The sequence below is a fragment of the Gopherus evgoodei genome, chromosome 1 (genome assembly GCF_007399415.2).
Source record: "Gopherus evgoodei ecotype Sinaloan lineage chromosome 1, rGopEvg1_v1.p, whole genome shotgun sequence".
NCBI lineage: Eukaryota > Metazoa > Chordata > Testudines > Testudinidae > Gopherus > Gopherus evgoodei.
In genome coordinates, this window is record NC_044322.1 from 87,172,048 (window position 1) to 87,244,136 (window position 72,089).

The window sequence follows — 72,089 nt, forward strand, 5'->3', positions numbered from 1 at the left end:
TAATCTAATAATGTCATGCTTCAAGACGAATTTATAGAGCAAATGCATAATCTGGAAAATGAATTTTGCCCAAAGGCTCTTTTAAAGCAGTTACAATTTTCTTCTATTGTATTGCTTGAGCAGCTGGAAATGAGTTGTTTATTAGAAGAGCATAATCCCACTGGCTATTTTTTGGGCCATTTTTTTTTTCATTTTGCTGAATTAAGATCTCTTAACTAATAATCAATTAGACATTAGGTAGTATAAAGGCATAGCTATAGTACGCACAAGTGCTGAGCAAGGGAAGAACTGTTGCTGATAATTAGTACATATTCTTTCTTAAGAACTATAAAGTCAAAACATTCACTCAAAACATTCAGTTACATACTATATCAGATTTTAAAGGGATAAAATGGGATTTATTAGTTGAAAAGTAAAATTCAACTCCAGATTAATAGCAAATAAAAAATGTGTGTGTGTAATTAGAATGATAATTTGCTTTTGTTGTTTTTTGATGTTTGTTTGCTTTGTTTTATTTCCACAAAAGGAGAAAATGAATAAAACAGTGGACACCAGAGGTGTGTGGAAACTGGAATTTCTATTTCATGGAGAATTCCACAATTTTTAAATTTGTTTTCATTCTGAATAATATCAAATTTTAAATTTTCCTACCAAACAAATTTTCAGTTTCATTTTGTCTAGGGTCAATCAAGATGTTTTATTTGGAAAAGAAATACCTGAACTATTTTGTTTTGATGTAGATTTTTTTAAGAATATGAAATAAGAAAAATCTTGAAACAGTCTTTTGAAACAAAAAATCACAATTTCTATTTAAAACTGTCAAACAGAATTGTTAACATTAACAAAATGCTTCCTTTTGTTTTCTCATTTCAAAATGAAATTTTGTTGAAATCAACATTTTCCTGCAGAAAGTTTAAATTTCAGTAAAATGGCATTGTCCAATGGAAAAACATTTTGTTAGAAAATGTTCAGCTGTCTGCAGCGGAGAATAAGAGAGTAGAGATTCCATCTGTAACCTTTCCACCTTATGCTGTTTGCAGCAAGAAAGGCCTGATTCACTGTTTAGGGGTTCCTCTTTAAATTATAAAACAAAATCTCTTGAGCCCCCACTCAAAACATGGGAAAGCTAAATATCATGGGCACTTTTAACAGGCAACATTTTCCCCTCATGGACACTGAGTTAACATATAACCTAAGAAAAGAATTATTAAAGTGTATCTATTGGGTTTCCGGGAAGTGGGCAGGCGAAGCCCACCCACTGCTAAAGGATCCTCCCCCAGCTTAAGGGGAGGACCCACAGGACCACAGAACCCACTGATTACGGGGGACAAATAATAAAAGAACAGGGACAGGAGTGCGGTCAAAGGGTCATAAAAAGGGAACCTGACGGGGACACCGAGCAGAGAACCCCGGACAGCGCCCACTGCTCCTCGAAGGCGTCAAGGGAGCCAGTGGACGCCGCCCAAAAGAACTCCGCCTGGATTCATGAACGGACCATGGAGCGGAAACAAGTCCCATAGTCACCAGAGTCTCCATCGGCCAACCTCCTCTCCCTGGTTGTGTAGATGGCCTTTTTAGCCAGGGCGAGGAGGAGGTTGACCAGGAGGTCCAGGGACTTTGTGGGGTCACGGATAGGGAGTGCGTAGAGAAGGAGGTGAGGGGAAAAGTGCAGCCAGAAACACAAAAGGAGATTGGTGAAGGGGCTGCAAACTGGCGCACTCTAAATAAATGTGCGCCAGGGTCTCCCTCACGGCGCAGAAAGGGCATGTGTCCGGGACAGGGGTAAACCGCGCCAAGTACACACCCATGCTTACAGCCCCATGAAGGAGTCGCCAACTGATATCCCCGGCGGGCCTCAGGACCAGGGTAGAGTATAGGCTGGCCCACCAGGGCTCCTCACCCTCCAGAGGTGGCAGAAGGTCCCGCCACTTTATATCGGGGCGGGACACGAGAGTGAGGAAGTGAAGGGTGTGGAGCATGAGTGTGTAGAGTTGCTTCCTTGGCGCGGTTTGAAAATGGACCGGCTGCAGATCGTGCAGCCGGCTTGCGGAGAAGGGGCGGGGGGGCCGGTCGGGTCTACGGGGCAGGGGTCCGATGAAAAGGTCCGGAGGGCTTGGGGTGGGGAGTGGGCGGGGCGTGCCCTCCCGCAGGACCCGGTCGAGATAGGCCCGAGCAGCGGGCGGCAAAGCGGCCTCCACCTCCTGGAGTACGAGCGGGGGAGTAAAGGGTTTGGAGAGCCCCATGCGTTGAGCGAGCATCAGGGGATCCAGCCAGCCTCCCTGATCGTAGTCCAGGAGGTCTCCGTCCCTGGTAGCTTCTGCCAGGACCAACCTCTGGCGCACCACGGGGGACTCCGCCACCTGCACACGGAGATGGGGATTGTGTAGCAGGGGCTCCGCGAAGAGATCTGCCCTCTCGGTGGCCGCCACGGACCTTGTGGCAGAGAACAGCCTCCAGGTCTGGAGGAGGTCCTGGTAGAAGCCCGGCAGCCCAGAAAGGTCTCGCGGAAGACCCCTCGGATCGAGATAAAGGAGCTGCCAGTCGTATCAGAGCCCTCGGAAGCGGTGCAAGAAGGCGTGCGCCAGTGCTCTCCACGCCGGACTACTTGCACCATAAAGAAGCCTCTGCAGTGCCTGGAGGTGGAAGATGTGAACCTGAGCACGCAGGCACTTCAGGCCCTGCCTTCCCTCCTCCAGGGGCAGGTGGAGTACTCCTGCAAGTGCCCAGTGCAGTCCTGGCCAAAAGAACTCCAGCACCACCCTCCGGAGGTCGGCCAGGAAGCCCGGGGCCGGGACCAGTGTGTTGAGCCGGTACCAGAGCATGGACAGGACTAGCTGGTTGAGCACCAGTGCCCTCCCTCGAAGAGAAAGGCACCGGAGGAGTCCTGTCCACTTGCGGAGCCGCTCAATTATCCTGCCCTGCAAACCTTGCCAGTTCTCCGGCGGAGACGGATGCGTGGCGGAAAGGTAAACGCCGAGATAGAGCAGCGGACCCGTGCTCCACCGGATGGCCTGAAGCGCGGGTGGGAGGGAGCCTGCCTGCCACCCATCCCTGACCACCAGGCCAGAGCTCTTGACCCAGTTGACCCGGGTGGAGGAGGCCACCGAGTACACCGCCTGGCAAGCCTCCACCCACGCCAGGTCGCCTGGGTCCTGGACCACGAGGAGCACATCGTCAGCGTACGCCGACAGGATCAGCCGCAGCTCTGGCTCCCGAAGCACCAACCCCGTCAACCTCCGGCGGAGGAGACAGAGGAAGGGCTCGATTGCCAGAGCGTACAGCTGACCCGAGAGGGGGCACCCCTGCCGCACTCCCCGCCCGAAGCTGACCGGCTCGGTCAGGGTCCAGTTGAGCCTAACCAGACACTCTGCAGAAGCGTACAGCACCTGGAGAAAACCCACAAACTGGGACTCGAAGCCAAACGCTCGCAGAGTGCCCAGGTCCACCCTGTCGAATGCCTTCTCCTGATCCAGGGACAGGAGGGCGAACGACAGACCATCCCTGCACCCAAGCTCCAAGAGATCCCGGACCAAATAGAGGTTATTGAAGATGCTATGGCCCAGGATGGTGTAGGTCTGGTCTGGGTGGATCACGTCCTCCAGCACGGCCTCCAGCCGCAGCAAGATGGCCTTGGCGACGATTTTGTAGTCCCTGCTGAGGAGCGAGACGGGACGCCAATTCCATAGATCACGGAGGTCCCCCTTCTTCGGCAATAAGGCGAGCACAGCTCGCCTGCACGAGAGAGGGAGGACCCCGCCCTGCAAGGACTCGGCCCAGACGCTGGCCAGGTCTGGGCCGAGGACGTCCCAGAACACGCGGTAGAACTCCACGGTCAGCCCGTCCATGCCCGGAGACTTGTTGGTGGGCATGCGACAGAGGGCGTCCGAGAACTCGGCCAGAGAGAGAGAGGCAGCTCTAGCCGGTCCCGGTCACTCGTGCTGAGCATCGGGAGCTCGTCCCAAAGCACTCTGCGAGCAGCAGGATCGGTCGGATCTGGGGAGAAAAGGTTTCGCGTAGAAGGTCCGGGCCCTCTCGCACATCTCCGCCGGATCCGTGAGGGGGGTGCCGTCCTCCACCAGAAGGCAGGTGACGTGCTTCTTGGCCCCCCTCCATTTCTCCAGGGCATAGAAGAAGTGGGAGCCGCGATCCATCTCCCACAGGAGGCGGATGCGGGAGCGAACAAAGGCGCCCCGAGCCCGATGGTCCTCAAGGACCCGGAGCTCCTCCTGCTTCTCCTGGCACACTCCGCAAAGGGATGGATCCTCGGGGCTGGCGGCCAGACGCCTCTCCAGCTCTAAGACCTCCCGTTCCAACTGCTCTATCGCCGCATCCCTCCATCGGCTGACGCCCCGGGTGTAGTCATGGCAGAAGAGCCGGGCGCGCACCTTCCCCACATCTCACCAGCGCCGTGCCGAGGGAAAGGCGCGCCACTGCCCTCGCCAGGCCAGCCAGAACTCCCGGAAGGACGCCACGAAGCCCGCATCCTCCAGTAAGCTGTTGTTGAAGTGCCAATAGGCCGGCCCCGGCCTCTCCGCACTGAGGGAGGCTGTTACGGTGACGAGGTGGTGATCGGAAAAAGGGGCCGGCCGAACGCTGGAGGACTGGGCCCGTGAAAGGTGGAAGCGTGAAATGTAGATGCGGTCCAACCGGGAGTGGTACGACCGGTGGGCCCCCACCCGGACATAGGTGAACGTGGAGACATCGTCCGGGTGGTGGTCGCGCCAGACGTCCACCAGGGAGTGATGGTCAATGATCTCCTGGAGGACATCCGCGGTGGCCGGGCTCCGCTCGGTCCCCGAGCGGTCTCGCTCCTCTAGGACGATGTTGAAGTCCCCGCCCAGGACCAGACATTCACGAGGATCCAAGGAGCCGAGGAAGGCGGATGCCTGCTGATAGAATGGCAGACGCTCCGGGGTCGGTATCGGGGCATAGACGTTCACGAGGTTGACCACGAGCCCCTCCATGCGGACCCGGAGGTGCAGCAGGCGGCCCGGCACAGCCTCGGCGAACCCCAGCACCTCGGGCCGTAGGTCGGGGGAGAACAGGGTAGCTACTCCAGCCCGACGGGTTGTGAGATGGCTGAAGTAGACCTCGTCCCCCCACTCCAGCCACCAGCTGGCTTCGGCGGCCGGATCCGTGTGGGTCTCCTGCAGGAAAACCACAGAGTACCCCCCCTCCCGAAGGAAGGAGAGCACCTGGCTCCTGCGGAAACCCATCCTACAGCTCCGGGTGTTCAAGGTGGCAAAGGTGACGAGTGCCATGAGGAGGGCTGGGGGGGATCCTCACCAGCAGGGGTGCTCACGGCCCCCGTTGGGCCGCGCAGCAAACCGTGACCCACCCCGAAGGTGAGCAAGGAGTCACGGAAGCTGCGGACCCGGTGGTAAGCCACGGCACCCTGCTTCCCGGTCCTACTGCCCTCCCCCATGAGGGCCCTCGTGGCCCGGAGGATCTGGTGGAAATCCCCCCAGAGCTGGAGAGCAAGCGCTACCTTGTTGCGGGAGCCCCTGATGTCTTCCAGGAACTCCCGCAGCTCCTCTCGTAGCATATGGGGGGGGTGGGGTCACTGGCCTGCGGCGATCCACTAACGGGGCCTCTGGGACAGCCCCATGGCCTACTGAAACGGGCAGGCAAGGGGCAGACCCACAACGTGGCGCCCAATGGGCTGGCGCCACGCGCTCCGCCTCAGACCCCGGCTCGATGGGGGGCGGCGGAGGGAAGAGTGCAGCCCCGAGGGGGTCGGGACTGTGAAACGTAAAGGCCGCTCCCTGGGGGTCTCCCTCCGGGAAAGGGAAGGAGACAGCCCCAGGGGCGGCAATAACAGCGTGGGAGGTGGAGGGGACAGGGACAGGGTCAGGAGTAAGGGCAGGGCTGGGGTCAGGAGCAGGGTCAGGAGGAGGGACAGACATGGGACTCTGGGCCGCAGGAGCTGAAACGTCAGGAAGTGGCTCCTCGCGGCCAGGCGCAGGGGTTTGAGGGGAAGGGAGGGGGTCCCCGGGGACACCGGGTTCAGGCTCAACCGCCGGCACGGCAGCCTCAGCGGTGAGGGATGCAGAACCCTCAGTGAGACCCCCGCCCAGGAAGGAAACCGGTTGCCCCGCGCCACCGACGGATACCCCTGGTGGCTCACCTCCCAGCCGTGAGGCACCGGCCCTCGCCTCAACAGGCTCGGCGGCTGTCAGCGGAGTGCCCTCCGCGGCCGGGCAGGCAGAAGAGTCCAGGGGGCCCCCGGAGGCGGGAGTGGACGCAGCAGTCGGGGCAATGGGACACAGGGAGGGGGAATCCGGGGTGAGGTTGGCTAGGTCGGGGCCCGCTGACAGAGGGTCGTGCTCCCCCAGGGTAACTGGGGTCAGCCCCAGGGCCTCGATCTCCTCAAAGGGGGAGGGGAGCTCACCGCCCACCACCCCGGGGTCGTCCCCACTCACACCCGAGGTGACGCTCACCACGGGTGTTGTAGGGGGCACAGGCAGCACGGGGATAGGAGGGGACTCATCAGGGGCCTCCGCCGGGAGGGACTCCGGAGGAGGGACGGTGGTACTCTCCAGTACTGCCACGTCTTCCCCAGCTGGGACTGGCATATGGTCCGATCCCGCGGGCGTGGCGGAAGGCTCGGGGTCTGCGGCCTCCTTCCTGGTCTTATGGGGGGCTTCCGCATCAGATGGCGCGAGCGGAGCCCGAGCCTTCCGCTTGCCCCGCCTACCCTGTACTAGGGTCCAGCCCTCCATGGTGTCACCTGCGGGCTGGTCGACAGGGGTTGGGTCGGAGGGCAGGGATGTTGGTTCGTGGACTTGGAGTAGCACTGGTGGGACAGCCAGAGGAAGGGAAGATACCCCCTGGGGAGGGCCCTCTCCCACGGCCGGCGGTACCCCTACCGCACCCTCCTCCACAGGCCCCGCCAGGGCGCAGGCAGCAGAGGCGGGGCTCTCCCGCTCGTCTGGGCATGCCGAGGGAGGTACCCCTGCAGCCCGAGTGGGAGTAGTGATGGATTGAGGAGGAGGAGGGGTGGCCCTGGGCACTGGGCGGCCAGGCGCACCGGCGATGACGGGGCCGGCACTCTGCCAGGGCTCGGGGGTCCCGGGTGCTCCTCCGAGCTGGGCCAAGGGGCAGTCCCTTCGGACATGCCCCGTCGCCCGGCAGAGGTAACACCGGGCCTCCCCCGTAGAATAGTGCACCCAGTAATGGGCCCCCTGATAGGGGACCAGGAAGGACCCCTCGAGCGCCTCTCCACCACGCGCCGCCGGTGGCAGTTAAAGCTGCACCTGCCGGCGGAACGAGAGGACGTGACGGAGGGCGGGGTCCTTGCAGCCCAAGGGGAGAGGGCTCACTATAGAAATGGGCTTCCCCAGAGTCGAGAGGGTGGGTAGCAGGGCGGCATTGGGAAGGAAGGGAGGGACAGACGTCAGAACAACACGGACACCCAGGTCCTCCAGCGGCTCTAGGGGGACGAACACGCCCCCCACTGCCAGGCCCTTCTCCACCGCCTCCTGGGCGGCAGCTTCCGAGGCAAGGAAGAAGACCACCTTGCCATACATCTTGGAGGCCACCACGATGGCTGTTGGCCCCACCACCCTTGCCAACGCCCGCACGTAGGTCTCCACGTGGGGCGAGGCGGGCACCAGGAGGCAACGGACGCCGTGCTTCCTGGTCAAGGTGGGGAACGGGCCCCGGCCGCCGTAGGTGGTACTGGAGGCAGCGGTCGGGGGAGATGACGTAGCAGCGGGCTGGGGGGCTGCCGCCACCTGGGCGTATGCCCTGGGGGCCGGGGGAGGGGCACCCGCAGAGCTGGTGGAGGGAACAGCGGGGAGGGGTGCTGCGGCCGGTGACGGAGCCGTGGCAGCGGTGGCAGCCACTGCCATGGAGGGATTAGTCTTCCGAGCGGGGCCCTTCCCCTTCTTCTTGCCCTGGCCCTTTTTGCCAGCTGGGGGAGGTCCCCCAGAATCGGAGGGGGCGAGGGACGTGGCAGCAGTGGAGGTCACCCTGGCGCCTGGCGCTGCCGGCGCTTTAGCGGGAGAGGTGGCAAGCGGTCCGGCAGCGGCGGTTGAGGCTGAGACTGGGGGGTTTTGGGGGAGAGCAGGCGGGGGAGGGGGCACAGGGGTTGTCCCAGGAGTCCCACCCGCTGCATCTCCTGCCGTGGTGAGTAGGGAGGGAGGGGAAATACCCGAGAAGGGGAGGGGAGGGAAAGCAGGTCAACCACTCTTCCCTGTTAGGCTGTAGGCAGGGGAGGAGGGTGCCAAAATGGGGGAGGGGGCAGAAAAGGGGACTATCAACGACTCGTGGGGTGGGGGGGTCAGGCACCGACACAAGATCGAAATCCGGCTCCTCTAGCTGCACTAGGGGAGGGAGGGATACAACAGCAATTGGGGGGTGCAGTGCAAGAGGGGCAAACTCAAACAAGGGGGAAGCACAAGCGCACTAAAGGGCATGGGTGCACGAGGGGAGGGGCAGATCAGGATGAAGGGGCCGTAGGGAAGGGGAGCAACCAGGCTGGGAGTGAGGCAGAGGGACCAAGGGGCTAGCTGCAGGGCTGGGGCAGGACAAACAAAGCTGCAAAGGGAGATGGGCGGGGTAGGCAAACAAACTGAAGCTGGGGGGGGGCAAAATGCTACAAGAGGCAATGGGACAGGCAACAAGGGGCAAAGCTAGGGGGCCTGTTGCAGAGGGAAAGGGGTCAGTCCAGGGGAGGGGGGGTGCGTGCACCCACAAGCACTTGTGCAAAGTCAGTAGGGGTGGCTGGCTGCTGCTGGAGGCCCAAACGCTGGCAAAAGGGTGTGGCTGGCCAGGCAAGCAGCTGAGTCCCAGAGGTGGGGACCGAGGTAGATGGTAAGCAGTCTGTGGGGGTGTTGGAGGGGGCAGCGGTGGTGGGGGGGGTTGGGGGGGACACAGATGGACCAGGGGGCAGGCTCCACGCCACACCCCCTGTGCCCCCACAAACACAGTCTACACCCCCACCACTAGAGCACAGTCAAAGAGTTACTCAGTTCCTGAAGGCCCCCTCCACAGTGGTCTCCAGAGTCTTCCTGTGTGCTCCCCCAGCAGCCGGTGGTCTTCTCAGTCCTCACCTTCCTCCAGGCTCCAGCAGCTCCCCAGGCAAACACAGCTCCAGCAGCAGCGGCTCCTCCTCCAACAACCTAGGTGGCCAGGCAGGAAGGACCCCACGCAGGTGGTAGCAGCGGTGGTGGTGGCGGTGGTGGGGTCCTGGCTTCTCCCTCCGGAGGTGGAGGAGTGGGGGCTGGCCCACAGGGCCCCCCCCACCCCTCGCTCAGCAGCAGTAGCAGCAGTCCAGGAGGGGAGCACTCCAGCCAACAGCAGCAGCAGCAGCAGCCCAGGAAGGGAGGAGGAGCGCCAGCCAGCAGGGCAGCCACAAAAGGGGGTGGGGGAACGCTCCAGCCAGCAGAGCAGCCCAAGCAGACACAGAGCGCTCCCGGTAACAGGATGGTGACTCTGCTCCTGTCCTGAAGGGGTGAAAACAGCCCTGGGAGAAGGCTGTGGCTGGGAGCTACTAAGCTGGGCTCATTGGGAGGTGGCTGTAGCTGGGCCATGCCCCAATCAGGCCACAGCTGGCCTGTATAAAGAGGCTGGGAGCCAGGTGCTCAGCAGTCTCTCTCTAGCTGTAGAGTGAGATGGGCTTGGCTGCAGGGAGCTGGAGATAAGGTACCTAGAGTGAAGCGGGGCTGGGGACAGGCTGAAGAGTTGGGGAGCTCTAGCTTGGAAGGCTCCAGGCTGTGGCCTAGCAGGAGGCCAAGGGGTACTAGGCATTGCAAAAGTCAGCCCAGGGTTAGGCCAAGACAGCAGGTCCAAACCCTCCTTGGCAGTGATGAGTAGGTTGATATTGCAGTCTGACCCAGGGTGTGGGGCTAGATGATGACTGGTGGTAGCCATACACTGAGGTGAGTTGGGGATGGGAGGGGTTCCCCTGGGAGGGGGAGACCCAGAGAGAGAGGGGTTACTGCCAGGGGGCAGCACCTTAGGTAAAAAGGTACTGGGGTCCAGGGAGGGACATGGGGGCCAGAAGACAGGTGGACCACTGGCCTGCAGAGGGTGCTTTGGAGCTGGAATGAGCTAATTCCTGAGAGCAACCAGCAGGAGGTGCTGCAGAGGTGAATCTGCTCGTCTACATAAGGGAAAAGGAGACACAACATGAATTTGGGAAAACATTGCAGCAATGACTCAACAGCATTCAAATAATAAGTAAAACACCCACCCACACAGTATCTTTTGGCAGTATCCTTCATCTCATTTTCCCCATCTGCTGGGTTGAGCATCTAATCAATGTGTGTCTTTAACACAAAAGCCCCTTTTCTCTGCTGCACCTCACTCACAAGTTGTTGTGACAGGGTAGCAAAATGCCAAAGTTTAGGGATGCAGTCAGTCACAGTCACCTCCAGCCCCTCAGGGTAGTGGGAATGCTGCCTTGCTTCCACTATGCTGCCATCTCTTTTTTTGCTGCTGCTACCACACTTCCTCATCAAGGAGCCACTACCACCTAGCCCAGCTATTAATGAATACAGCTTTTAGGTTTCTGAGTCCCGAGTGCCTTGTTGTTGCTGATTCTCCTGTATTGTTTCTCACTGCCATGCTGTTATCAGCCACAATGCTAAGTCTGGGTTCTGAAGCTCTGATGCCTAGCCCAGATATTAGTGGTTTCAGTTCTATTGGTTACTAGGTAGGAGGAGAAGGATACTCAGTGGAGTTTATTCACATCCACTCTTACACTCTGAGGCCCCAGCAAGGAATGGCATGGAAGAGGATTCAAATGGCATTTAGGATCCTTAATCAGAGTCCTCACCATTTCACCTCACAATTTAGTGATTCGAGACTGAGGTCTTGGTTCGGGGTACCCCTCGCTCAGGGCATGTTAAATACAGTTCTGATACCCTTTAGTCATACAATAAGGATAATAACAATTGATTATTACTACATTATAATTTTAACCCAAATGGCCAAAAATGTTAATACCAGCACGAGAAGAGTCACCTACACAAACGAGGGAGGTCTGCTTATTTTGTGTCTTCCACTGATTCACTAATAAATGGATCAGAAAGCTCCTTCTCTCTAGAGCCCTAGCCACAAGCTATACATCCGTATTTTTATTCAGATAAAAGGCATGTGCATTATTCTGATCTCACTCATGCTAGGGTGAGTCAGGACTAATTAGACTCAAATCCATGGAGTTACTCCTAGGCAAATCAGTATAAATAAAAATCAGAATCTAATCTTAAATGAATATTAGCAAAGAAATGTTTAAACTTAGACTCCTGCAGGGAACTTAAGCACTCAGTTTTTGGATGCTTTGGAAATGAAAGAAATGTTCAAAGGTGAGCATGAGTGGTGCTGGAAATCTAAACTGTCTGAACTTAGCGAACAGGAGCTGCTAACAGGGAGTTTTGCAAGGGAGTTTGGAAGGGGAGTAGGAAGGGAGGGGGGGGTCCCTTGTCGGTCTCATCTGTGACCCGTTGGTCCCCTGAACCTAAGAACCAAGCCACATCCAAAACCTTTCTGTTTACAGCAGAGCAGAGCGGACAGGGAGCTGTAGACAGGAATTTGAGAGTTTAACAGAGGGAGGCTTACAATGGTGAGGAGGACCCGCAACACCTGTGCCAGCACTGCTTCTGTCTCCTCCACCTGCACCTATAGCCAGACAGAGCACCAAAGCATGGATGCTTTTACCCAGGTTCTGGTGTGGGCTTGCAAAGACTGTAATTTGCAATTTCCACTTACTGATATCCAGGCTGGGGGTGGCATCCAATGTGAAAGGTGCCTACTGGTGGAATCTCTCAGGCAGCAGGTGGGAGAGCTACAGGAGGAGGTGGCTAGGCTGAGAAACATCCGTATCCATGAGCAATTCCTGGACAGTATCCATGTGGAGACAGCTGACGTAGCTGTCCCAGTTGACAGGACTACTGACACACCAGAGGAGGAGGAGATGCCTCAGGGTGTATCTGACACACCAGTGGAGGAGGAGGTTCAGGGTGGACACAGTCAGCTGGTTACTTCTAGCAGCAGGCAGTGCTCCACCGCTGCTGCGAACCCTCCTGCTGTGGTAAAAGATAACCGTTTTGCTCTTCTTGATACAGGAGAGAAGGAATCACCCCCAACAGTTAAGGAGGTGAAGCCTCGTACCCCTAAGGCTGGGAGGTCTGCTGCCACCACTGATAAGAAACGTAGGGTAGTGGTGGTTGGAGACTCTTTGCTGAGGGGGACGGAGACACCCATCTGTCGCCCTAACCGTTCATCCCGGGAGGTATGCGGCCTGTCAGGGGCCCGTATCTGAGATGTTACAGAGGCATTGTCGAGGATTATCAGGCCTTCTGACTACTACCCCATGCTACTCATCCATGTGGGCACAAATGATACTGCGAGGTGTGACACTGAGCAGATCAAGAGTGACTACAGGGCTCTGGGAGTACGGGTTAAGGAGTTTGGAGCGCAGGTGGTATTCTCTTCGATTCTTCCTGTTGAAGGTAGGGGTCCGGGCAGAGACAGATGCATCGTGGAGGTGAATGCCTGGCTGCGAAGATGGTGTCGCCAGGAGGGCTTTGGCTTCCTCGACCACGGGATGCTATTCGAGGAAGGACTGCTAGGAACAGATGGCGTTCACCTTTCGAAGAGGGGAAAGGCCTTTTTTGCGCACAGACTGGCTAACCTAGTAAGGAGGGCTTTAAACTAGGTTCGACGGGGACAGGTGAGCAAAGCCCACAGGTAAGTGGGGAACAAGACCTGGGAGGGGGGGTTGGAAACAGGAGGGAGCATGGGCTATAATGGCAGAGAGGAAGGAGGGTCAGGGCGAAGCTGGGAGGCAAGATCAAACCAGTATCTTAGATGCCTATATACAAATGCAAGAAGTATGGGTAATAAGCAGGAAGAACTGGAAGTGCTAATAAATAAATACAACTATGACATTATTGGCATTACTGAAACTTGGTGGGATAATATACATGACTGGAATGTTGGTGTGGATGGGTATAGTTTGCTCAGGAAGGATAGACAGGGGAAAAAGGGAGAAGGTGTTGCCTTATATATTAAAAATGCACACACTTGGACTGAGGTGGAGATGGACATAGGAGACAGAAGTGTTGAGAGTCTCTGGGTTAGGCTAAAAGGGGTAAAAAACACAGGTGATGTCGTGCTGGGAGTCTACTACAGGCCACCTAATCAAGTGGAAGAGGTGGATGAGGCTTTTTTCAAACAACTAACAAAATCATCCAAAGCCCAAGATTTGGTGGTGATGGGGGACTTCAACTATTCAGATATATGTTGGGAAAATAACACCGCAGGGCACAGACTATCCAATAAGTTCCTGGACTGCATTGCAGACAACCTTTTGTTTCAGAAAGTTGAAAAAGCTACTAGGGGAGAAGCTGTTCTAGACTTGATTTTAACAAATAGGGAGGAACTTGTTGAGAATTTGAAAGTAGAAGGAAGCTTGGGTGAAAGTGATCATGAAATCATAGAATTTGCAATTCTAAGGAAGGGTAGAAGGGAGTACAGCAAAATAGAGACAATGGATTTCAGGAAGGCGGATTTTGGTAAGCTCAGAGAGCTGATAGGTAAGGTCCCATGGGAATTAAGACTGAGGGGAAAAACAACTGAAGAAAGTTGGCAGTTTTTCAAAGGGACGCTATTAAGGGCCCAAAAGCAAGTTATTCCGATGGTTAGGAAAGATAGAAAATGTGGCAAAAGACCACCTTGGCTTACCCTTGAGATCTTGCATGACCTACAAAATAAAAAGGTGTCATATAAAAAATGGAAACTAGGTCAGATCACGAAGGATGAATATAGGCAAATAACACAGGAATGCAGAGGCAAGATTAGAAAGGCAAAGGCACAAAATGAGCTCAAACTAGCTATGGGAATAAAGGGAAACGAAGACTTTTTATCAATACATTAGAAGCAAGAGGAAGACTAAGGACAGGGTAGACCCACTGCTCAATGAGGAGGGGGAAACAGTAATGGGAGACTTGGAAATGGCAGAGATGCTTAATGACTTCTTTGTTTCAGTCTTCACTGAGAAGTCTGAAGGAATGTCTAGTATAGTGAATGCTTACGGGAAGAGGGTAGGTTTAGAAGAGAAAATAAAAAAAGAGCAAGTAAAAAATCACTTAGAAAAGTTAGATGCCTGCAAGTCACTAGGGCCTGATGAAATGCATCCTAGAATACTCAAGGAGTTAATAGAAGAGGTATCTGAGCCTCTAGCTATTATCTTTGGGAAATCATGGGAGACGGGGGAGATTCCAGAAGACTGGAAGGGGGCAAATATAGTGCCCATCTATAAAAAGGGAAATAAAAACAACCCAGGAAACTACAGACCAGTTAGTTTAACTTCTGTGCCAGGGAAGATAATGGAGCAGGTAATCAAAGAAATCATCTGCAAACACTTGGAAGGTGGTAAGGTGATAGGGAATAGCCAGCATGGATTTGTAAAGAACAAATCGTGTCAAACTAATCTGATAGCGTTCTTTGATAGGATAACGAGCCTTGTGGATAAGGGAGAAGCGGTGGATGTGATATACCTAGACTTTAGTAAGGCATTTGATACAGTCTCGCATGATATTCTTATAGATAAACTAGAAAAGTACAATTTAGATGGGGCTACTATAAGGTGGGTGCATAACTGGCTGAATAACCGTACTCAGAGAGTAGTTGTTAATGGCTCTCAATCCTGCTGGAAAGGTATAACAAGTGGGGTTCCGCAGGGGTCTGTTTTGGGACCGGTTCTGTTCAATATCTTCATCAATGATTTAGATGTTGGCATAGAAAGTATGCTTATTAAGTTTGCGGACGATACCAAACTGGGAGGGATTGCAACTGCTTTGGAGGACAGGGTCAAAATTCAAAATGATCTGGACAAATTGGAGAAATGGTCTGAGGTAAACAGGATGAAGTTCAATAAAGATAAATGCAAAGTGCTCCACCTAGGAAGGAACAATCAGTTTCACACATACAGAATGGGAAGAGATTGTCTAGGAAGGAGTATGGCAGAAAGAGATCTAGGGGTCATAGTAGACCACAAGCTTAATATGAGTCAACAGTGTGATACTGTTGCAAAAAAAGCAAACATGATTCTGGGATGCATTAACAGGTGTGTTGTAAACAAGACACGAGAAGTCATTCTTCCGCTTTACTCTGCGCTGGTTAGGCCTCAACTGGAGTATTGTGTCCAGTTCTGGGCACCGCATTTCAAGAAAGATGTGGAGAAATTGGAGAGGGTCCAGAGAAGAGCAACAAGAATGATTAAAGGTCTTGAGAACATGACCTATGAAGGAAGGCTGAAGGAACTGGGTTTGTTTAGTTTGGAAAAGAGAAGACTGAGAGGGGACCTGATAGCAGTTTTCATGTATCTAAAAGGGTGTCATCAGGAGGAGGGAGAAAACTTGTTCACCTTAGCCTCCAATGATAGAACAAGAAGCAATGGGCTTAAACTGCAGCAAGGGAGATTTAGGTTAGACATTAGGAAAAAGTTCCTAACTGTCAGGGTAGTTAAACACTGGAATAAATTGCCTAGGGAGGTTGTGGAATCTCCATCTCTGGAGATATTTAAGAGTAGGTTAGATAAATGTCTGTTAGGGATGGTCTAGACAGTATTTGGTCCTGCCATGAGGGCAGGGGACTGGACTCGATGACCTCTCGAGGTCCCTTCCAGTCCTAGAGACTATGAGTCTATATAATGTATCTCAGCATGCTTCTTCTCAGCTTATGCGTGACATGACTTAGGTGGCATGAGACCAGGATTCATCACCGAATTTGGTCCACTGGTTGGATCATTAGCTTCCCCAGCCCAGCCTGGGTACTGATGGAGAGTGCAACGTGAACGCTGATCCTGGCCCCCCGCCTCAGCATGCTGAATGATGATATACAATACTGTCTCTTGAGATATGGACTCTGTTGCCTGAATCTTTGCCTATGGCCAAGGATCACAGAGCAGAGCTTGTGGTGTGTGTGTATGTGTGTGTAAAAGTATGGATGTAGGACCCTAGCTTTTAGGCACCCAAGATTGTGGCACTTGTGAGCAGAGAAGAGAGAAGGTCCCCTGTAGGCATTCCTGGACTCTGAAAAAGATTTTAGAAGATGTTCGTTGTCCATGTATGCTTGAAGGATGGTGGAGATATGGCTTTCTTCCACTGCCATGCCCATAGGTCATATGATGGACCTCTGAGCTGCCTCATCCTCCCAGCAATAGTCTGATTTTGATAAGTTCACCGAAGAGGCAATAGAGAATAGTCACCACTAAACTTTTCTATTAGTAGACTCTTCACATTTTTTCTGTTGGTGAACATGTGGTGACTGAATCTTTATTGGATATATGGTAACAGAATATATTAAATAGATATAGATTATTACAGATATTAAATAGACACAGATTATGATGTCAGTATTCCACCCTGTGATTGGGGCAATTTTTGAAATGCTGGATTACTTCTAAAAGAAAAGTCCGAGAAACCAAGGGGGAAGAAACTGGAAAATTAAAGATGCAATATTTTCTGGTGAGCACAGTAACAAATATACTTTTCTATTGATTATGCAAGAATTTGGGGCTTTGGGATCTAGGATGCTGCTACATGCACTGCTCATACCAATAAATGTCTGGACATCATCAGTAACATAGCACCGACATTTAACTGAGCTCCAAATTCCTTTTTTTGAGAAAAGCACAATCATTTAACCCTTTGGCCCTTGCGCCCGGTCTAGCCTGTCAAGTGTAAACTTCTCATTCTTCGTTTTGCCTGTCGAGGGCATAATACAAAGTCTTTGGAGCTACATGGATTGTAAGTCAGTACAGCTTGGTCCTCGTCTGGATCTTTTTTATGATACTTATTTCTGCTTCCTTCCCACATGCTACAGTATGTCTCTCTTCCCCACCCCCCATCTCATCTTTTCCTGTTTCCTTGGTGGTGATTGAGATGTGACTGTTAGATACTGCCTGTCAGATTTTGCAACCCCTGGGCTAGACCTACTCTGACATGTATAAATGTGCATAAAGTAACTGTATCTTAGATTTAAAAACAGGGTAAAAATTATCCTCTTTGAACCATTTTCTACTTAGTGCTCACACACATTTCCTAAAGGAACACTCCTGCAGGTAACCCAAGATAAGGAGAACATAAATTTGCTACTCATTGTCAGAAGATCCATTGTACAAATATGTGATGTGACTGATTTCTTGAACCTTCAGGGATCCCAGGTAAAGGCTAGCTAAAAGCTTACTTGGTACTGCAGTGTAAATGGAAATCAGAAGAAATAAATCTGTTAATACAGATTTCAGCCCTCTTAAAGATATTGTCTGCTTCTAGGCAAGACCATTTTGCTATTTATCTGTGTTCCTTTGTAGTCAGTAGTCTCATTGTGAACTCTGTGGATCTTCTGCAGTTCCCAGACTCAGTATCTGTTATCACAATGCCTAGTCTTAAGGATAAGTGGAGGGAGAGGGAAATCAGGAACCCTCTCTTCTATTTCTGCCATGCCACGGGCTCCATGGGAGGCTTTAGGAAAGTCACCTAACATCTTTGTGGCTTAGTTTACCAATTTGTAAAATGAGAGTGCTAATATTTACTTCATAGGAGGATTTTTTCTATACTTCCCCTCCTCCAGTCTTGTTTCAGTCCCTGACAAAACTAGCAGCCTGAGTTACCTGCTACACTCCAGCACAAACATTGTACTTTGATGAGAATAAGACCCAGTGTTTTCCAATCTGCTGTTTAGCATGCTTGTAAAACTTTCAAGGGCCTACCCTCTCATTAGCTTGATTTGAAGGTCTTTTTAAGGCTTCCTCCTCATCTCAGTCCTGTGGGATGCATTGAGGCTGTTGATAATATAGAGAGAGTGTACCAGAAAAATGACAGCAAGTCTGTGAGTTGGAGGGGTTTGTTCACTCAAATACGTCAGAGGCATGAAGTGTAGCTCCAATTTAATTGTTACTGTGATGCACAGAATATAATTGTATTGTAATTTTCTCAGTTAGCAATGATTGTATTATTGCACAATAATAAAATCAAAGGCTTCAACAGACAATGACAAATATAGCATTACAGATATAAGTAAAACATCTACACATATGCACAAATATAATATGGCTAAGGGTTGTTCAACTTGTAATCTGTATTTCTCTAGATGCCCTTAAGCCACTAGAGCCAAATGGGACCTTCCCTGTGCATAGCATCTGGGCAGTGTTCCTAAATGGCATTTTTTCACATGTCATGCTCTCCTGTGACTTGAGTCTCCCTCTGGCTCAACAGCAGTTATCACTCCTATTGCTGCTGATGTAATAATCATTTAGCCAAGCACTGTGTTTCTTCACTGCAACCCAGTACTTTATTGAGATTCTATGCAAATTGTCTCTTTAATCATAATAAAAATATTTTATGTGAAAATATTTATTTTCAGATGTCTTTGCTAGCAATGGCAGGACTGAACACTTTCAGGGAAGACAGAGGATAGAATGTTTCCTACATTTCTTTATTTAGAGGGACATAATTTGCATCACATCAATGTTTGTCATCAGTTGAAATAATACTTCCCCTAGCACTGAGATGGGTCAGAGCTGAGATTGCCAAACTTAGGACAGACTATCAGAAAAAGGGCAGACACCCCACTCCCAGTGGTATATTTTATGATTAGATTTAACCAAACCATCAACAACTGTGCACTCTTGTATTGCTAACACTAGCTTAATATGGGGTCACAAAAAGTCTGCCTCAGGCACTCCAGCCTGTCCTGCCACCCAGACAAACTGGACTACTGTGTTAAATGATAATTAACACCAGAAATCACATATACTAGCTTCTTCCAGTTCCAAAGAACCAGACGCTCACCCCAGGTCAGAATATACTTCAGATCTTACCCAAACATCATGCTGAAGCCTATCTCCAGTACACTAACTAAAGATTTATTAATGAAAAAGAGAAGGGGAGAATTATTAAAAGGTTAAGGTGAATCATATACATTACAGCCAATTTCAGAGTCTGTAGATCAGGGTAATAGCAGTGATGTTAAATCTGTTAGCTTTCAATAAGTCTCTCTAGTTCATCCAAAACACTGGGGTTCCCAGTCCACTGTTCAAAATTCCTCTGGTTAGAATCAGGGTCCACAGATGTGAGTCAGGAATGAGGAAACAAGATAATGTTCAGTCCACGAGCCTGGAAAAGTATTGACTTAAATACCGAGCCATGCATGACATGTTCTCTGTGCCTTGCTAAGTCATGGGGCATCCATTATTTACATGCTCTCTGATGTGTCCTCAGGAGGGGCCCACTAGAAGAGATAATTTTCCTTAATGGTCCATCAATACATGGCTGATTAGGCTTGATGTAAATCTGTCTTGTGTGTGTTACCCAAGAACCCCACATATTTAGTAAGAAGCATATAGTAAAATTTCATAGCTTCATGCCCACATTCATATGTTCATACACACATTTCATTGAGATACCACGGTTCCATAGATTACAATTTTTCTAATGCCTTACAAGGTATACTTTGTACATGATTTATTGCAATTGTGTAACAGTGTGACAATATTAGTGTAGGTGGTCACCTTCCCTTTTACACAGCGTCACACTGTACACTCATCTCATTCTCAAAAATCTGCAAACCCACATCATAGCAGGATATCAGGATTATCAGGATTATTAATATCTAATGCTGTAATGTGGTGCTACTATCTGTCATTTACCAACTTGTGCACGTTTGGCCTCTTCTGCTTCCTAATATATTTGAAGTCTGTGAGAATATAAGTTTCCAAAGGGAAACTTTTGTTGTGAGTTCTTGGAGATAGCTGGGAAACACTCTAAAATTGTTATAGTTCTGAATTTAACATGAATGGAATTTAAAAACAGAGAGTGACATATTTGCACAGCGTACATAAGAGTAAAGAGAAACTGTGCATCAAACAAGAGTAAGACATTATTAGAAAGAGACAGAGTCTGAACTCACCATCTTTAATTTTAATGAAATCCCCTAACTCTAAAACCTGCCTGAAATTATATTTAATGCACAATGAAACAGGTCAACAATTTGGCTCTTTTAATGGCTATCATAAAGCTGGACAGATGTTGACATTAATTTGTCCTCAGTGCACTATTAGAATCATTCAGTTGCTAACATGCAATCAGACTGTATCAGAGAATGCTCACTGTATGTGAGCAGGAGAGGAAAATAAGACAAAAATCTGTGAACAGTAGCTGGGTGAAATAAATGATGCTACTTTAAGTGTTAGAAAGATGTAATCTGATTAAAACCATACTTGAGTTTATCAGCTCTGACTGGTTGCAAATGGGAGGGGGAAGGTTTGGATCTCAGGTGAGTAATTAAATGGCTCTTCTTCATTACAAAAATGTGCCATAACTTCTGGAAAAAAAGCCATGTAAGTAGCACATCCAATTGCCCTGAAAGGCAAAGAGAGAGAAACTGACATAATAAAATAAGTCCCCCTAGGTTAACATGAGAATTAAAATAAATGAAAAAGTCCTTGTAAAAATTGCAGAAACCCTACAGATGAGTGGAAAAAAGAGATAGTGACAATTACTTCATTTAGCTGCAATTGCGATTTAAGTACTGGGTATATTCTGCAATTCTTTAGGGGAAATGACTTGGACGGTTCAGTAGCTGACTGTTTCAACCATAGTACACAATCCATTTATCTTGTCTAGGTCCACTGCTACTTAGCAGGAGATAAAGTTGAAATATGAAGGGGAACACAAGTTCTGTATGATTTTTTGTCCACTGTTACTGTGTCAATGGACATCCTAATGCTGGTATAATTAGTTTCATTCACGAAATTTAATTGTGTGTGTGTGTGTGTGTGTGTGTGTGTGTGTGTGTGTGTGTGTGTACCAGATTACTCTTGAAATATGTTTAGACCTGAAAATACAGGACTGTAATTATGAGCCTACCTAACTTTAGTTCATCTACCAGAAGATTCAAGTTACGAACTCCTAGTAAAATCCTATTTGGGTAACAGGTAAAAAATAATCATAATGTAATACTGTAACTGAATTTTAAAACTGGACAATTTTATGACCAGTAATGATGCATGTAGCTATACTGCATATGTTAAAGCAGAAGTAAGCAAATGGCCCGTTTCAGGTTGTTAACTGACTACCATGAGGATCAACAGAGTATGCCTGGCCTTTCCACTATATGCACAAAACAGCTTAATTGTCAAAGTGGCTTATGGGAAGTTGTCACCTCATGTATGTAAGGGTGATGTGCTTGATGGAGCGTTAGTCTTAACTGGTTCAGTAGGGCAAATTTTATGTTTGTAACAATTCTGGTTAACATAATTATAAAGGTCTGACTTAACCTTAAAAAAAGCAAGGAATTTAAGTATGCCAATCTTTTTCTACAGTGTTCCATTACACGCTGACACTTACAACACTGGATGAATTTATACCAGGGCAGCATATGTGCTACAATAGCAGGGTACAGTGTAGTAAATTAGGTTCCAACTTCACAAACACTGAACTTGCTTAGCTTTAAGCACATGAGTAATTTCATTGACTAAGGTGTAAGTGTTTGCAGCATTGGGGCCTTAAGCCCTGATTCATTACTGTGATTATTATTTGTAATACCGAAGCACCTAGGAGCCCCAGTCATGGACCAGGACCCCAAAGTATAAACACAGAATAAAAAGACAGTCTCTGTATCTATCCGTTGTTTCATCTTATACTTATGTTGTAAGCTCTTTGGGGTAAACAGATGGGAGTGCACAAGGAAACAATGAGACAATAGTCAGCATGACAGGCAGTGGTCTGAGCCCACAGCAGTCTAATCATTGTAGAAGGCTTTCCATGGACTTCAGTGGGCTTGAGATGTGTCTTTTTGTCAGAAAACGCTGATTTATCAAAACAAAAACTTTTCGTGAAAACCTACAAGTTTTGAAGGTCTCTCAAGCACCATATGAAATCCCTGGTGACAGAGACCTAAAGTCCTCTGCAAGTAGGGCACTTCTTCTTAGCATATGTGCAACATGCCACAAGTGGCACATGACCAGGATTTATCACCGAATTTGGTCTGCTGGTTGGATCATGAGCTTCCTCTGGTCAGGCTGGATACTGACAGAGAGTGCGACATGAACGCTGATCCATGCTCCCCAGTAGGGCACTCACCTGGGATGTAGAAGAAGAGAGTCTGAAAATGGCAGAGGAGGGACCTCTTACAGCCCAGGTAAGGGCCTCAGTCACTGGGCTATCCTAAGTTGTGTTGCTTAAGCGTCTGCGGTTTTACTGTGAACATTTTAAAAAGGTCTCAGTTTTGTTGTGGAACAAAAACAAATTTTAAAACCTTAACATATTTTTTGTGAAAATAGTACTTGTTTTCCAGTCAGACCTAGCTATGAAATATGGAAAAATATCTTTTTTTTTGGTAAATCGTAAAAATCTAAACTCATTTGAATACAACTGTGAAAAAAGCAGCCAGATTTTTTTTATATTTCGTGAGTATAAAGTTTCAGTCTGAAGCCTGATGTGGTTTGAAATAGGAATATTATAAATACCTAGAAATATAAAAGGTAACTATTGTAAAATAACTGACAGTCCTTTGTCAGAGCAGCATTGCTTGGGATTACTAAATAAACTAGCTTCAAATGATCTTTTATTTTTTAGAATGACACTATTGATGAAAAATTGTCTTAGCTCTGAAAATAATGCACCCAGGTCACAGTTAATTTACTCCATCTATCTCTTCTACTCCAACAACAAGCACCTAACCTGAAAGTATATTTGTCTTCTTTTGTTTTAACTTGTTTTATCCTACACTGGGGAATTTTTCTCTAGAATTAATACTTTCTCTTTTACAGCACTTTATTTATAATGTGGTCAATATACACCACAGATCGGCAACCTTTGGCATGCGGCCCGTCAGAGAAATCTGCTGGCAGGCCGGAACGGTTTGTTTGCCTGCCATGTCTGCAAGTTTGGCCCATTGCGGGTCCCACTGGCTGTGGTTTGCTGTTCCAAGCCAATGGGGGCTGCGGGAAGCGACGTGGGCCGAGGGATGTGCTGGCTGCCTCTTCCTGCAGCCCCCACTGGCCTGGAATGGCGAGCCGCAGCCAGTGGGAGGTACAATCGGCCAAACTTGTGGACGCAGCAGGCAAACAAGTTATAGAGTGATTCCCTTGACTGTGTAAGTGTATTTAAGCTAGTTTAATGAAAGCTAGAGTGAGTATAAATAGTACTGTAGCTGTGGTAACATGGGAAGTGGCAGTGGAGGCAAGGTTGAATCATGCCAAGTACAGACTGCCTGAAAAGGGTATGTGTGTACTCAGCATGGTTTAGCTGTGCATCTTCTGCCACTGACCATGCTACTGTTTCTACACTACTATTTATACTTGCACTAGGTCCTATCAAGCTAATGCAAGTATGTGTACATCAGCAGGCAGAAAGAGCTGTGCTGAGGGCTATCCTCCCCCAGCCTGTAGTTCATGTGCCGCCCATGCTGGCAGCAGGGAAAGGCTCTAGCTGGAAGGAGTCCTTAACCCACTCAGCCTTTCCCTGCTGCCTCCCTCCACCAGAGCTTTTCCTCATCACAGTGAAAGTATCCAGCCCAGCTCAGCCAGCCCAACCATTAGCCTGAGCACTGAGCCACCAGCCCAACCATCAGCCTGAGCACTGAGCCACCAGCTGACCCAAGCACCAGGCTGCCCGAATCTCCTGGGCCACTGGCCTGACCCCCGGGCTAGCCCAAACCACTCTGGGCCACTGATCTGACACTCATGCTGGCATGATCTGCCCTGGACTGCCGGCTGGTTCAAGCTGCCCCTAGCTGCCCCATGCCCTGGCCATCAGGCAGATCCCAGACCTGTGGCAGCCCAAGCCCCAAGAGCCAGGTAGCTGGATGGAGCTGAGCCCTCGCTGGAGCCTGGACAGGGCCATGGCCTGGGTTAGTATATGCTTAGCTTCCCCTGGCCTACAATAACCGCCACTCATGCTTCTCTCCATTGTGAAAACTGACCATTCATTCCTGTCTTCCTAGCTTTCCTATCTCTTGTTATCCAGTTACTGATCCATTAGAGGACCTTCCCTCTTATCCAATGACCTGCTTATTTTGCTTAAGAACCTTTGGTTTGGGACCTAGGCAAAGACTTTCTGAAATTCCAAGTACACTATATTGACTGAATCACCCTTGTACACATGCTCGTTAATACCCTCAAAGAATTGTAATAAATCAGTGAGGCAAGATTTCTCTTTACAGAAGCCAAGTTGACTCTTCCCCCAACATATAATGTTCATCTATGTGTCTGATAATTCTGTTCTTTACTATAGTTTCAGCCAGTTTGCCTTATACAGAAGATCGGCTTACCATCCTGTTATTGCCAGGATCACAGTGCTTAATTTATAATAAAAGAGGTATCAGGGCTCAGGTGTGGAAATTGCCCTCATAGTCTCTTCAGTGAAAGGTCAATGCAAGGAATTCATTTAGCTTCTCTGCAACAGCATTGTCTTTTTTACTGCTCTTTTAGCACCTCATGCTGGTTCTGTTTTGTATTGCTAAGATAAACATCTAGATATTGAACCTGCCAACTATATCTGGCAGAAAGGTTTCAGCAGGGGTTGGAAACCTCTGGCACACGGCTCACAAGGGTAAGCACCCTGGCAGGCTGGGCCAGTTTGTTTACCTGCAGCATCCTCAGGTTTGGCCGATTGCAGCTCCCGCTGTTCACTGTTCCAGGCCAATGTGGGCTGTGGGAAGCGGCGTGGGCCAAGGGATGTGCTAGCCACAGCTTCCTGCCGCCCCCATTGGCCTTGATTTTTTCCTTGTTTTAAGATCCGAGGGGTTTGGATCGGTGTTCACCAGGAAATTGGTGGAAAAGTCTCTCAAGGTTACCCAGGGAAGGGTTACAGTACTTGGGAGGGAGAGAGTTTCCCAAATGATTCATAAACAGCTGTTTTGAACAATTTGGGTGGTGGCAGCAACCAGATCTAAGCTGATAATTAAGCTTAGGGGTTCTCATACATCTGTACCCTAAAGTTCAGAGTGGGGGTGAAACCTATGACAATTATCTTTATTAAAAATATTTTAAACCTTCTATCAGTATTACCATATATACTCATTCATTAGAATGTTCGATTATAAGCCGATCCCCCCAAGATGGTTATGTAAAAATAGCAAAAACTGTATGACCTTTTCATAAGCAGACCCTATATTTCAGGGGTTGGCAAACTTTGATTTCTGGCCCATCAGGGTAAGCTGCTGTCAGGTCGGGATGTTTTGTTTACCTGGAGCATTCACAGGCATGGAGGCCCTCAGCTCCCAGTGACCGTAGTTTGCTGCTCCCAGCCAATGGAAGCTGTGGGAAATGGCGCGCCTTCTCACTATGGGAAGAGAGCTGAGGGGCTCCGTGCCTGCAGATGCTCCAGGTAAACAAAATGACAATGTGGTAGATATTCAATTCAATGATTCCACAGAGTTTAAAATCATCAAATTTTGGCGTAGACCTGTTTATAAACTGACCCCTGTTCTTTGATGCATCACATTTTTACCAAAAATATTCTGCTTATGAAAGAATATATATGGTACATATGCTCCATATGGTACATAGGCTGTATTTTTAATGTCTCCTGTACAACTCACATAAGCTTGCTCTGTTACAAAGGACAGCCATTTGCTGCAAAACATACTGGGGCAGATTATCTGCCTTGCTCTGCTCCTTTATGCTACTCAGATGCTATGAAGGGAGAGGAGATTAGCCACAAATACCTAGCTCAGGCAGTCCCCGGCAATTACAGAGCTGGCTGCTATGCTGCCTTCCGTACAGGGAGGGCAGAGAAGGATGGGAAGGAGGGGTGGCCATGGCATAATGTCAAAACAAGGCTAACACTTAACAGAGAATTAGGAAGTTAGTCCTGCTACACCCAATGGAAACTCTTCTGTGCCTCTCACTCTCTGTTGCACCCAGCAGAGCTGGACCACTGTACCATACAGAATCAGGACCACTGTATTGAGAGGAATAAGGCCATGGGAGTAGTTTTGGTGAGGCTGGGGAATGTTGCCCTTCCAAACTGCAAACCTTGAAAAGGCATAGAATCCCCACCCTCCCTTATTCTGGCCCATTTGCCTTAATTAGAGATGGTCCTCAAATATAGAAGTTAAACTACGCTTATGGGTGGGGCTAGTAGCTCCCTTTAACAGTTTATTTAGGCTACCTAACCTTTTTCATGATGAAAGATTATTGATACCTTCCTTTTGAGAATCACTCACATCTCCACTGTTTACAACAGCGTTTGGTATTTGGCAGGGGCAATACCCTCAGATTACATAATTTCCTTTCTTTGGCTATGCCTACACACAGTTTTTGTACCAATTTAGCTATTTTGGTTCAGGGTGATATTTTTTAACTGAAGTAGTTAAATTGATACAACCTACCTAATGTGGATGCTCATATAATAGTACCAAGGTGTCTTGTACCAATATAGTTTAGTCCCTGAAATTTACATGAATAAGGCATACTGCTATAGGCACTTTGATACCAATGTATCAGCATCTATACTAGGGATTTGTGTTGATTTAACTACCAGTATAGTTAAAGTAGTACTTTTTTTTGTGCGTAGACGAGGCCTTTGTCCCATGAAATTCTGTTACGCTTTTGCTGAGATATAAATATATATATTTTTAAATCATCTTTTCCACTCTTTCACTTGAGTTGTTCAGGAAATTTTTGGCCACGTGCAAAAAGAAACAAAACAAAAAAACAAAACAAAAAAAATCAACCAAACAAAAAACTCCCAAAACAAACAACAGATTTCTAAGACACTAAACCAGCAGCAGAAACTGTACTGGGACTATCTGGCACTGCCAAAACACCTTTAGTTGGTGATAAAGCTGGGACTGGTTTCCTCACTCTAGAATCTGTACATTGCCCTGGTGGCTAATGTCCCTGTCTTGGTGCATCACATAGATCAGGAATCCCTCACCTCCTGTAAGATGTTGAGCACAGAGCGTGGTGGATTCTCCCCACCCATCCACTCCAGACTAACTGTCAAGACTCAGTTGTCTACTCTGAGCCTCTGCTCAAGGGCCCCAAGTCCTGGCAAACAAGAGAGAGCAGGACAAGGTTTCCCCTAACCACCTCCTGAACTCAGCACATCCCTCCAGTGGCCCATCTCTTTTTTTGGGAGCAGGAATCAACCCCCACCTCCCAATTTCAGGAGAGAGAGAGAGAGAAAAATAAACTGAGTCCCATCCTGACTCACCCAAGACTCCACCCCTTCTCTGGAATAATAGACTTCTTCTGTTGGTACTTAGTCCTTTAGCTCAAGTGGTAGCAGTCTGTACTAGACAGGACAGTTGTGCTGTACAGGACGATTCAGTGTTCAAACAGAGAATGATGTATGATGAGGGCTTGTTAGAGATGCAGATAGTGGAATTTGCTGTTACCTTTTTCCTTCAAAAAGGACCTGGGAAATTAAATTTAAAATATGTTAAAACAATGATATTTCAGTTATAAAGTTAAATCACTGAAAGTTAGGAAAAGCAGATGTACTGTTGCTTGTGAAAGCTTAATTCTTCCCCCATGTGCATGTGTCTTTAAATAACATGACCACATACTATTTTGTCTCACTGTGCAACAGGATGGACACACAAGGGGGAGGAAATTAAGATTGCTCCTTTGGCATTTCCTATCTTTTGAGTACTTTGTGTCAGCAACAGAGTCATGGGCCATTTTGCCTACAGTTTCAAGCAACAGTCCAGCCTACCCGTTAACACTAAGTCCAGATGGGACGGTCCAGAAGCAATGCCAAGGATTGTTGCTGGATGTCAGAAACCAAAGCATAAACTGAAGCACCAGCAAGGGTCATAGCCACAAGGTGGAGCCCAGAGTGTGAGCCAGGAGTCAGAGGTCAGGAAGGAGCTGAGGCCTGGTGCAGGTACAGGCTGTGTGAGGAGCAGGACCAAGGCTAGAGAGAGTTGAGGTAAGGAAAAGCACAGCTGCAGGCTAGGAATGCAGGCTGAAATTCTGCTGCTACTGAGCTTAAGTATCAGCCTGCAGACTCCTGCAGCCAGTCAGAGCATGTTGTCAATCAGTCAGTTTCTGTTAGGTTTCTAGGAGACTGGCTCTGCTGCAGTCTGGTCTCTGATACTTTGCAAACTTAATAACAGTCTTAACATTTGCTTGTTCGTTTGTTTGTTTAACATATAGGGGTCCTGTCTTGCAATCCCATATTCGCAAAAATATCCTTCACTCATATAAACTGCTCCACAGACTTCAATGGAATATATTGTGTGACTAATCTCTGTCAGGATCAGAGTCTAGGCTGAACAGAGCACTTAGAAGGGCAAAATGGAATTAGACTTTCAATTGTCATTGAAAGTCACTGGAAATTGAGTAAGTTCTTCTCTTAGTTCTCTTTGAAGAGTCAACCCAGAGCACTTAAACAGCTCATTTCTGCAGCCTTCTCTCAGGAAAGTAATTCCACTGAAGTCAATGATTTAATCCAGTGAGGATTTATGAGTGACATAAATCAAAGATACAGAAATTAGCCCTAAGTGAGCAATTAAATTACTCTTGGTGTTTAAAATCTACAAAGAACTGCAGAAACATTAATGAATTCATCCTCACAACACCCCAGTGACAAAAGTACAGTAGAATGGTTTTATTAAAAAAGCCTGGAACAACTCCATTCCCAAAGAAACTGATGGCAATGGAAGATTCTCAGGACCTCAGAACCAAGATTAGGTCAAATTTTTTTCTCATGCATGTTGGATAGCTTGTTTTTTATTTGTCATCTTGTGAGAAAATATAGTCCTTTGGTAGTATCTATGTAAAAGATACTCAGGTCAGCTTTCAGCAAAGGGAAAATAAAAAATAGGCGTAACTCTCAACAGTAACAGACCTTGTGCATCTAATGTAATTTCTCAACAAAAGATTTGCAATGTAGTCCATTTTCAAAAAAAAAGTTATCAATAAAATAGTACACTTGTTATACTTCTGTTAAAATGGTTTACAATACACCATGTTCCGTTAAGAATGATTCCTCCCTGAAAAGCTGTACTAAAAAAAGGTACTACATTTTTACTACATTTTTTGTTCAGGAATTATTAATAAAACCTCTTTCTCCGCAGATACATTTGGAACAAAGAAATCTGATAGTCTGGGATAAGCATTGGCATTTATATGAAGAAAAAAAAATCTCTGTAATATATAAAAAAGGTACATCTACAATAATATTTCTTCAAATTTGCCCAATAAGACATGATGATGCAGTCTAGTAAGAGAATCTGTAAGCCCTTTCAAAACATTAAAGATGTAACCATTCCTGGCTATGAGGTAATTTAAGTTATGTACTGCCCACATATCTCTAGGAATACTCTGTATGAATTACTATTAGGGTAAATCTGGGGAACCGTAAAGAAGCAATGCAATTGAATTAATGACAGCATGAGGGCAACACAAGATCATGGATATATAGTCTTCTCATCACATGGACTGCTATCTGAAAGCAGCTTGTGAGCTTATGTCCATATATTCATATAAAAACAGCTTTTAGTGTTCATCTCTCTATTACATTATGGCTGCCACAGAGACCATTAGGACACCTATTTTGGAAAAAAAAAAACCCTATTGCTGATACATTGTTCGTAGAGTAATTTATTTGCACTCTAATTTATTAACACATAAACAGAAGCTTGCTCACAGCTTTATTCACTGAAACCACTCCAATTATTTGTAGCATATTTAGGATCATTTTGTATGTATGTGAATTACTTCAAAATACAAGTTTCTTTTCAAAAGGACTTTAATTCCTTAAGTAATGTACATTTGTCATTACTCAAAAAGCTCTTAGTTAAAGCATTTCTCTTGTTAAATATCAATAACCAACCCACTGATAACTTGAACATAATGTATAGTTCTGTCATAAAAAAGGAATAGTAATACAATTGGTTTGCTTTGCTTTGAAAACAGTTGGTGTCAATTTCTTTCCAAAAACAAATCCCCACACTTCCTGCACATTTTTAGATTATGAAGGGAGAAAAACTCATGATAAGGAAGTAGCAAGGTTAGAAGGTTTAAACTGTGTGGTCCCCAGCCTTGAACTCACACTCTAGTACCATGCACCCCAGATACAGCTGTTGCCTTCCTACCTTCTGTCTGCGTCCTTCAGCCCATATTTCCCTGACTCTTCTTAATATATGTCCTTGGTTTTTTTTCACACATTCGCACCAGCTTGTCCTCAGCTAACCTTTCAGTCCCACTCTCAACTCCTGTTATCTTGTTGCCTGAACAGGCCCCGACATGGTGACACAGGGGCACCCTCTTCCTTGAGAAAAGCCTAGCTTCAACCCTACTGGTAACAATGTGAGATGGTGCCCTCATTTTTACCTCAAAAGCTAAACGGTTGTGGCAGCCACCTTGTGATGGCCAAGCTATTGCTTCAGTGCCACTGACAGTAATGGGAGATGGCTGTCATTTTAGTTAAGGGCAAAATTTCACAAGACTGAAGACAAAAAAAAATCAGAAATTAATGAGAAACCCTTAAAAAAGTGTGAGACTCATGATAAAATAATGTCAATTGGCAATAATATTACACTATTCTGCTCTCTCACTTATAGAATCATAGAATCATATGGTTAGAAGGGACTACAAGCCAGTTATTCCCCATTCTGCATTTGGTTTTTCTTCCCTTAGTGTAGCACCTAAAATTTGTCTTTGTTGACTTTCATTTTGTTGTCTATAGGCCAGTTCTCCAATTTATCAAAATCCCTCTGAATCTTTGTTCTATCATCCAAAGTGTTTGCAACCCTCTCTAGTTTTGTGTCATCAGCAACTTTGACCAGTATGCTTTCTATTCCTACATCCAGGTCATTAATAAAGATGTTAAATAAAACTGGACCCAAAACTGATCCTGTGGAGCACCACTTGAGACCTCCTTCCAATCTGACATCCCTCCATTAATAGTTACTCTTTGTTTATGATTGTTTAATCAAGTATGTATCCACTTAATGGTAGTTCTGCCAAGCCAGCAATTCTCCAGCTTACTTATCAGAATGTCATGTGTGACTGTGTCGAAAATCAGCTATATTATGTCTACCACATTCCCACTATCCACCAAAGTAGCTGTCAAAGAAAAGCATTATATCTCCATCACATACTATCAATTTCTTTTTACCTTATACATTACCCACATCTCCAAACAAGCTGACACTCTTTCATTTTTTTACCCCAGCTTTAATGAATTGCATTGCTGTGGTCTGCTCCTTTGGTCACTTACTCCCAGTCTGTTCAACACTTCAGATCTGCAATACATAGCAGGACTCTGTGAAAGATCTGTTGCTCTCTTCTTATATGCTTCACAAATAAAGACAAACACAGGGTATGTCTACACTGCATCTAAGACCATACTTCCTAACATGGGCTGACACACACTAACTGAGCTTGAGCTAGCAAGCTAGAAATAGGAGGGTGGCCATAGCAGCATGGCATAGCCTCCCAAGTACAAGCTCACCCTCTCCCAGGGTCCATACTGAGGCGACTAGCCCATGCCATTGCTCTTGGTGGTGCAACCGCACTGCTATTTTTAGCAGGCTAGCTGGAGAAGAGCTAGGGCATGTCTTTCTACCCATGCAGGAAAGCATGTTCCCAGCTGAAGGGGAGACATGCCCACTAGGTGCTTTAGCACTATTAGGGGGCATCCCTAAAAATATAGGACTTCACTAGGAGTTAGGGTGAACAGCATCTATCAGTAGGTCTTCAGGAGCTCATGAGTTTGGTACTTATATATAGGAGTTACTTGGCCCTCCACTGAAGTGCAGCTGCCTCTGGGAAGAAACATCATAACTATTTAACAAAGCACTCCAAGCCACACCCATCTCAGAAATCTGAGGATCCTCTATTTTTTCTTTATCTCCTCATATTCTGGGTTTCACACTATAAAACTCTCACCTTTTGCATCAAGGACTATCTATCTAGATAACTTTTATAGACCCCATTACTTATAGTACCTGTATGCTTCAGAATCTTTGAAGTATTTATCTTCACAATACCCCTATAAAGTAGGGAAGTACCTTTCTTCTCATTTTTACAGACAAGGAATGGAGGCACAGACAGATTAACTGATTTGTTCCAGGTCACACAAGAAATATATGGTGGAGCGTGGGGTGGAACCCAAGTTTCTGAAATCACAGGTTAGTTCCCTAACGTTGGACCTGCTTTCCTCTAACCACTCTCCATTAAACAGTCTGCTAATTAAGTGATGTTGTAAAAAAACATTCTGTTCCTGAGTGATACAAGACTCTCTCCTTCCCCCATGGGTTGAGTAGCTACTTCTTTATTGCTCCTAGCCTCAAAGGGACTAGGGAGAATAGAAGGGGGTTGGGAAATCAATATGCTGTTCTACATTTATAACACAGAACCAGCTTTCACATAAGACTTAGAATTTTCTGATGACATCTATTTTGCAGATCCTCATAAAATCAAAAGAAAGGCTTTTTCTACCTGACACTATCAGCATAGTTAAGAAACCCAACACATTCATGAAAATGTAGCAGCATGATTCTAACACCAAACACAGCAAGGAAGATTATATTTCAAACATTTATCCCCCATGAGACTGCAAAATTAGACAGTGCACCATTTAGCTGGAACACTTTGCTCTGTTATTGTAGAGCACCGACGGGTATAGTAGATTGCACAATGACCCAGGAAAAGAACTGTTTCTTCTATGGGGTGCTCATGCATGCAGAACCATTCAATATTTTCTGAAATTGTCTAGCCCTGTCTGTAGCTTTCATATAATTGAACTAAGATAGAGATTTTTATTTTGTATCTTATAGATATATTAATATATTTTGGGCTTATATTTAATTTAAAACTAGAAAAAAAGAAGCTATCACTACTTCAGGACGTCCAAAATATACTTTCCTTGAACAATGATCAGTCCTGAAAAAAGGTTAATAGATACTGTAGATATATGATAAACAGTCATCAGGAGTGAAACAGGGAATTTTCCTTGCTTTAAGGAAAGCACATTTTTTACACTTTGCTTCTCTCCACCACATCGATTATCCATTTTCAAATCTCATTTGAAAACGTATATTTTCTCTGTTGTCTATAACTCTTAATTACTCTCTTCTTCTGCTGTTATGGTTTTTATTTTTAACTTTGGACTGTGAGTCAAAGCTAAGGCCCTGCTATTACCTTGGTACAGATGAATCCAGAGCCATAAACAGCTAGTGTACTGAAAGGGAGATAACCCCAGTCTCTGAAGTGACTGTGGAATGTATAAATGGGTGCGTGAAGATCGGGTAGGAGAGAAGAAAGTAGAACGACTGAGCGAAAGTGGAGTGAATGAAGAGAGACAGAAAGATATTAGATATCATAAGCTCTTTGGGGCATTTTAAGCACTAGATCATCTAATCCTTCTCAGAACAGGCTTACACAACATGATACTTGAAATAATGCAGTCATCAACCTTGTTTACATGAACACTTTCACCATTGCTACACATCCTCTGCTCTAGAGGAGAAGAGGGACTTGAATAGCCATTTATCTATATTTCATTAGCATCTAGAAGACTTCACCAAGACTGAAGCCCTATCATGCTTCACTGCAGAAACACTTAGTAAAAGACAGTCCTTGCTCTAAAGAGCTGAAAATCTAAATAGAGAAGATACATAAAGCGTGAATCAGAGGTACAGATTCTTGCCCAAGGTCACACAATGGGTTAGTGGCATAGTCAGGAACAGAACTCAGATTGTCTGACTCGCTTTCAATTAAACCAAACTGCTTCTCTTTTTTTTAGTATGAGATGTTACTAAACCATTAAAAAATAAAATTACAAAATCCCTGTCAGAAGGGAATATAATAAATATGAAGTAGCTGTATTTGAAAAAGGATGTGGTGATATCTTGTTTTACATAAAAAAAAATTCATGTTGAGTTAGATACGGACACTGTCATGTGAACTGAAAATGATGGGGAGATCATAAACAAAGATAGTAAAAAATGAGAAAGTAATTAAATTGATAGGGTGTGTTTAGGGGATACCAAATCTGAGGTCTAATACAGGTGAGGTCTAGTCCAATTTAAGATTTTCATTAGTCCTTGGGAGGCTGAAGTAAACAACACATTAGCGAATGCACAGATAAGGATAGAAAATAAAGTACAGAAGGGACAAGAGAAATTAGAAATTTGGGCAGGGAATAAAAAAATTATATTCAGCTTTGGAAAGTGAAAGCTAACGTGTCCTGTGTAGCAAAGTGTACTATGAAAGACAGATATGCAATGTGATTGACACTTCTGGAAAGCATTAATATCCCAAAGGTTGTAAGGGTGAAATTGTACAACAAATTAGACATGGCAGTGACAGACATGACAGAGACCACTGCCTATCATGTTGATCAATATTGTTTCATTACTTACTTGTTCTCCCGCATCTGTCTATATCAATCTGTTGCTTCTTATGCTTAATTTGAAAGCCCCTTGTAGCAGGGACTGTCTTTTTTTCTGTGTTTGTACAATGTACAATGCTAGCACAATGGGGTCCATGACTAGGCATTACAGGAATGCAAATAATAAATAATAACTGTGGGATGTGATACAGAACATAGGAACATACCAGATCTGTGATCTATATAATCCAGTAGCCTATCTTTGGCAGTGGTTTATTCAATATGCTTCAAGCTAAGGTGCAAGGAAACCTGTAATGGACAGCTATGTAAACAGCTGATAGGGGAAGTTTATTCTAACCCCTGGGAGTTAGCCATTATTTTCTTATCTGAAGCATGATGGTTTATATTAACTATACATTTTTATGGTATGTAATAGCAGTCAAAAAATTCCAATGAAATTTTGGGTGTAATTTATAAAGCCTCCATATTTGACTTTGATCTGATTTACATTATTTTTAAACCTGTGCTACTCTACTGAGCCTAACTGAGTCACTCCTGAATTTACTTGGGTGTGAGTGAGATCAGAATCATGTCTTCATGATATGAGACAGAGATGGAATAGTTCCTCTCTTTTTGCTTCATTGTCACTGAAACTGGAATATTTTGATCATTTCCTGGGCTCCTCATCACCAGAAAGCTAGTGATAAAGGAAAGGAAGTTTGGAGAACAAGAGAAATTATTAGAGGTCTTAAAGACCTGATCTAAATGAAAAATTAAAAAAGGTCTAAATCTGAATGGCTTTGCTAAGAGACAATTAAAGTAGGACATAATTTTGCTTAATTTATTTATAGTAATTTCTATAGCACGCATCACTGTAGTGTCTGAACGCCAAAGAGGGAGAATTATTTAACATAATAAAAGGGATAATTGGAGTAATGGGATGAAATCAAGAAATAGAAAATGTATATCAGGGACAACTTTATGTCATTTAGCTCTATTAGGCTGTGAAAAAATTACCTAAAGGAAGTACATGTTTTTATATAGAATGGATTAAAACATTAATAAATGTACAACACTGAATAATCTTGCATTTTCTGGGTGATGGATTAGAGTCATAAAAGGATTTTTCAATCTGCAGATTCTGTGGGTCAGGCTCCGCTACTCTTACTTGAGTAGGACATTTTATGCAGCAGCATAGTACTCAGTTGGAATGTGAATGACAGAATTAAGCCATAAGAAAGAGTGGGACTTGTTATTTAGTAAAAGGAACAGTACAGACACTGCAAAACAGAGCAGAGAACTCTTTTTCCCCAAGGATAATCACACACACACACACACACACACACACACACACACACACACACACACACACACACACACACACACACACACACACACACACACACACATCTCAAAATACCTTTCATGTGGTAAAAGGAATAATGAAGAGTGGTATCTGGTGGATCCAGATCTTTGCTAAAATTGAACTTTGGTAGTCTTTTGTGAGAATTTTAGCTGTTAAGTATCCTAGGAGTAGTTGTTAAAGGAGCTTTTTCATGCTGTGGAATGCTTGATCTGGAATTTTCATAGGTGTACTCCTTAAGGACTATTACAGATAATTTGAGGTGTGTAGTAATTTTTCTCAAGATAAAGCTGGAGGTAAAAGCAGGAAGCTTTTTAAGTTGAGGAGGATATTTCAAATCCAATCACCAAATGCCGTTTCTCTGGTTAATTGGAAGGGAATGAGTCAGCTTTGAAAGCACCAGGAATTCCGAGAAATCTTTAAATATCTTTTAAACTACAAAAGCCAACATATTTTATATTGGTAATAAATACAATGAAAAAAAATCTATGCTGTACGTGAGTCACCTTTCTCCAATGATTCACAGATGTGAAAACCTAAACAAGTTGACAGTATTTCTTTCATACATGTGTAATAAAATAATTTTCCCCTTTTTATATTCATTATGTCAACATGAGGGCTTTGGCATCTTTGATCATGGGATGCTGTTCTGGGGAGAAGGATGCTGATAATTATAAAATCATACAAATGCAGGGCTGGAAGGGACCTTGAGAGGTCTTCAAGTTCAGTCCCCTGAGCTGAGGAAGGACCAAATAAACCTAGGCCATTTCTGACAAGTGTTTATCCAGCTTGTTAAAAACCCGCAATGATCAGGATGCCATAAAGGAAACCTACTCCAGAGCTTAACTACCCTTATAGTTAGAAAGTTTTTATTAATAGCTAACCTAAATCTCCCTTAAGCCCCTTACTTCTTGTCCTATCTTCACTGGATGTGGAGAACAATTGACAACTGTCCTCTTGATAACAGCCATTAACATATTTGAAGTCTATCATCAGGTTCCTGCTCAGTCATCTTTTCTCAAGCCTAAACATGTCCAATTTTTGTAATTTTTTCCAGATAGGTCAGGTTTTGTAAACCGGTGGTTTTCAAACTTTAGTACTGGTGATCCCTTTCACATAGCAAGCCTCTGAGTGCAACCCCCTCTCCCCTTATAAATTAAAACCACTTTTTTATATATTTAACACAATTATAAATGCTAGAGGCAAAGCGGGGTTTGCAGTGGATGCGGACAGCTTGCGACCTCCCATGTAATAACATTGTGACCCCCTGAAGGGTCCCAAACCCCAGTTTGAGAACCCTTGTTTCAAACCTTTTATAATTTTTGTTGCTCTCCTCTGGACTCCCTCCAATTTGTCCACATCTTTCTTAAAGAGTGATGTGCAGAACTGGACACAGTACTCCAGCTGACACCTCACCAAAGCAGAGTAGACTGGGACATCTACAGGTCTCCAATATTAGACTAAAACTTAACTCAACAGTTGTTTTGTCTTTAATACTTAAATAACTACACTTAAACCCTTTCTTTCTTTCCCTGTGTCCACACTAAGCATAGTACTTTGCACTTGGCTAAGTGGTAGTACTGCATAAAAGTCTTAAGAAAAGATGACTGAAGGGAGACCTGATAACAATCTTCAAATATGGTAAGAGCTGTTATAAAGAAAACTGTGATCCACTGAAGGTAGAAAAAGAAGCAATTGGTTTAATCTGTGGCAAGGAAGATTTAGGTTAGATATTGGATAAAAAACTTTCTAATGAAAAAGGTAGTTCACCTGTCAGGGACAATCTAGTTTTACTTGGACCTGCCTCACCTGAGGGCGCTGAATTTGATAACCTTTTTTTTTTATTCTATAAATTGATAAAAGTTCTAAAATAATATTTTATCATTAAATTATGTACTATTACTACAAAAAAAAATCTGTTATCTTAGTGGAGCAAAAGGCTGTTTTAAGGACTATATATGTGAACACATATATAGATAGATATAATTTAGATTTTTTACTATTACTCTATTATATATTTCACCAATACTTAAAGTATTTAATGGTGTGGGCATAAATAATAATGAGAGTTCCAATTTAGCAGATAGTTACTTTTTAGTCACTGATATAAAAGACATTCTCGTTGCAGTCTTATTTTCAAACATACCACTCTTAATAGGGAGTTACTTCAACAGTTGAAGGAAATGACTGACAGATGGCATTGTTTCATTCTTTCATAAACACAGTTGGAATGAAGCTTGAAAGTGAAAAGTAGTTTTTCTCAGTAACAGAATGAAGAGTGTGAAAGGGAGTCTGTACAGCCTGTAACCATTCGGAAGAGTGTTAACTCATGCTCCACAAGTTTTGTCCTTTTCTTAAAAACATAACTATTTACAGAAAAGAAAATAATTGATTACCAGCACTGCCACATTTCAAGTTAGAAGAAATGTTGTGCATGTCAAGAAAGGTCAGTTCAAGATTCCATAGAGACTTACTGTAGTTAATGGACTACAAAATTTTAAAAAGTTCATTTGGGGGGAAAAAATACCACAATGTCTGAAAACATAAAGTCATAAAATAACATTGAGTTAAATATATTGACGTATAGCTTTGAAGCTGGGCACAACCAGTGAAGCCATGAGACTGTTTATTAGTGCTTGAGTAATAAATATTTAGCATAATAGGCTGCCCTTGATGTACATGTGGATGTGAATGCGCTTGCAGTTTAACAGGACCTAAAAGTTTCCAGAAGACTCCAAGGGAGAATGCTGTTCTACTGACAGACCATTCTACTGATGGTGTTGTTGAAGTTGAAGTTGTTGAAGTTCAAAATATTTTTTCCCATAACCATTAACTCAGTACTCATAGACTCATAGACTTAAGGTCAGAAGCGATCATTATGGTTATCTAGTCTGACCTCCTGCACAATGCAGGCCACAGAATCTCACCCACCCACTCCTGTAACAAACCCCTAACCTATGTCTGAGTTACTGAAGTCCTCAAATCATGGTTTAAAGACCTCAAGGTGCCAAGAATCTTCCAGCATGTAACACGTGATCTCATGCTGCAGAAGAAGGCGAAAAAGCTCCAGGGCCTCTGCCAATCTTCCCTGAAGGAAAATTGCTTCCCAACCCCCAAAATGGCGATCAGTTAAACCATGAGCATGTGGGCAAGTCTCACCAGCCAGCACTCAGGAAAGAATTCTCTGTAGTAAGTCAGATCCCACCCCATCTAACATGCTATCACAGATCATTGGGCATATTTACCTGCTAATAATCAAAGATCAATTAATTACCAAAATTAGGTTATCCCATCATACTATCCCCTGCATAAACTTATCAAGCTTAGTCTTGAAGCCAGATGTGTCTTTTGCCCCCACTACTCTCCTTGGAAGGCTGTTCCCGAACGTCACTCCTCTAATGGTTGGAAACCTTCGTCTAATTTCAAGTCTAAACCTCCTAGTGTCCACTTTATATCCATTTGTTCTTGTGTCCATATTGGTACTAAGCTTAAATAATTCCTCTCCCTCCGTGTTATTTATCCTTCTAATATATTTATAAAGAGCAATCATATCTCCTTTCAACCTTCTTTTGGTTAGGCTAAACAAGCCAAGTTCTTTGAGTCTCCTTTCATAAGATAGGTTTTCCATTCCTCGGATCATCCTAATAGCCCGTTTCTGAACCTGTTTCAGTTCGAATTCATTCTTCTTAAACATGGGAGACCAGAACTGCACACAGTATTCCAAGTGAGGTCTCACCAGTGCCTTGCATAACGGTACTAACACCTCCTTATCTTTACTGGAAATACCTCACCTGATGCATCCCAAGATCGGATTATCTTTTTTTAACGGCCATATTACATTGGCAGCTCATAGTCATTCTATGATCAACCAATACTCCAAGGTCCTTCTCTTCCTCTGTTACTTCCAACTGATGTGTCCCATTTTATAACCAAAATTCTTGTTATTAATCCCTAAATGTATGACCTTGTACTTTTCACTATTAAATTTCATCCTAGTACTATTACTCCAGTTTACAAGGTCATCCAGATCTTTCTGTATGATATCCTGGTCCATCTTTGTGTTAGCAGTACCTCCCAGCTTTGTGTCATCTGCAGACTTTATTAGCACATTCCAACTTTTTGTGCCAAGGTCAGTAATAAAAAGATTAAATAAGATTGGTCCCAAAACCGATCCCTGAGGAACTCCACTAGTAACCTCCTTACAGCCTGACAGTTCACCTTTCAGTATGACCCGTTGTAGTCTCCCCTTTAACCAGTTTCTGATCCACCTTTCAATTTTCATATTGATCCCCATCTTTTCCAAGTTAACTAATAATTCCCCATGTGGAACTGTATCAAATTCCTTACTGAAATCGAGGTAAATTAGATCCACTGCGTTTCCTTTGTCTAAAAAATCTGTTACTTTCTCAAAGAAGGTGATCAGGTTAGTTTGGCATGATCTACCTTTTGTAAAATCATGTTGTATATTGTTCCAATTACCATTGACCTCAATGTCCTTAACTACTTTCTCCTTCAAATTTTTTTCCAAGACCTTGCATGCTACAGATGTCAAAGTAACAGGCCTGTAGTTACTTGGATAACGTTTTTTTTCCTTTCTGAAAAATAGGAACTATATTAGCAATTCTCCAGTCCTACAGTACAACCCCTGAGTTTACTGATTCATTAAAAATTCTTGCTAATGGGCTTGCAATTTCATGGGCCAATTCCTTTAATATTCTTGGATGAAGATTGTCTGGCCCCCTGATTTCATCCCATTAAGCTGTTTGAGTTTGGCTTCTACCTCGGATGTGGTAATATCTACCTCTATAGTCTTGGCCTTTACAACATCCTCTGGCAAGGAGTTCCACAGGTTGACTGTGCATTGTGCGAAAAAATACTTCCTTTTGTTTGTTATAAACCTGCTGCCTATTAGCAGCTAACAGCTAATTTAGATCCCATCATTTTATATGTATAGTTGGGATTATGTTTTCCAATGTGCATTACTTTGCATTTATCACCATTTAATTTCATCTGCCATTTTGTTGCCCAGTCACCTAGCTTCAAGAGATCCTTTTGTAGCTCTTCACAGTCTACCTGGGATTTAACTGTCTTGAGAAGTTTTGTATCCATCTGCAAATTTTACCACTTCAGTGTTTACCCTATATATGAATACGTTGAATATTACTGGGCTCAGTACAGACACCACTATTTACCTCTCTCCATTTTGAAAACTGACCATTTATTACTTTGTTTTGCATTTAAACTTAAGTCTGAATTTCCTGAGTTTCTAGTTCGGGGGTAGGCAACCTATGGCATGCGTGCCAAAGGCAGCACACAAACTGATTTTCAGCGGCACTCATACTGCCCAGGTCCTGCCCACTGGTCCGGGGGGCTCTGCATTTTAATTTAATTTTAAAAGAAGCTTCTTAAACATTTTTAAAACCTTATTTACTTGACATACAACAATAGTTTAGTTATATATTATCAACTTATAGAAAGGGACCTTCTAAAAATGTTAAAATATATTATTGGCACGTGAAACCTTAAATTAGAGTGAATAAATGAAGACTTGGCACACCACTTCTGAAAGGTTGCTGACCCCTTTTATAGTACTTTGTTGTTGTTGTTGTTTTTATTTGGTTTTTAGTTTTTATCTAAAGTTGTTATTTATTATTAACTGCTGCATACTAATTATTATTATTATTATTATTATTATTTATTTTGTATTACTAATCAAGAACTTGTACTACATTTTTCTAAAGTATCCTGTGGCACCTTATAGACTAACAGACATTTTGGAGCATGAGCTTTTGTGGGTGAATACCCACTTCGTCCCATGCATCCGACTAAGTTGGTATTCACCCACAAAAGCTCATGCTCCAAAACATCTGTTAGTCTATAAGGTGCCACAGGACTCTTTGCTGCTTTTACAGATCCAGACTAACATGGCTACCCCTCTGATACATTATTCTAGGTTCTGTACAAACAAAGAACAAAAAAGCAGTTTCTGCTCCCAAAGTGCTTACACTCCTATTTAAATTTAACCATTTAAATTGGGTTAACAGCAGTTTTGCACTGCCAAAGAAGAACAAAGTAATTGAACGTATGCCCGAGTTTCCTCCTACCTCTTGCAATCCAAATGACTGTATACACAGCTCCCCCAAGTTTCCTTCTACCTCCCGATCCCTACATTTCCCTGCTCACATGCACCCCAATTTTTGTGTCCCACTTGCCCTCTAGAATCCTTTTCACACAAATCCCCAAATTTGCTTCCTTTATACATACTTCAGTTTCATCCTCTCTTCTGCCTCCCCACAATTAAATGGATCTGGTGCAATGGGTAGATTTGGAAAAGAAATATTTAGAATTAAGGATAAACTTTGGCCATTTAAAACAAACCTGAATTTACCTCTCAGCAGAGACTGAAGAATAAAAATCTTCCCAAGCGGAACTCATGAAGAATTGCCCTATTTTGAAATAAACACTGCCTCCCATTCTTTCCAATAGGAGTGAAGCCAAGAATGAAGAAGCCATCAGGGACAATGTTTTTTTTTTTTTTAATTGTTACATTCTTCAAATGTATCCTATGTACAAGGTTTTAGTGAGATGTAAAGTTTGAATAGTCTACATTATTCCTTATTAAGTTCATTTGGAACAATAATAATAATAATAATAAAGTTCTGTCACTGGGTGTTAAAGCATATGCTGTATTTTTCAGACATAGCAAAGAGGTTGAATCTCTGCTTTCAACACAACTCAGCCTGGAGCCACAACTGGTACATCTATAATATCCATTTATTCTGTCTTCTCTTTTACACAAATATATAATACATTAGAAATAATCTTTATTCTGTTTTTTGCTTTGTAAAAATGCTCTACAAATGCTATTTTTTTCCTTTTGTTCATATTTAATCTTTTAGCATAATGTAGCTCTTTATATTTGTCTCCCAGGTCTGTGTTTATATTAAACAGTTGGTGTGGTTCTCTATTAGTTTAATGCTATCTCAGTAAAGGAGCATGAACTATAAGTCTATCTTGAGGTCCCTTGCAGTCTGATAATTCTATAATTTACAGTATCTTTACTCCCTCAATTTCAGTGGAATCTGATTTGATTTTTACAGTGATGTTAGGTCCATTCAGAATCAGGGCCTGTACATTTTCCACATAAGATCATATCTTATGTGGAAAGGAAATTAAATAGAAATGTAATGGTATTAAAATATTTTATTTCATAATTAAGGTAGATATTTAAAATGAAATGAAATATCAGCAACAATAGTATTTTATTAATTTGTGACACCGAATTAAACCTCTTCATGCTAAGAATTCCTCTACATATTCATACTAAATCATGTTTGCACTTTTTATCACAGATTTTGGAAAGGAAAGCAGAGAGTCTTTAAAACAAAATAATTGGTTTCAGACTGCAGCCAGTGTCACTTTGTCAGCACAATTTGTTATTGCCTCAGTATAAAAAGAATAAAATAAAACAATCTTATAATGGCAAATATGTAAGATCTTCTCTAAGCACATGTTTAAATAATGAATCTTACTGCATCTCCAACGACAAAAATGAATCCTTTGCTTCTTGCAAAGATAGTGTTAGTGGAACCCTCTGATTTTTTCACTGAAATATGTCTCACAATGGTAATATCAGAATCAAAATACAATTGCAAAGAAAGTTTATAGCTGAGATGTTCACAACCCATATCTAATAGTCTGTCTTGGGAATAATTACTGGTAATGGGTACCCAAGGGAAATAATTGTCTGCTGCTGTGAATTAGGAGTGCCACAGGTGGTGTTAATCACTTGGAATGTATTGGAGTAGAACAGCAGCCAGAGCAGAAGCCTGCTTAAGTTTGATTTGTGTAACTATTGTTTCTGGACGCTTCAGACATAAATTGACTTCATGGTAGTGATAATGTGCATTCAAGTTGTTATAATGAAAAATAGAGATCTAACTTTAGCTCTTCAATGCACAAGAGGAGTTGGGGGGAAGGAAGTTGTTCTGTGATGTATTTTATAGTCCACAGAAACCAAACAGAAGGTCAATAGCTACTTTTATAGGTTGCATGTGGTGATTGGTGTATTTTGGTAAAAAAAAATCACTTATTAGATATTCTAGGACTTTGAATCTTTAAATATTTCGATGTTCTTTATATATATCCAGGGTAGCACATCAGCAGCATTTTACATTAGTATGATACATGACCCAGAAACTGAAATGTCTAGAATTTACTTAAAAATAAAATGAAATAATTAAACATAGCGATACCTGGATTTAATTGGAACAAATTTAAACCCCCAGAAATAAACTCAGGAGAGCAAATTAGCTTGTGAATGAGATCAAATCCTTTTCAAAATGTAGATTAATTCAAATCTTCTAATCTTTCCAAAAGTATGTAAATTCTAGAAGACTCAAACACTAAACCAGCTACTCTTTAAAGAAAAAAATGTCAAAACACCTTAGAGTTCTCTTCTAACAGATAGGAAACCAAAATCTGATTTAGGAGCCTTCTGTCTGTTATTACTTCTGATATCTTCTGGAGTAATTTTGCAAGCCCTCTGTGTATAGAACTCCCATTTAAATCATTGTGAATTTTGCATGGGGAAACTTGGAAGGATCAGACTGAGAAATTCTGTAGTAAATTAGTTCAAAACTCCAGTAGAGAGATTCGTACCTATAAAGAAAGGTAAAGAGGGCTGAAGATCTAAAATCAACTCTCAAGGTCTCAAATGAAGTAAGAGTTAGGGTTTTTTGTATCTGCTACCTTGTGACTTCTTAAAATATATCTTCAAATTATAGGCTACACAATCCAACCCAAACTGTTTTTTATATTTATTATTACTATTATTTACTAAATGCTTTGCACTGTATTAATTAAACTCATACAGCAAACCTGTGAAGAGGGAAAGTATTACAGTCCCCATTTTACAGATAAGTTAGCTGAAGAAGCACAGATTTTAGGGGTCTTGGCCAAGGTCAGACAGCCATCTGATGGGCAGCAGGGAAAAGAACCCAAGTCTCCTGATTTTGCAGTCTTGTGCTTTAGCCATTAGAATTGGGGCCATCCCTTATTTAACTTCTATCAAATTTCTAGATGTAGCATAACCAGATAGAACAAAAAATTAAGAAAAATGCAAAACTGTTCTGACAGGAGAAAGAAAACAACTGTAGGTGGGAGCAACAGCAGAGGGCTTATTGCAGAGGAAACGGAGAAGACCTTTGTCTGAGGAGTGTGAGGGTATATCTACATGGTAGGTGAAAGGTGTAATTCTCAGTTTAGGTAGACATTTGTATGCTATTTCTGCTCGAGCTAGTGTCTAAAACAGGGGTCGGCAACTCTGGCATGCGGCTCGCCAGGCTAAGCACCCTGGCAGGCCAGGCCAGTTTGTTTACCTGCCGTGTCTGAAGGTTCGGTGGACTGTGGCTCCCACTGGTGCAGTTTGCTGTCCCAGGCCAATGGGGGCTGCTGGAAGTGGCGTGGGCGAGGGACGTACTGGCTGCGGCTTCCTGCCACCCCCATTGGCCTGGGACGGTGAACCATGGCCAGTGGGAGCCGTGGTCCGCCGAACATGCCGATGTGGCAGGCAAACAAACTGGCCTGGCCCACCAGAGTGCTTATGCTGGTGAGCTGTGTGCCAGAGGTTGCCGACTCCTGGTCTAAAACAACAGCATGGGCAGGATGACAATGGTGGTGGCTCAGGCCAGCTACCAAAGTACATACATAGGGGGTTGGGTGGGATTGTACTCTGGGGGCTAGCTCAAGCCATCACCCATGCAGCCATAGCCATACTGCTGTTTTTAGAGTTAGTGTGTGTATGTCTATCCAATCTGGGAATCATACCTCCCAGCTGCTGTGTAGGTGTTCCCTAAATGGCTGGGAAACAAGCACTGGATCCTAAAATAGCATTAGTCCTTATCCTTATTGGGGAGAAACTCAATATTGCAAATGAATTTTCTCAGAGGATTGACACATCACAGAGGAGGATATCAGATCTATTTTTATATTGTCTCCAATGTGATTGGATTCATAAACAAGATGGAAAAAAATCAAGTTTCTGAGGATGCAGAAAGTCAAAACTGAAGAGAAACTCTGTATCATCTGCTTTACTTAAGGTAATGGAATGATTGAAGAGCTATAGAATTCTTTGTGTAATGGCTTTCAAAACTTACACAACTGGAATATAAAACAAATGGATAAAGGCCCCACAAAAACCCCATAATACACTTACACATTTTCAGATAATGTTCCAGATGTGGCTAGGAAGAAAATCAGTACTAAGATTCTCACTTTTATATAGTTCAAGATTTCTTGATATATCTTCAAGAAAAGAATGTAAGCATTCATGACGGTAAAGAATCAGCAGGCACACAGGTGCAGTGGGTATGATACTATTGCTGACAACCACATCTCAGAAAGACAGCCACTTAGCAGTGTCACATGAAATCTTACTGTGGAATGGTCTTCCTTGCTCAGAGGTGTCCGTCTACATCATGATCCTCGGTGTAACGGTGAAGAGAGCTTGCTTTTAAGTATCTTCATTTGTCTTCTTTTCTTCTCTGAGTTGTGATAAGGATATAGCCTGTGTCATAAACAGATAGTAGGAGTTAATAGAACAGAAGTACTTTATATCTCTTTTGCCTGTAAAGGGTTAACAAGATCAGTGAGCCTGGCTGTCACCTGACCAGAGGACCAATCAGGGGACAGGATACTTTTAAATCTTGAGGGAGGGAAGGTTTTGTGTGTGCTGTTAGAATTTGGTTGTTTTTCTCTCTGGGTTCTGAGAGTGACCAGACATGCAACCAGGTTTCTCTCCAGTCTCTCTGATACAGTCTCTTATATGTCCAGAATAGTAAGTACTAGTAGATAAAGCGAGTTAGGCTTATGATTTTTTTCTTTATTTGCAAATGTGTATTTGTCTGGGAGGAGTTCAAATGTGTATTTGGCTGGAAGGAGTTCAAATTTGTATTTTGCTGAAAGGATTTTAATTTGTACTTGTATACTTAGGCTGGGAGGGTATTCCCAGTGTCTATAGCTGAAAGACCCTGTAACATATTCCATCTTAAATTTACAAAGATAGTTTTTACTGTTTTTTCTTTCTTTAATTAAAAGCTTTTCTTGTTTAAGAACCTGATTGTTTTTTATTCTGGTGAGACCCCAGGGGACTGGGTCTGGATTCACCAGGGAATTGATGGGGAGAAAGGAGGGAAGGGGGAGAGAAAGGTTAATTTTCTCTCTGTGTTAAGATCACTTTCTCTCTCAGGGAGAGTCTGGGACTGGGAGAGAGAAGGAGCGGGGAAGGTGGATTTTCCTTTCTGTTTCAAGATTCAAGGAGTTTGAATCACAGTAATCTTTCAGGGTAACCCAGGGAGGGGAAGCCTGGGAGAGGCAACGGTGAGGGAAAGGGTTTACTTTCCTTGTGTTAAGATCCAGAGGGTCTGGGTCTTGGGGGTCCCCGGGCAAGGTTTTGGGGGGACCAGAGTGTACCAGGCACTGGAATTCCTGGTTGGTGGCAGCGCTACAAGTACTAAGCTGGTAATTGAGCTTAGAGGAATTCATGCTGGTACCCCATCTTTTGGACACTAATGTTCAGAGTGGGAAATTATACCATGACAGCCTGGAAGAAAGAAAATGTGCTGTCTTGTAAATCCAGCATCCCTTCTTCAAAGCCACCAGGCAACATTTCTGAAAGCACCTAAGTGACTTAGGGGCCTAAGACTAATTTCAAAAGTGAATTAGGCACCTAGCCTCAGACAATGTTCAGTGCAGCAGAGATGTTTTCCTTTTACAGGAAGCTTCGGCAGATGATCCACCCCAGGACTGGGACTGGGAGAAAGCCAACAGGTCCAGGGGAGCAAGTGGTTCAGACAGAGACATCCCTTAGGGGAGGATTTATTAATGGAGATTCTCTATTTCCTAGTAAGGAGGAGAGGGTTGAAGATAATAAAATACATGCACAATTTGATGAGAAGCAGTCAAATCAAAAAAAGTCCCATTCAGTTACATCATATAATGGCAGACAGCGAAAAAGGGAAGTTTTTAAAGTGCTTATGTGCCAATTCTAGGAGTCTAAATAATAATGTGGTTGAACTAGAGTGCCTCATATTAAATGAGGATATTGACATAATAGGCATCACCGAAACTTGATGGAATGAGCATAAGCAATGGGACATAGTAATACCAGGGTATAAAATATATCGGAAGGACAGAACAGGACATGCTGGTGGGGGAGTGGCACTATATGTGAAAGAAAGTGTAGAATGAAATGAAGTACAAATCTTAAATGAACCAAACTGTACCATAGAATCTCTATGGATAGTAATTCCATGCTCTGATAAGAAGAATATAGCAGTAGGGATATATTTCCAACTGCCTGACCAGGATGGTGAGAGTGAATTTGAAATGCTCAGAGAGATTAGAGAGGCTAATAAAATACAATAAAAAATGCAATAATAATGGAGGATTAATACTATCCCCATATTGACTGGGTACATGTCACCTCAGTACAGGATGTTGAGATAATGTTTCTTGACAACTTAAATGACTGCTTCTTGGAGCAGCTAGTCCTGGAACCCACAAGAGGAGAAGAAATTCTTGATTTAGTCCTAAGTGGAGCATAGGCTCTGGTCCAAGCTGAACCACTTGGTAATAGTGACCATAATATAATTACATTTAACATTTCTGTGGTGAGGAAAACCACAGCAGCCCAACACTGTCATATTTAATTTCAGAAAGGGGGACTACACAAAAATGAGGAAGTTAGTGAAACAAAAATTAATAGGTACAGCACAAAAAGTGAAATCCCAGAAAGCTGCATGGAAACTTTTTAAAGATGCCATAATGTAGGCTCAACTTAAATGTGTACCCCAAATTTAAAAAACAAACATAATAAGAGAACCAAAACCAAAAAGTGTAAAAAAATAATTAGGAAGGCCAAAAAAGAATTTGAAGAACAGCTAGCCAAAGACTCAAAAAACAATAGCAAAAAAAACAACAACCCCAAAACCCAGTACACTGGAAGCAGGAAACCTGCTAAACAACCAGTGGGGCCACTGGACGACTGAGATACTTAAGGGGCACTCAAGGATAATATAGCCATTGCAGAGAAACGGAATGAATTGTTTGCATTAGTCTTCATGGCTGAGGATGTGAGATTCCCAAACCTGTGCCATTCTTCTTAGGTGACAAATCTGAAGATTGAGGTGTCATTAGAGGAGGTTTTGGAACAAATTGATAAACTAAACAGCAATAAGTCACCAGGACCGAATGGTATTGATCCCCAAGTTCTGAAGGAACTCAAATGTGAAATTGCAGAACTCCTAACTGTAGTCTATAACCTATCATTTAAATCAGCTTCTGAACCAAATGACTGGAGGATAATTAATGTGATGCCAATTTTTAAAAAAGAGATCCAGAGATGATCCTGGAAATTACAAGCCAGTAAGCCCAAATTCAGTAAGCGAGAAAGTGATTGAAACTATGGTAGAGAACAAAATTTTCAGACAGGTAGATGAACAGAATTTGTTGGGGAAGAGTCAACATGGTTTTTATAAAGGGAAATCACACCTCACAAATCTACAAGAATTCTTTGAGGGGATCAATAAGCATGTGGACAAGGGGCATCCAGTGGATATAGTGTACCGAGATTTTCAGAAAGCTTTCGACAAGGTCCTTCACAAAAGACCCTTAAGCAAAGTAAGCTGTCATGGTATAAGAGGGAAGGTCCTCTCATAAAGCTGGTAACTGGTTAAAAGATAGGAAACAAAGAGTAGGAATAAATGGTCAGTTTTCAGAATGAAGAGAGGTAAATAGTGGTGTCCCCAAGGTTTTGTACTGGGACCAGTCCTATTCAACATATTCATAAATGATCTGGAAAAGGGGGTAAAGAGTGAGATGGCAATATTTGCAGATGATACAAAACTACTCAAGATGGTTAAGTCCCAGGAAGACTGTGAAGAACTACAAAAGGATCTCTCAAAACTGGGTGACGGAGCAACTAAATGGCAGATGAAATTCAGTGTTGATAAATGCAAAGTAATGCACATTGGAAAACATAATCCTAAGTATACATGTAAAATGATGGAGTCTGAATGATCTGTTACTACTCAGAAAGAGAACTTGGAGTCATTGTGGATAGTTCTCTGAAAATATCAACTCAATATGCAGCCACATTCAAAAAAGTGAGCAGAATGTTGGCCATCATTAAAAAAGGGATAGATCAGGGATCGGCAACCTTTAGCATGTGGCCTGTCAGGGAAATCCGCTGGCAGGCTGGGACAGTTTGCTTACCTGCAGCGTGCGCAGATTTGGCTGGTCGCAGCTCCCATTGGCTGCAGTTTGCCATTCCAGGCCAATGGGGGCTGCGGGAAATGCTGGCCAGCACGGTGAACCACGGCCAGTGGGAGCTGCGATTAGCCAAACCTGCAGGAACTGCCTGCAGAAACTGCAGAAACTGCAGGCAAACAAAGCATCCCCGCCCGCCAGCAGATTTCCCTGATGGGCCGCGTGCCAAAGGTTGTGAGCCCTGGGATAGATAATACGACATAAAATATCATATTGCCTCTATATAAATCCCTGGTACGTCCACATCTTGAATACTGTGTGCAGATGTGGTCAGCTCATCTCAAAAAATATATTGGTATTGGAAATGGTTCAGAAAAGGGCAACAAAAATGATTAAGGGTATGGAACAGCTTCTGTATGAGGAGAGATTAATACATCTGGGACCTTTCAGCTCGGAAAGAGATGCCTAACAGTGGATATGATAAAGGTTTATAAAATCATGAGTGATGTGGAGAAAGTAAATAAGGAAGTTTTATTTACTCATAACACAAGAACTAGGGGTCACCAAATGAAATAAATAGGCAGCAGGTTTAAAATGAACAAAAGGAAGTATTTTTTCACACAATACACAGTCAACCTGTGGAACTCTTTGCAAGAGACCTTGTGAAGGCCAAGACTATAACAGGGTTCAAAAAAGAACTAGGTAAATTCATGGAGGATAGGTCCATCGATGGTTATTAACCAGGATGGGCAGGGATGGTGTCCCTAGCCTCTGTTTGCCAGAAGCTCGTAATGCATGACAAGGAAATGATCATTTGAAGATTATCTGTTTTTTTTCATTCCTTTTGGGGCACCTGGCATTGGCCACTGTCAGAAGATAAGATACTGGGCTAGATGGACCTTTGGTCTTACCCAGTATGACTGGTCTTATGATCTTATGTTCTTATGTCTTCTAGCTCACTGTGATCTGTCTGAAGATGATGCTGTTGTAGTGCACTCACCTATCAAAACTTCTCAACCTGACCATTAAGTATTTAGTTGTTTGTCATTAAAAACAGAAAATATGTCCTGGCCTATCTCATACACAAACCAACATCAAGTGCAATTAAGAAACACCTTTATCATTTATTGTTTCTAAATAACTTTATAGTCGGGTGTGTGTGTGTGAATCACCACTGGTATAAAAAACAGAAGGCAAGATCCCCAGCTCGCAGAAATAATTGTATCTCTAATTGACTTCAGTAGAGCTGCATGAGTTGATATGAGCTCAGGATCTGGCTCTGCCTCTCTAAGCATTGAGTAAAATTCATTTCTCATTTGTTATTGTTTGAAAAGGAAAACTAACAGTGCATTTTTGTATGCACATATTTTACTGCACAAAATAACAGTATTTATCTGCCAAAATAGTTGGTTAATTTCTGATTTAAGGATGATGAATATTTTCTGGCTCAGTCTTTTCCTGTGACTGTGTATATAGGCATTTATGTCAAATGTAAATCTAAATAAATCAAATAGTTTGAGGAAGAGCCTTTAGCAACTTACTGCAAAACATGAATGTTGTCCTTTACCTCCAGTAAAATGCAGTTAGCATTATAAGTGGGTGACATTTGAGAAAACAAAACTATATCTACATGTCCTATATATAGCCTACAAGCAGTTAAAGCTCAGAAGAGCCAAGAGAAGCTAGGAGTCATTTGTGTGGGTTGAGGTTGGGGAGTGTGGTAGGGCAAATGCCTCATCCCCATGCGAGAGGGGGCTAGAGTAGGCAAGAGTGGTTGTGCAGGCCAGCAGCCAATCAGAGAAAGGCCTACTGAGAGCTAATCAGGGTCAAGATTAGAGCCAGCCAATCAGGGCTAGGCTGGGCCCTATATAAAGGCTTCCTAGGAGACAAGCAGGCAGTCTCTCCCAGGCCTTTGGAGGGGGAAGGTCTGCTTCCTGAGTGAGGAGGCCAGCACCATGGACGGTGCAATGCTTAACAGGCCCAGGGAGTGTAGGAGAGCTCCAGTCTGTTATCTGCCAGGCTGCAGGCCCTGACCAGGAGGTCCTACTAGGGGCTAAAGGGGAAGTGGCCCAGGAAGAGAAACAGACAAGGGGAGAAGGAGGGCAGGAAGGCTGCCATGAAAGGGTTTGTGGGCTGGGACCCAGTGTAGAGGGTGGTCCTTGGTCCCCCACTTCCCCCTTGAATGAACACCTAGCCATTGGATGTGGCAATAGAGGACTGCACCAGATCCCTGACACAAGGGGTAAGACTCTGGTTTGTGGCTGACCACTGTGGCTGGGGCACAGAGGAAGACTGCTGTTAACCTGCCCCCCAGAAGGGGGTGAGGATGGACTAAGGGGCACTACTGGAGGAAAGAGATGCTGCTGAGTGAGAAACAACACATGTCCAAATGCCAGCAGAAAGCAGAGATGGATGGGATGCCACCGGCAGAAGGCGCTCTGCATGAACTGAGCTAATTCAGAGCTAACAGGAAGAGCCGCAGTGGTGAGTTCCAAACCCATCACAGGGAGTATAGGAGAGTCATGGAGCGAATGTTTGGACAAACAGAAATCCAAAGTTCTGTGGGGTTGTTCTCTTTGGAGCCCAACCCCCAGAACTGTTGCAGGCCACTCATCTTCCCACGCAGTGAGAGGCTTGTGGCTGTCCTTCCCTTGTATGCCTTTTAAAGGAGGTAAAGGAGGATTTAATAATTGTGGGAACCAATGATGAAAGGTGCTATGAAAATTAAATTATTGCTCATAGCTTTATTCTGAAGCACAAAAATACCTGTCTGTGAAAAGAAAAATACATGAGAGAAATGCATTCATTATTTTTAATCTTGTCTGAATTTGTGTCATCTGGAAAACTTTAAGCCTGAATGGTGAGTATAGCTAATATTCAGGGCTTAAAAAAAGATTCTTGTATTTTCAAGCATGCTCCTTTGTTCTTTTTCCCATGATGCATGGGAGAAACTCCCTGGATACATTCGTAAAACATCCCCCATTCATAAAGCCTGTCATGCTTACCAGTATTGTCTCATTATTCGCATGTGTTCCCCTCTCTGTTGTATCCACCTGTTGTCTACCATAATAAACTTTGGGGCAGGAATCATCTTTTTCTTCTGTGTTTGTACAGCACCTAGCATAATGGAGGCCTGATCAATGACTGGGGTTCCTATCACTGTTACCCGGGGTTCTTTCAATCCAAAGCTCTTGGTAACTTACTCTGTGCGAGGAGGTGTCAGGAAATAAATCAGGGGAAATGCTTATTAAAGAAACCTAGTTAACTAAAGCTTTTCAATGATCAAGCAAGAAGTTTCTTCTGATTATTGATTAACCAGGTGTGTGTTTTTCCAGAGCCTGCAGCCTTGAGACCCCAATAGACATTTCTGGGACACATCCTGATCTTCTAAAATGCATCAGCAACTTCAACACAATTCTTATCAGGAAGGACGTGGGGTCAAGCTGCCCTTTCTGTGGCAGCCAAAACTCCCTCCTGTCCTGCCTTGGTCAAGCTGAGATTCCTGAATGGCCAATTTACAGCTCGCTGACTAGGCTGCTGTCCGTTACAGCTATTCCCCTATTCCATTTTGTTTCCCCAGACTCCATTTTGTTTTCTGTTCTCCTGTGGCCGCCCTTCCCTGGCTGTTAAGTTGTTTACCAGGGCCACTGCCCTTCTCAAAGGGAGGGCCACTTGTGCTGCATGCTAAGTGGGACCACTGCCCTTTTCAAAGGGTTAGTCCTGTTATCACCTCGTTGAACCTGGGCTTGGTATAGGGTAGGCAATGTCCAGAGCTGCAAGGCCTATTGTGGTTTTAAGATCCTGGGCATGAGTCATAGTCTCATGTGCTCTTGAGTCTCCTATTGCACAGGACTATGTCCAGGCATGTCTCTGGGCTTACCTTCAGTTTTTCCCCTGTGCCCCCTCCCCTGTGACAGAGGGAGCCTATCAGGATTACTGGTGGGAAACTGCCCAAGTTTGCCTTTAAAACCAGACATTTTTGAAACACACCTCAGAAAGGTTCCTGCATTGCTGCCTGGTCTGATCAGCCAGGGGTTCTGGGGGGTCCTTTCTCCGCTCTCGTTTTATTTTTGAGCGTACCCCCGTTTTTGAAAACCCCCCCACAAAGAACAAATTGCTACCTGAGAGATCTCCTGATTATTGAGACTGTACCGAACCCTCCTTGCCTCTTCTGATGTTGCTGCTGCTTCTGCCTTTGCTGCTGCCTTGGGGACTGGTAAGAATCCCTCTGTAAAACTTTCTATACTTTTATTTTATTATTTTAGCTGCTGGCTCTGTTTCCCCAGCACACAGACTCAAGCTAAACCTTGGTCTGTGTCTTAAAACCTCTCAAACTACAGGGCTCTTTGCCACTGCTAAGCTCTGCTCCTGTGGGCTTTGCCTTGGGGCTCTCTGCTTTCAGCTGTATCCACCGCTGTAGCCACCATCCCTTGGCTTCCTTGGGAGCTGGGTCCTGGATACATACCGTTCTGCCCTCTGTAACCTCCCCATAGCATAAGGTGCACCATAGGTCTTGTTGTTTTTTTTTAATTTAATAAGTCATAGTTTGTTAAGATTGTAGAGCTTGTAAGTTTCTGTGATATTTGTTGTGTTGCCTAATTGTTGGTTAAGATAAGTTTTAGAAAATCATTGCCTGGTTGTATTCTGTAGCTGCTTGTCATTTTATATAAGTTTGATTAAGTTAGGGGATAGATAAGGTTTTTACTATTTGAATTTGTCTTCCCACTGCCCCAATCCCCCCCCCCCCGAGCTCCCCAGTCACTCATTGCAGTCTCTCTGCTGTTTAAACTTGCAGCCTGTCTGCTCTCTGTGTCTCCCTGAGTTTAAATCTCCCTCTGTAGCGCCTCTATCTTTGGTTTCTGCTCCACCACGTGCTCCTCTTCCCCCATCCCCTAACCTCATTCCTCTACCACTGCCTTTCTCTCTTTTAATCCCTTCCCCCACGTGTTCACCCCGCTCCTACTGCTGCCAAACCTCAATTGTATTACTGAAGTCTAGCATAAAACCCCATTGGTTACCCTTTTTCTCTCTCACACACCTCACATTTTATATTTACACCACTGTGACACATTTTTACCTAGAGTTGTTGGTTATTTAACACATTTTACCCATAACTGTTAGTTGGTTATATGCTGCTGTGACACACCCTTTACCTAGAAATTGTTAGCTACCTGTTACATTTATACTTCAGTGTTAATTGGTTACCAACTGTATTGTACCCCACTATTGAAACCCCCTATACTATACTAAAAGAACTCCCTCCCCAATTGCCTACCTTAACAAACCCCATACCCCTCACTATTAAATTTTCCCTGTTTTTGCATTTTCTTAATAAAGTTTATTTTGCACCCCACCTGTGTGGTAATTGCTCCCCAAGATCCCATATACCTGCAGGCAGGGACAGCTGCCTTTAACAATAAGCCATAGTGGTTTCAAGCACTTTACTGGTTTGCCAAAGTCTCCCCGTACATCACAATAAAAATAATTATTTTTTTTTTAAATATGGCAATAGAGTGCTGGGCCTTGAAGCTACCATAATCTTGGGTAGATTCAAGGGCACATTCAGGCAGCATTAGGGATAATCTTTGTGAACTGAAACCTTTAGCAACTTACTACAAATCCTGTGCCAAAATTCTCTGCACAACCAAAAACCTTCTTTGTGGTATACTTCCATAGCAGACTAAGAAAATGGTTCATCTGGTGGGATATACATCATCCAGGCTGATCCCCACCCTGGAGTGCAAGAGGTCAAGGACAATTCTGTGTCCAGGTGGCCCCACCACACCTGCAGAGCCTTCACAGTCTAGAGGCATGGCTTACAAAGGGAAACAGAGCAGCTCAGAGAGAGGCAGGCAGTGGAAGGAAGCAGAGGGCTGTTCTGACCTGGAAGTGCTGGCCAAGAGCTCATTGCCTCAGACATGACAATGCAGACCTGTGCAAACCTACAAAGGTAAGGCAGGTGCCTGAATGCACAGGTTGAAGATTCTGTGACTTACTCCATGAAGTTTAAGGAGGCTGGGGTAGGAAGTGATCTGGGAGGCTGTCTGCTTATTATGACAAGATGCAGAGTGCAGCTACCCACCACTGGGCCCTGGCCTAGAGCCTGATGGAAAAGGTGGGCCCACTTTCCTCTGCTTATCTGAGAGGACATTACTACACAGGAGCCTTCACATTGGGTGAGAATCCTGTTGAAAAAGACCTTGACTGTTCCGGGGCCTAGACCCCTGTTGTATCAACCAAGCAAGGTACTAACAAACTTCAACAGGATTTTATTTTTAAAGTGGAAACCTCTTTACCAAGCTGCTGCTGCTGCACCCTCTGTAATTCTCACTCTGCCTCATCAGCTCCTCCCTCCCCTTCCTGTTTCCAGTCCTTTCAGATTCCCAACAGCCAATGCTCCCCAGTTCTAATAATTACAAGCAACATCTAAACACCACAACCCCAAAGCTCCTGTGCTAAAGTGGAGGACTGGAAACCCTTGGGGCAGGAGTACTGACAGATAGGAGTGTGTTTCCAATGGAGAGATGACCTGTCAACTCCTGCTTGGCACTGTTGGCAGTTGCTCTACAGTCCCACACAAAAGATCTGTAAACTCCCAAGTTGGGGATGTGTTCTGAGATAACATGACAGGACTCAGGGCAAGACAAAAATACCGTACTACATATGTTACCCTAGGAAAACATCATAATTTTATGACAGAAAATGGGATAAATTACTCCTGATATCAATAACATCAGTCTGCTGTCACAAAATATAAATGATTCACTGGATGTCCAGGTAGGGTGACCAGACAGCAAGTGTGAAAAATTAGGACAAAGGGTGGGGGGTAATAGGAGCCTATCTAGGAAAAAGACCGCAAAATCGGGACTGTCCCTATGGAATTGGGACATCTGGTCACCCTATGTCCAAGACAGGGCTGGATGCAAACAGTGTGTGTGGGACAGGGCAGGTAGCCTTCTCCTCAGACTGTAAAGTGTTCAAATAGGGAGTTGCACATTTGAAATGATAGCTTCCTATTTCAAATTCTGCTATGTATGTAGCAGTGCTCCAGTCTTCCCAAGAACAGGGCCTTATTCTCCACTTCCTCCGTCTTTTGCTGTCCTTTCATAATGTACTCAAATCAGAATGGTAGCATTTTGCATGGACATTAATGATTTCTGAGGGGTCAATGTAATAGAGAATCAGACCTATAGTACCAACAGCATCTGCAATTACTACTAACATTTTCTTTCCATATAATGTATTAACTTATATTGCTCATTTTGTGATAGAAGTTTGCAGCTTTTAATACTTTTAGCACATTTTTACAAGAAAGGTGGAGGCAGTACATATTGCCTATAGTGCTTAAATGGCAATAATTGATGGAACTCTATTCCTCTGATTTTTTTCTTCTGATTTTAATAAGGGTTACAACATGATGGTTCTCATTTGCTTCATAAAAAGTTTCACTGTCTTTTCTTTCCTTGTGGAAAGGATACAGTGCAGAATATTGAAATAAATCTAGTTGACATTTGCTGCCTCTGCAGGGATAGCAGATTGTTTTCTCTGAAGAAATTTGGCTGTCATGAAACAAGTTTTAGAGAAGTTACAACTGGAAACTAATTTCTAGGCAATTCCTACCATGGGGCCATATCACACCATCTATTTTAAAGCAATAGCACCTATTGATTTTGCTAAGGAGCTTATCTTAAAAATCAATGGCATGATATGGCCTGTGGATTCCATAGGCATATGAGAATCATGAAGATGTCATACATAGAGGTGTAAGTGGCCATAAACAAAAAATTGTTTGAAGGGGAGTTTATCAGAGAATTGACTCACTATTCTGCAGAGGATGAAGGGTATGTGAAGAATTCCTAACATATGCAGCAACCTATGTGAAATAGCAACATAACTGTGGGAAATCAAGAAAAGAGAAGGCCAAGGGCTTGTGCTTGTGTGGGTGACTCCTCCTTTTCTCATCCCAAGCAAAATCACAATCTTTTCACTCACTTCAACTTTCTTGAGTGCAAGGAGAGTGCCATCTCATTGCCTATGAAACTGATGGTACTTAAACTGTGGACTAGAATCGAGTGTGCTGCTGAACTGTGCTCAGCTGTCCGCTATCTTCCTGTCTCTAACTCAATGTTCCAAGTGTAACTGGTCAGTTAAATGCATTTATGGCAGCTTTGTGTGAACACAGTGTATTGGAAACAGTGTACTGGAAACTCTGACACTCAGTTGTTAAGTTGTCAAAATGTCTTTTTTTTTTTTTTTTTTTTTTTTTTTTTTGCTATTCCCCAGCTCTACACATAATCTAGTACCCTGTCCACCACCCCTTTCAATTTTCATCAAAAGTCAAAATGAGTGAGGCAATGGCTTTTTTTTAAGTAACTAATGGATGTAATAAGTGAAAAAGAAAGCAGTTCTAGCCAACTCTAAACATTGCACAGATATATAAAGCCAATCAAAAGCAAGTAATATAAGTTAATTTATTTATGCCACATGACACTTTTGGAAAGGGGCACTTTCTATTCTGTAAGTAAATGCTTTAAGAACCTGGTGCAGAGGGACAGCAGAGTATCAATTGTTTTGCTTCCACATCTCCAGAATAATTTGTTATTATTACTTTAAAATTAAAAAGTGAGAAGATGCTTTAATATTAGCTCCTTTATTTATAATTCACTTCATTTTCTGCTTGCCTGAAGCATAATTAATTTGATATCTTTTAATTCTCAAGTAGCTTTTAGGAAAACCAGTTTAATGCTGCTCTAAATAATCTGCTATTCATTAATTTATGTATGCTCCCACTTTACACAGTGTTAATATACTATGGGCCAGATTTGGTTCTTGGACGAGACACTGGAAAAAATGAGATCAAAATTTTGCTCTATGACCCATATTGACACTTTCTGACATTCAAAGACACAAAACAAGCGGAGTGACTAAAAATGACACTACAATTCCACTACACGATCGTCTACTGAGGTTGGAGCTGTTGGCAGAGCAGAAAACAACTTCTTATGGAAAGCACCGGAATATTAATCCTAAATCCTGTGGATATCAACCTGTCCCACAATCTGCCAGCAGCAAAGGAAACATGGCTACCAGTACATCCCCTGCCATTACTGCAGTTGCCAACCCAATGCAACCTACTCACTCATGCATGCTCAATAAAATAGGATGGAAGAGGGCTTCCTGCATGACCACAGGACTAGTGACAACTGACTCCTACAGACACAAGAGGTGGAGAAGGCTGCAATCTTGGCCCAGAGGTGGAGAAGGCTGCAATCTTGGTGGAGCAGAGACCCCCAGCCAAGACTCTGAGCAGGAGGATAAGCCCCTGTCCTCAAGGGAGGCTACCCTATTGCTTAATGGCTCAGTCCTTGGGCAGGAGCCTCTTAGCAACAGAATGGCCTCCCACATGCCTGGGGATGTACTCCTCTTCCTTGCAACCTGGGCCAATGGTCTCTGCTCTGCCCTGACAGGACTGCAGCCTTCTCCACACCTTGTGTCTGCAGGGTTCAGGTGTTACCGGCCTCACAGCCATGCAGGGAGTCCTGTACAGCTCTGCAGTCATGGCCCCATTCATTCACTCACCAGCCAGAAGTGTGAGAGCCATCCCTGGAAAGGAACTGTTTAGCAGTACCACAAGACTAGGGACTCCTCCTCCTCCTTGCAGTCCTGACTAAAGGCAGGGGCTCTGCTCTCCGGCACAAGGACTGAAGTCTTCCCCGCAGCTAGTGTCTTGGTGTCTTGGTCCCCTCAGCCATAGAGAGACCATGTGTATCCCCACTGTGAGTTCTGGCAAAATCCTGCAGCCCTGCTGTCAGCATTGCCCTAACCCTAATCACAGCACTACTGTGTCATAAACAGATAGCTAAGGGTTAATGTCTCTTTCACCTGAAGCACCTGACCAGAGGACCAATCAGGAAACCGGATTTTTTCAACTCTGTATGGAGGAAAAAAGTTGTGTCTGAGTCTCTGTCTGTCTGCCTGTATGCTCTCTCGGATGAGGAATGATTTCTATTTCTTGCTTTCTAATCTTCTGTTTCCAAGTTGTAAGTACAAACATGGTTTTTTGTTTTGTATTTACATGAATATAGTTGCTTGAGTGCTTTGAATTGTATTCTTTTTGAATAAGGCTGTTTATTCAATATTCTTTTAAGCAATTGACCCTGTATTTGTCACCTTAATACAGAGAGACCATTTGTGTGTATTTTTCTTTCTTTTTTATATAAAGCTTTCTTTTAAGACCTGTTGGAGTTTTTCTTTAGTGGGAAACTTCAGGGAAATTGAGTCTGTACTCACCAGGGAATTGGTGGGAGGAAGAAGTCAGAGGGAGATCTGTGTGTGTTAGATTTATTCGCCTGACTTTGCATACCCTCTGGGAGAGGAGGGAAGTGCTTTTGTTTCAAGTGCTTTTGGTTTCCAGGACTGGAATTAGAGAGGGTGGACTCCCTCTGCTTAGATTCACGGAGGTTGCTTCTGTGTATCTCTCCAGGAGCACCTGGAGGGGGGAGGAAGGGAAAAGGTTTATTTCCCTTTGTTGTGAGACTCAAGGGATTTGGGTCTTGGGGTCCCCAGGGAAGGTTTTTGGGGGGACCAGAGTGCCCCAAAACACTCTAATTTTTTGGGTGGTGGCAGCAAGTACCAGGTCCAAGCTGGTAACTAAGCTTGGAGGTTTTCATGCTAACCCCCATATTTTGGACGCTAAGGTCCAAATCTGGGACTAAGGTTATTTGACAGTTCTGGGAAAATCCTGCAGCCCTGCTGTCAGCATTGCCCTAACCCTAATCACAGCACTACTGCCCCTGTTCCCCCTTAATTTCCAGCAAGAGTAACAATAAAATTGTTAAAAATTGGAAAATTATTAAAAATGAAAATCAAATTAGCCAAGTTTGAATATAGACAAGAGAGGGAGGCGAAAAGGGTGCAAATACAAGGAGAGTGAATAATATGATAGGAGCAAACAACATGGTAGGCACTGTGAGGGTGCTGGAGCAAGGAGCCAATCAGCACAGGGGTGCGAATGTCCAGCAGAGTCAAAACTGTAAACACTCTCTCCCATCCCCAGCTGAGTTCACACATAACACTTATATGCAATATGTGAGAATACTACCCCATAGAGACCTATTCCTTCCTTAATGTCCCCAACTGGCTTTATGTAGGTTTCCTGTAATTTTAGTCCCCTTGTCACGATGCAGCACACTTGAGTAGATACCCTTATGTTTCTGTAGCTGCTATTTATAATTTTAGTCAAGCAGAAAAAAAAATCACTCCTAAAATCATAAATTATTTTCTGTAATTTCCGTGCCATTGTGAGATGTATTATTATTTATTTGTCCTTTTTGCTGTGCCTTGCTTCTGGACATTTTTGATTCCTTATCTTGAGTCTTCAGCTGGTTTCCTTCATTTTCAGTCTGCTTGGTCTGGTTGAAGGACCTGCTATTTATGAGTCTTCAACTGCATATTTTAACTCCAAATAGCATTTTTCTTAAAAGCACTATTGTGTTTGCAGTCAAAGTCCCTCAAGCTGTCATCTCATCAGATTTCATAAATGTAACGTGCTTGGATGCTCTGCAAGAACAAGGCCCACACACACTGTGGGTTATTTGGCTTTAATGAAGGTAAAGTGACACATCCACAACGGAGACCCCGGGCGTTGCTGTCACTTTGGCGGGGAACCCAGCACCGAAGCTCAGCTCGGCCTGGGTCGGAGTCCAAAGGCGGGACCGGGAGCATACAGCTATATATACACGATACAAAAGCAACTCATACATATGCAAAAAGGAACTTCCCACAAGCTATGCCCGCCCTTTGGCTTAAGGCCATACAAACTGGTTTCAACCAGTTAAAAGCAAGTTATAACTGGCATGCCGTGTCCTACAATGACCGGCCACTTAGCAAGCAGGGGCTTACCACAAGGCCACCGAGAAAGCGGAGATACCCTAGCTAGGCCGTGACACAGTCTTCCGCAGTCCCCTACAATAAATTAGGCAGGAGCAAGCCAGGTCACTACTTGGAAGGGACGTTTACAGATGTATCAAGGAGAGGTATTTGATTTGGTACTCTCTGAATCAGTATTGAACTGCCTATTATAAAAAAAAATATGAGTTCTGGAAGTCCTTGCTTTCAGATGAGACAAAAGAGGTCATGAATGGAGCTGTGTGAAATGTTTGCAATAACATATGAAAGTCATGAGATTTCTTCTCAGACCTGTAGCGTGGCCCAAAACTCACCTGAAGTGTTGCAAATCAGGCCCAAATTCTGAGCTTCCACCACTTAAATGACTTCTTCTGAGAAGCTGCCAAACTCTGAAAATGTTTTGTAATTTAGAAAAACATTATTTCAAATTAAAACTGAAACCATAGAGCTCATTTGTGAATTAATCCAAATTCCAGTCTGTCAGTGCATTAAAAATTTCTGTTTCACACTCACTCACTCATGCCCATCGGGGTATGGGCCGCCAACAACAGATCTCCAGAGTCCTGGGCCATTTGTTCTAACTGGTTCCAGGTATAGCCCATTTTTTTGCTATCAGCCTGAAGGTCACGTCGCCAGGTGTTTCTTGGATGGCCTCTTTTCCGCTTGCCTTGAGAGTTTCACCGCAGTGCCTGTCTGGTGACATTAGTTGGCTGCTTGCGTAGTGTATGTCCTATCCAGCCCCACCTTCTCCTTCTGATTTCTTCCTCTGCTGGGAGTTGACCGGTCCTCTCCAAGAGGTGGATGTTACTGATAGTGTCTGGCCAGCGGATCTGGAGAATCCTTCTGAGGCAGCTATTTATGAAAGTCTGGGTCTTCCTGATGGTTGTTTTGGTTGTCCTAGAGGTTTGATTTCACATTGGAGTTGAACAGTCGAATTTTTATTGCCAAAGACAGCTCTCTAGAGCTCCAGATGTTCTTGAGCTGTAAGAAGGCTGCTCTTGCCTTACCAATCCTTACTTTGATGTCTGTGTCTGTGCCACCCTGCTGGTCGATGATGCTGCCTAGGTAGGTGAAGGACTGCACTTCTTCCAGGGAGCTTCCATTCAGTGTGACTGGGTCATTGCTACTGGAGTTAATTCTAAGGATCTTGGTCTTGTCCTTGTGAATGTTGAGGCCAACCTGTGATGACGTGGCTGCCACTACGTTGATCTTCTCTTGCATCTGCTGTTTACTGTGTGAAAGGAGAGCAAGGTCGTCAGCAAAGTCCAGGTCATCAAGCTGGGTCCACAACGTCCACTGGATTCCGTTCCTACGTCGTAGGTGGATGTCTTCATAATCCAGTTGATGATGAGAAGAAAGAGAAGTGGTGACAACAAGCATCCTTGCCTGACTCCAGTTTGCACCTGGAAGCTGTTAGTAAGCTGCCCTCCATGGATCACTCTACAGTGTATACCGTCATATGAGTTCTTGATCAGGTTGACCACCTTTGCTGGGATGCCATAGTGCCGAAGGAGCTTCCAAAGGGGGTCTCGATCCTCGCTATCAAACGCTTTCTCATAGTCAACAAAATTGATGTACAATGAGGAGTTCCACTCTATAGACTGCTCGACTATGATGCGAAGCGTTGCTATCTGGTCCGTGCATGATTTGTTCTACCGGAAACCTGCCTGTTCATCTCGTAACTGTGGATTGATGGCATCCTTCATTCTGTCTAAGAGGACTCGGTTGAAGACCTTCCCTGGCACCGACAGGAGTGTGATTCCTCTATAATTGGCACAGTTACTAAGGTCTCCTTTCTTGGGGATTTTGATGAGATATCCCTCTTTCCAGTCTACCGGAATCACTTCTTCTTCCCATATCTTCTCAAAGAGGGGGTACAGCATTTCCACTGAAGCATCCAGGTCTGCTTTCAGGGCCTCTGCTGGGATGTCATCAGGTCCAGCCGCCTTCCTATTCTTCATCATGGTGATGGCTTTTCTGATCTCATCTCTGGTTGGTTTATTGCAATTAATTGGGAGGTCCTCGTTAGCTGAGTTGATATCTGGTGGATTTGGTGGTGCTGGTCTGTTTAGGAGTTCCTCAAAGTGCTCCGCCCATCTGTTCATCTGTTGTTCTATTCCTGTTATAGACTTTCCCTGCTTGTCTTTAACGGGACGTTCTGGCTTGCTGAACTTTCCAGACAGTCGCTTAGTAGTATCATACAGCTGTTTCATATTACCACTGTATGCTGCCTGCTCCGCTTCTGCTGCCAGTTCATCCACATGCTCTCTTGTCCTTTCTGATATTCCTTTTCACTGCTCTGTGAGCTTCAGCATACTCTTTTTGAGCTTTGGCCTTTGCTGCTCTAGTCCTGCTGTTGTTGACTGCTGCCTTCTTCTTTTTTCTGTCTTCTATCTTGATCAAAGTCTCTGCTGTGATCCACTCTTTCTGCTGGTGTTTCTTAATTCCAAGCACTTCCTGGCATACTGACCTAAGTGTCTCTCTCACTTTCTGCCATCTGTTTAGTACACTGTCTTCCTCTTCCTCAGACCGATCCTGTAATACTGAAAACTGATTCTTCAGCCTCAGTCCAAAATCTTCCTTGGTCTTATGGTCCTTCAGAAGGCTGATGTTGTACTTCATTCTTCTGTCTGACGTGTCTATCCAGTTCTTTTTCAGCTTCAGCTTCAATCTGGCCACCACTGAGTGATGGTCAGACGCCACGTCTGCTCCTCTTCTAACTCTAACGTCCTGCAAGGATCTTCTAAACTTCTTGCTAATGCAGACATGATCGATCTGATTTTCTGTCGTGCCTGCTGGTGATACCCAGGTACTCTTGTGGATTCGCTTGTGAGGAAAGATGCTACCTCCTATGACCAGGTTGTTAAGTGCACACAAATCCACAAATCTCTCTCCATTCTCACTCATCTCTCCCAGAGCGTGGGTCCCCATGACTTGTTCGTATCTTGTGTTGTCAGGTCCAATTTTGGCATTAAAGTCTCCCATAAGGATGATGATGTCTTTGTCTGGGAGAATCTCTAATATTTTCTGGAGTCTGTTGTAAAAATAATCTTTAATTGGAGCATAGCACTGAACAACATTCATCTTAATCCTCTTCATTTTAGTTCTGAAGGATGCTGTGATGATCCTGGGACCATGTGCCTCCCAACCAATCAGTGCTCTCTGTGCCTGCTTGGACAACATGAGGCCTACTCCCTGTGTGTGGGGTGCGTCGAACTCTTCATGTCCTGAATACAGCAACAACTCTCCTATCAACAGTTGTCTCTGCCCGCTTGCGTCCATCTTATCTCGCTAATGTCTAATAGGGTCAGGTTGTTGCTCCTCATCTCTGCTGCAACCTGTGCTGTCTTTCCTGACTCGTACATGGTCCTCACGTTCCATGTGCCTATGGTAATCCTCCTGGTTGCAAGAAGGGTAATCGGCTTAGTGGCTTCCTCACGGCTTTTACCACCCAGCGTCATGCATCTTCGAATTGAAGACCCTTCTTTTTTCAGGGTAAAAGTCTCTATTGTCTCTATTGTTGGCGTTTCTATAGCGGGTTGAATTTTTACGGGGTGGAGTTGCTAGCCCCACGCCCAACCCTCCTCCTTTATCCTGACTTGGGACAGGCAGATGGCCCCAAAGGACCTCTCTGGTGGAGTTTCTGTTTCACACACAATGTTAATTTTCCCAGTGTGCCTTAAAAGGATACTATGAAGACCAAAAGACCCCAAATATATATTACTGTCATCACATTTTAGTGATACAGTTTTACAAGGCCTTGGAGAATCATCTATTTCTCATCAAAGTCAGAAAAATATAAAAATGCAGGATATTCTGATTCCAGACCCCTAAGTAGCAACTAGGGACTTAGATTGTTTTTAGGGCACTGATTCTCTACTGGAGGTCCATGGCCCCTGGGGGCTGTGAGCAGGTTTCATAGGGTCTGCCAAAATAAACCAGGCTTCAGCCATGTGTGGCGGGGCTAGGGCTCAGACATCAGCCGTGGGCACTGGGCCTCAGGCTTCAGCTCTAGGCAGTGGTCACTGGGGAGGGAGCACCACCTTCACTCCCTGACTCACCTCAGTGGACCACTGTCATGGTATAAATCCCCACTCTGAAACTTAGCGTCCAAAAGATGGGGTACTAGCATGAATCCCCCTAAGCTTAATTACCAGCTTAGATCTTGTAGTGCTGCCACCAACCAGGACTTGCAGTGCCAGGGGATCTGGGTCTTGGGGTCCCCTGGGAAGGTTTTGGGGGGACCAGAGTGTCCCCCCAAAACCTTCCCAGAGGACCCCAAGACCCAGACCCCCTGGATCTTACACAAGGAAAGTAAACCCTTTCCCCCACTGTTGCTTCTCCTAGGCTTTCCCTCCCTGGGTTACCTTGGAAGATCACTGTGATTCAAACTCCTTGAATCTAAAAACAGAGAAGAGTGCACCTTGCCCCCTCCTCTTTCCCCCTCCCCAAGAGGTAATACAGATTCAAGCTCCATGAATCTAAAACAGAGGGATACCACCTTCCCGCCTCCCTTCTCTCTCCCTGTCTCCCACCAATTCCCTGGTGAGTACAGACTCAATTCCCTTGAGCCTCAACAAGGGGGAAAAAAATCAATTAGGTCTTAAAAAAGAAAAAGCTTTTAATAAAAGAAAGAAAAAAGTAAAAGTTGTCTCTGTAATTTAAATGGTAAATGTTACAAGGTTGTTCAGCTTATAGACACTAGAGAGAAGCCTTCCCCCCAGCACAAATACAAATTAAAATCCTTCCAGCAAAATACACATTTGCAAATAAAGAAAACAATCAAAAAGACTAAACCACCTTTGTACTTGTGCTCACTATTTGAACAGAAAATTAGAGAGCCTGTAGGTACGTCTGGTTACTCTCAGAATCCACGGAGAATAACAGACAAAGAAAACACACAAACAAAGACTTCCCTCCACCGAGATTTGAAAGTATATTGTCTTCTGATTGGTCCTCTGGTCAGGTGGTCCAGGTTCACTGCTTGTAACCCTTTACAGGTAAAAGAGACATTAACCCTTAACTATCTGTTTATGACACGCCCCCCAAATCGCAGACAATGGGGAACCTCACTGGCGGTGATTTCTTCCTAGAACTTTAGAATAAACATTTTAATACAACACATGCACCTTTACATATACTATTAGTATGTAAACTACAAGACTTTTTATATTTTAAGGACAATTTTTAACCAGTGGATTCTGGGAAACTTTCACGGGAGAGTGCATCAGCTACTTTGTTAGAAGCTCCTGAAATGTGTTGAATTTCAAAATCAAAATCTTGGAGAGCTAAACTCCATTGAAGCAGTTTTTTGTTGTTTCCTTTGGCAGTATGAAGCCAGTTTAGTGCAGCATGGTTGGTTTGTAGCTGGAACCAACTGCCCCAAACGTATGGGCTTAGCTTTTTCAGGGCGTACATGGCGTAGCATTCCTTTTCACTGATAGACCAGTGGCTTTTCCTGTCAGACAGTTTCTTGCTGAGAAACACGACAGGATGGAAGTTGTGATCCGGTCCTTCCTGCATAAGAACTGCTTTTACACCACGCTCAGATGCATCTGTGGTTACTAGGAATGGCTTGTCAAAGTCCGGGGCCCTTAGCACAAGGTCAGACATGAGCGTCGCCTTAAGCTGGGTAAAGGCCATCTGACACTCATCAGTCCACTTAACTGCATTTGGCTGGGTCTTTTTGGCCAGGTCGGTCAGTGGGGCAGCGATTTGGCTGTAGTGTGGTACAAATCGCCTGTAATACCCAGCCAAGCCTAAGAAGGATTGGACCTGTTTCTTGGACTTTGGGGGGTTTATGGTTCCTCGACCCACCTGGTGTCCCAGGTAAGTCACTCTGTTTTGGCCTAGTTGACGCTTTTTAGCCTTAACAGTTAGTCCTGCCTGCCTGATGCGCTCAAAGACTTTTCCCAGGTGTTCTAGGTATTTGGGCCATGAATCAGAAAAAATGGCCACATCATCGAGGTAGGCAACTGCATATTCTCCCACTCCTGCTAGGAGACCATCTACCAGCCTTTGGAAGGTGACAGGTGCATTTTGCAGCCCGAAAGGAAGCACATTAAATTCATACACCCCCGCATGGGTGATGAATGCTGACCTCTCTTTGGCAGGTTCATCTAGCGGTACTTGCCAGTATCCCTTGGTTAAGTCTATTGTAGAGATGAATTGGGCACATCCCAACTTCTCCAATAGCTCTTCGGTCCGTGGCATTGGATAGTTGAAAAAGAGACATTAACCCTTAACTATCTGTTTATGACAACCACTCAGCCTGTGGTCAGTGTTAAAATCTTTGTGCCAGTGATGGTACCACCCCTAAAGACCATCACACACACCTGTGGAGGCCCACACCTTAATTTCTGCCATGGGCCCTAATGAGTCTAATGCCAGCCCTGCATGTTACGTAGCATGTTCTCCATTTACATAAGGTGTAAAGGAACTATTTCAATGAGAGGAACACAAGTTACATGGCACAGGGAAAATTGTTATAAACACAAACAATAGATATCAGATATGGATAAATTTTCAGTTTGACCATGAGCTTCAAAACAACAAAACCCACAGAGCAATGATACCAAACTTCCTTCAACAAGCTGAAGAACACTGAGGAGGTAGTGTGAAGTAAGATACATAAAGCCATTATTAACCTTGCAAAATGTAGGAAATACAAAAACAGCTACTTGAATTTCTGTTTTATTTGTTCTGGAAGTGGAGATATACCTCAACCACTGTGTATAATTTGTGCACAAGTACTATCCAATAAATGTTTGAAACCTTCCAAATTACAGAGACATTTAATTACAAAACATGAAATCCATAAGGACAAGCAATGTTCATTTTTGGAGAGAAAGGTCAAGGAACTGCTTGGTATTAAAGTAGTCATGAAATCCACAACTGCTGTGGATAAAAAGCTTGCAAGATCATCCTACGTAGTGGCACAGAAAAGTGCTAAAGCAAAAAAAAATGCATACAATGGCTGAGACTTTAATAATGCCATGTGCTATTGAAATTGCAAAGAAAATGTTTGGAGAGGAGAAGGCCAAGGTGCATAACCTGGTCTCCTACCTTGAACGAACATTCTCTGGCATGTTTGTTATACTAGGCCTTTTGCTCTTTTTGAGCATTTTTTAGGTTCTCTTTAGCAAGGGCTAAAGAGTGTTGGAGCGTGCTTTGTAGGTTGCTTACAAAGTCTAGAATGTTAGTTCCTGGAGAAGGCGTAAACCCCTCCCATTGCTGCTTTACCAACTGTAATGGCCCCTTAACCTCATGGCCATACACAAGTTCAAACGGTGAAAACCCTAAACTGGGATGTGGTACAGCCCTGTAGGCAAAAAGCAACTGCTGCAACACTAGGTTCCAATTATTGGAGAATTTGTTGATGAATTTTTGTATCATTGCCCCCAAAGTTTCATTGAACCTTTCCACCAGGCCATTGGTTTGATGGTGGTACGGGGTGGCAACCAAGTGATTCACCCCATGAGTTTCCCACAGTTTTTCCATGGTCTCTGCCAGGAAATTAGACCCTGAATCTGTAAGGATGTCGGAGGGCCAACCTACCCTGGCAAAGATGTCTGTTAGGGCCAGGCACACAGTGTTAGCCCTGGTGTTGCCTAGAGCTACTGCTTCCGGCCATTGGGTAGCAAAGTCCACTAAAGTCAGTACATACTGCTTTCCTCTGGGCGTCTTTTTTGGGAAAGGGCCCAGAATATTCACAGCTACTTGTTGAAATGGGACCTCAATTATGGGGAGTGGCTGGAGAGGGGCCTTGACCTGGTCTTGAGGCTTACCCACTGTTTGGCATACCTTACAAGACCGAACATACTTGGCAACATCCTTGCCCATCCCCTCCCAGTGGAAGGACTTCCCCAACCGGTCCTTGGTTCTGTTCACCCCAGCATGGCCACTGGGATGATCATGGGCTAAGCTTAAGAGCTTCCCCCGGTACTTAGTTGGAACCACCAACTGTTTTTGCTGCTGCCATTCTTCCCGGTGTCCACCAGAAAGAATTTCCTTGTATAAAAGTCCTTGGTCTATAACAAACCGGGATCGATTAGAAGAGCTGAGAGGCGGTGGGGTGCTCCGTGCCGCCGCCCAAGCTTTCTGAAGGCTGTCATCTGCTTTCTGCTCAGTCTGGAACTGTTCCCTTGAGGCTGGGGTCACCAGTTTTTCCTCAGACTGTGGACTTGGGCTTGGATCCTTTGGAAGCGATGTAGATGATGGGGTTGTTTCCGTTGCTGGTGAACCGCTCTCCGCTGGTGTACCTGAGGGTATTTCAGGCTCTGGCTGAGCCTTTTGGGTATGGCTGTCTGTTGTTTCTGTCAGTTCTGGCTCGCTGGCGCCCTCTGGCATTGAGTTTGAAGATGTGGTTGCACTTGCTGGTGCTGGTTGCTGTTCCAGTTCCGGGCCTGGGACTGGAGGTGCTGTGGCGGTTTCAGTGGTTAGCATGGTATCCGGGTCCACTACCTCTGTCTGGGTCTCTGGTAACACAGACGGGGCGTCTGTGGACGGCTCAGGAACAGGAATGGGTCTGGAAGCTTGCCTGGTTTGGCTACATGTAACCATTCCCACTTGCTTGGCCCGCTTCACCTGGTTGGCCAAGTCTTCTCCCAGTAGCATGGGGATAGGATAATTGTCATAGACTGCAAAAGTCCACATTCCTGACCAGCCTTTGTACTGGACAGGCAGTTGAGCTGTAGGCAAGTCTACAGCTTGTGACATGAAGGGGTAAATTGTCACTTGGGCTTTTGGGTTGATGAATTTGGGGTCTACGAAGGATTGGTGGATAGCTGACACTTGTGCCCCCGTGTCTCTCCACGCAGTAACCTTCTTTCCGCTCACTCTCAAATTTTCCCTTCGCTCCAAGGGTATTTGAGAGGCATCTGGGCCTGGGGATCTTTTGGGTGATGGTGGTGTAATGAATTGCACTCGCATGGTGTTCTTTGGACAGTTGGCCTTGATATGTCCCAGTTCATTACACTTAATGCATCTTCCATCTGATGGGTCAGTGGGCCGAGGTGAGTTACTGGAGACTGGTGAGGTGGAAGAATAGGGCGTCTGTGGCTTGACTTGGGTTGTATGTGGGGTCTTTGGCTGTCCTCGGTTGTAGGGTTTATGGTCAGTGTGCCCCCTGGGGTATTTGTTCCCCTTGACCGTAGCTCTTTTGCTTTCTGCCACTTCCATCCATCTGGCTCCAATCTCCCCCGCCTCAGCGAGATTTTTGGGTTTTCCATCTTGTATGTACCGTGTGATGTCCTCAGGAACACCATCCAAGAACTGCTCCATTTGTATGAGGAGGTGCAGTTCTTTCAAGGTTTTAACATTGTGTCCTGATATCCATGCCTCATAATTTTTCCCAACGTAGTAGGCGTGTTTGGGAAATGACACATCTGATTTCCACTTTTGGGTTCTGAAACGCCAACGGGCATGATCCAGGGTTATCCTCATTCTGTAACTGGCCTTGGTTTGAAAAAGTTTATAGTCGTTCATGTTTTCCTTAGGCATTTCAGCTGCCACCTCTGCTAAAGGTCCACTGAGCTGTGGCCTCAATTCTACCATGTACTGGTCTTCCGGGATGCTGTACCCAAGACAGGCTCTTTCAAAATTTTGCAAGAAGGCCTCGGTGTCATCACCTGCCTTGTAGGTGGGAAATTTCCTATGCTGTGGAACAATCATTGGCGCAGGGTTGTTAGGGTTGGCTGTGTTTTGCTTAGCCTTTTCTAATTCCATGGCCTGTCGGTGGGCTTGCCTCTGGAGTTCCAGCTCTTTTTGGTGGTCTGCATCTTTGGCTGCTTGCTCTCTTTTGTAGGCTGCCTCTCTTTCTCTTTCTCTCAGCTCCATCTCTTGTAGTCTTTTTTCCAGTTCTCGCCTGTGTTCAGCTTCTTTGATTTGTTCTTCGGCCTCCATTTTTGTCTTGGTAGGCATGGTTCCTGTTTTCTTGTGTTGGGGTGCCCTCCTGTGTTTATCTTCTGAACTGCAGGCTCTGTTGCCTCCTGGGGTCTGCCTAGCAACAGGGCTTTTGCCCTTTGTTTTCAATGTAAAGCAAACCAGAAAAACCACTTTATTTGCATGTATATAGTGCTGGTAATTGACTCCTAATGGGAGTGCTATTGTGTGACAAAAGACCCTTAACAGCCTCTTAATGGCTTGTTGCTTACTGTGCAAGCCACAAACTGCCAGAGAGAGCAGAAAAAAAAATTCTCTCTGGTTCCCTTTTAAAACCAAACTGTTTCTCTCTGCTTAAA